Source organism: Bidens hawaiensis, unplaced genomic scaffold, assembly GCF_021521415.1.
Source record: "Bidens hawaiensis isolate Kalapana, Puna unplaced genomic scaffold, B.hawaiensis_p1.1 tig00049063_1, whole genome shotgun sequence".
Classification (NCBI taxonomy): domain Eukaryota; kingdom Viridiplantae; phylum Streptophyta; class Magnoliopsida; order Asterales; family Asteraceae; genus Bidens; species Bidens hawaiensis.
In genome coordinates, this window is record NW_027498780.1 from 31284 (window position 1) to 103372 (window position 72089).

The 72089-nt window shown below is 38.5% G+C and overlaps 2 protein-coding genes across 2 annotated transcripts; one reads left to right on the plus strand and one right to left on the minus strand.

Annotated features, from left to right (window-relative positions):
* Positions 1-18820: 18820 nt before the first annotated feature.
* On the minus strand, positions 18821-24217 carry LOC143597811 (phosphoethanolamine N-methyltransferase 2-like). The gene is made up of 11 exons (XM_077076204.1): positions 24092-24217; positions 22277-22414; positions 22062-22199; positions 21677-21820; positions 20939-21049; positions 20524-20668; positions 19704-19984; positions 19459-19620; positions 19327-19380; positions 19109-19183; positions 18821-19011 (listed from the first exon to the last, which is right to left on the minus strand). Exons 1-11 carry the CDS (start codon positions 24173-24175, stop codon positions 18913-18915), a joined length of 1431 nt encoding a protein of 476 aa, XP_076932319.1. The 5' UTR covers positions 24176-24217; the 3' UTR covers positions 18821-18912.
* Positions 24218-32137: 7920 nt separating this feature from the next.
* LOC143597810 (uncharacterized) lies at positions 32138-34065 on the plus strand. The gene is made up of 3 exons (XM_077076203.1): positions 32138-32575; positions 32788-33436; positions 33554-34065. The coding sequence occupies exons 1-3, from the start codon at positions 32138-32140 to the stop codon at positions 34063-34065; spliced, it is 1599 nt and encodes a 532-aa protein (XP_076932318.1).
* Positions 34066-72089: the final 38024 nt, after the last annotated feature.

Here is a 72089-nt window from a genome sequence, read left to right on the forward strand (position 1 = left end):
CTCTCATATTCACTCGAGGCTGATTTAACTGATCTGGTGACCTTGTGTTTTCTTCTTTGTTCTGCAGATGCTTCTGACTTAGAATCCTCACACATGAACTCAAGAAAATCCAGTCATCTTCTTCGGGTTGGTTCAATAACTGCCCATTACACGAAGCCTTCAAATGCTTTCTATCTTCATACGTCAACCCGTCAACAAAACTTTCAACCAATTCCCACAATTCAATCTGATGGTGCAGGCATTTCCAGATCATTTCGTTAAACAGAACAAAAGCTTTGTGAAACAACTCACCCGGTAACTGTGAAAAATTGCGAGTCTCGATCTGGGATTCACTCATCTTTGACTACGAATAATATCGTTTAAGAACACTTGCTGCATGTCACCCCAATTCTCTATACTGTGCATCTATAGCAAATTGAACTAGTATTTGGCTTTATCTTTTAATGAAAACTGAAACAATCGTAACCGAACCTCTTCATGATCAAAATTACCATCACTGATAGACCCACAAATGGCCGAAAAATCAGATAAATGTGAATACGGGTCTTCGGACGTCATCCCGTGAAAGTGAGAAACTATGTTAATGTAGGATGGTCGGGATTTAAACGTCTGTTGTCCCGGTACGTGAACTTGTGGGACAATCGGTGAAGTACCATCCAATATAGCCGGTCTGAACTAGGGCTGTTCACGAGTCGAGCCTGAGTCGGAGCAGGGTGTTTTCGATCTCGGGCTCGAAATTAAATGGGGTAACTTAGTTAGGCTATAGCTTGATTTTGAAGTTAAACGAGCTTAAGATCGAGCCAACGAGCCGAGCCATTACTCGAGCCAAGCCAGAGTTGATTATGGCTCGGTTACAAAAATGATCCAAATCAACTCAGAATGTTTCAAATCAACTTTTTATAGCTAGTTTTAATCGAGCTTTTTTCGAGCGATCCACGAACCCGAGCTTCGAGCCTCGGGCTTTTTGAAAAGCCCTAGTCTGAACCGACTGTTCACTCCCTGAATCGGGGCCACATGCTTCCTTCGTCAGCCCCTTGGATTTTCAAAACCACCCTTATTAACTGGAATTCCCTGCCTTCTTTCTGCCCGAAATCTCCCAATTCCAAATCCACCCCTACCTCAATTTCTAAGACCACCACCCCTCCAATTAACCGGTTCTTCTACTTCCTCATCCAAACTACATCCTCTTCGTTTATCGGCTCGAACCAGTCATTTTGTCTAACTCTCCAGTCACCCTCGTTACTACCATTATGCCCCTTATCTGTTTCATTCCAATCCCCCTCTTCTTCATCTTCGGTGTGAATATTGACATGATCTTAATCTTGGTCAATACGAACTCATCGGCTGGGGATGTTGTGTTAGGTTTCAGTTTCTGGATTGTTGGGCTGAATTGTGTGGTTGTTGATTGGTGTGGAAAGGTGGTAGTTGGTCATTGTTGGGTGGATTTTGATGATTGGGTGGATTTTGGTTTTGGTTCGGGTTGGGGTTCTAGTTTCAATTCTAATTATGACCTTCCATATTGGATTCTCTAATCAGTTCTCGGTTCTACCGGGCTACACGTTCTATCTTTAGCTCGTAAATCAGTAGTGAATTTCTTCTTGAATAGCGGGTGTGTATAAAAATGTTACCTGCACAATCAACACACCCCGTGTAAAATGGTAAAATAAAAACTAAATTAAACTAAACTAAACAAAGAAATCAATTAATCACAAAAACACTAAACGCACTAACTCCCCGGAAACGGCGCCATTTTGATGTTAGACTGTCGCTATCTGGTAAAAAACGATAATAATCAGTGTCCTAATCACCTTAAACTAGTTAGGGTAAGTAGGGTGTCGAACCACGAGGAGTATGTGGTTAGTGTAATGTGAAACTGATTCCTAACATAATGAAGTACCATTCAAAGTGTTGATCACACTAGCAATTGATTTGGTTTTATATTAAACAAGTAACTTAACCGAAGAGGTAATCAATAAACAAAGCAAATCACATCCGCGAATTCAAGTAAGCAACTAACAGTATTCTCATGCAACTTAACAGGTTAATTATCACTGGTCAACTAAAGATTGCTTAACGAGCTAAACCTTAGGCATCAACAATTGCTAACACGCGGCACTAGTTATCAAACGGTCCCTGCCAGTGTGACTCAACTAACGGCAATTGTATGCTTTCTTGCAATTAACTAGTTAACACAACCCTATGAGCAATTATTATAGCAACCGACAAACTAATCGTTCTGATCGACGAAACCTAAACCGACTGAATGCATGAACATACTAAACATCAATACTCATAGATTAATCAAAGACAATTACAATTAGTTGTTCTCGTACATAAGAAAATAACTGAAAGATTACAAACTATACATCCCGGGTATGACTCGAAGGAACTAGCCGCATTTCATCATCTCTCGGTCTTCGATTTTAATGTATGGAGCATGTATATAACTTAGAGACGATTGGAATTGATGGTAGGTTGCTCTTCTGCTTTAAAACTGCCCTGGGAACTGATTAATTACGATTAGGGTCATCAAAACATATTTTAATCAAAACACTAAGTTTTCTCATCTGTGGGACCCATCGCATATCGTGATAGGTATCCCTCCTGGTCAATCACGATACACGATGGACCAAAAGTCAACTAATTTTCAATATTTTAATGGCATCGCGACACGCTTTGCCCTTTCTTCACACCTCATCGCGATACGCGATGGGTGGCTTCACCAGCCGAACCATTTTTCCATCTCATTTTGTGCTCTCGACATCCCGGGTCCTCATCCCGTGTTCGCACAGGTCCACATTAATCACTTTAAGTACCTGTGACCTGAAATACAATAAACACGTATGAAGTATCAAAGTTCCTAAGATAAACAATTAAAACAACTAAATTAACAAACCAAACTGTATACAAATAAACCCAACATCAAGGGATCTCTTTTTGGACCTTTGGCCTCCAACATATTTTTGTGTTTGTAAAAAAGAGGAAACTCTTAGCAGTCACCTCCACTCCCTCACTTTTCCATGGCAAATCTCAAGCAAAACGGAGAAGAAGACGAAGCTGTGGGTTCGATCATCTTGAAGATCGAGGGACATCGACATGGATCCGACCCGATTCCATTCCATATTTTTTCATTGGCGCCATCCGTGGGACACGGCAAAAAACCACACCCGAATCTTCCCGGTTTCGTATATAGATCTTTGTTCTTGAGTGATGGAGGCCAAATTCGGTTTGACTTCTTCAGATCTGAGTTTGGTTGAGCAATAGTTGCGTCCCATATTTTGGCCCGTACCCCCATATCTGTGTTGGTACAGATCTGTTTTCTCATATACATGGCAACGAGTCACGCATTGTTTTCCTTTTCTCCAAGCTTCATATTTGTTTTCTGGTTATTTTTACACGGTTTCAAATCTGAGTTAAAGATCTTGATTTCAATTTGAAAATTTTCAGATCTAAGTTTCCATTCAACTCTTAGATTTCCTCGACTTACGGTTAGATCTGTGTTTTTTTTCGTTTTGGTAATAAAATAAGAGATTCGTGTCATAATTTCTTTAGATCCATGCTTCTTAATTACACATACACGTTTTGTGGGGCCATTATCCATATCTGAACATAGTCTTACAATGTAAGACTCGTGAAAAGAGGATGTGCAACTCGTATAGCACCGTGTACAACTTGATTTGGGTGGTACCCATTGAAGGAGACGTTTTCTGGAAAGCATGACAGGCTAAGGTTATGTTTGTTTTTGCTTAAAACATCTGCAGGAGGCTTATGTCTGCGGGCGCGCAGACATAAGTTTCTGAAGACTGTTTGTTTTTTTTAATAAGATCTGCAAACTGCTTTTATGGTCTTAAAAAAGAAGATATTGTTTAACTTCTTCACACATCTTCACACTTCTTAGGGGGTGTTTGTTTTTTCTTCAAACATCTTCAAGGAGCTAATGTCTGCAGGCGCGCAGACATTACCCTTGAAGACTGTTTGTTTTTTTTCTTAAAACAGATCTGAAGTTATCTTCTTTCATCTTAAAAGAAAAGCAAGGAAATCTTGCTTAAAACATCTTCACAAAAAAACCTTTGCAGCCACCCTCTCATCCACTGCTCCTACCACCGTCCGCCAACACCACCACCCACCGTACGCCGCCACCACCACCCCCGTACCCCGCCGCCACCGTCCACCACCATCCACCGCCACCACCACCACCACCGTCCACCACCCACCATCCATCACCACCACCGTCCACCACCCACCATCCATCACCACCACCGTCCGCCACCACCACCACCATCCATCACCGCCACCACCACCATCCATCACCCACCACCACCACCATCCATCACCGCCACCACCACCACCATCCATCACCGCCACCACCACCGTCCACCACCCACCATCCATCACCACCACCGTCCACCACCCACCATCCATCACCACCACCGTCCGCCACCACCACCACCATCCATCACCACCACCGTCCACCACCCACCATCCATCACCACCACCATCCATCACCACCACCACCATCCATCACCGCCACCACCACCATCCATCACCCACCACCACCACCATCCATCACCACCACCGTCCACCACCAACCAAAACCATCCATCACCACCACCCATTGTCCACCACCACCATCCACCGCCACTACCCACCGTCCGCCGCCACTACCACCATCCACCACCACCACCTTCCACCACCCACCAAAACCAAATCGGCATGGCAAGCAAAGACTAAAAACTAGATGTAACTTGAATAAATGACTTCTATCTTGTGAGATAAGTTTGACAGTTATGCAGACAGTATCAGCTTATAAAAACAAACAGTCTTATATTTTCAGCTTGCAGATCTTCAGACCACATCTTCAGTTGCAGACATGAAAACAGATGAAATCAGCTTGCAGACAGTTTATGTCTGCAAAAACAAACAGCACCTTAACATCCTACCAACACCCAATGTCCAACACCACCACCACCCATCATGCGCCGCCGCCACCACCACCACCACCCACCGTCCGCCACCACCACCACCGTCCACCACCACCCACCGTCCGCCACCACCACCACCGTCCACCACCACCACCCACCATTGTCCATCCCCACCACCCACCGTCCGCCACCACCACCACCCGCCGTCCATCACCGCCACCCATCACCGCCACCACTATCCACCACCAACCACCACTGTCCGCCACCACCACCGTCCGCCACCACCGTCCACCACCACCTACCGTCCGCCACAACCACCGTCCATCACCACCACCCACCACCACCACCATCCATCACCACCACCACCCACCTGTCGGCCACAACCATCGTCCACTACCACCACCCACCATCCGCCACCACCACTACCATCCACCACCACCACCGTCCACCACCACCACCCACTGTCCGCCACCACCACTGTCCACCACCACCACCCACCGTCCGCCACCACCATCCATCACCACCACCACCCACGCGTTAGCTATTGTCTACTACCACCACACACCGTTCGCCACCACCACTACCACCTACCATCCGCCACCACCACCGTCCACCACCACCATCCACCGTCCGCCACCACCCACCGCCATAAAAGTTACGTATTAGGATTAACAAACATAAAAAATTTCTTACGGAGCTCTGAATAGGGCCGCAAAAGTTCATTTTGTTTTGAGCCTCTATAAATATTAAGCATTTGTCTTTGACCCGACCCATTTTTTACCCATTTCTTTTTTTGTGTCTATCATAGAAAAATTTTCTGGATCCGCCTCTACTTACAGAGTCCGGTGTCCGACAACAACCGCGGTGGCCACCCATTCAATCTGGCACGCCAAAAACCAACCATGGAGGTTAACACTTATGTTCCCCGCATGCCAAACATCGTGTCTATATCGCGCACAATGGCATCTCACTGTTGCGCCACTGTGGAACAAACGAGAGCGAGCAAACACTACTTAACGATGACCGCATAGGCGCTCTGGTGTTCCCACACCACTTCCGCGGACCGTGTATCCACTAAGGTGGATCAACTCCAGCCGCTATTGATCGTATACACATAAAGGCCTGACAATGATCATCGCGGGTCACATGCGTGTTCCGGGGAATAAATTCTAAACAACAGTGGGTCACAAACTCTTGTGCGTACCAACTCCGCACGCTCCGACATACCTTAGACTGTCTTCCACAAGTGACTGCCGCTGTTTTGCGTGAGTTTTACCTGGCAGACAGAACGATCAGAGGAGACCTACATGCTCCGTGAGACAAACAAGAATACATACACAACGCCCGCGAGCTGGACAATATTCCCGCCAACAAGCAATTTGAACGTCACCTCACCGCGGAGCTTCGCTGAGATACTCTCATCGGAAAAGTATGTTGCCACGTCACCATCACCAACATATATTCTTTTCAAAAACGTGTATTTTAGAAATAAAATTAGGTTAATGGATAGGTCCAAAAAGAAAAAAAGGAAATAGGTTAATTCGCTATCCCTAATAGCGGTTTATGAGGAAGTGAAATATGTAATCCGTTGTTGTAAAAAACGGCTTACCTGACAAGCTTTAATCCGCCATTCCCAATAAACCGGTGTTACTTTTAACAAACCAAGTTAACCCAGTTAGTTTTTTAACAAACCAAACTAACCCCTTATCCTAGTGTTTTTAACTTACATTGAATTTTGAATAGTTTTATAAAAGTAGATGTTTTGTAAATTAAAATGTAAAATACATGTTTTATAAAAGTAGTAATAATATTAAAAATATGAATGTACATGTTTTAATGTAACTTAAAAACATGTACTTTCATATTTTTAATAGTATTACTACTTTTATAAAATATGTACTTTACATTTCAATTTATAAAACATCTACTTTTATAAAACTATTCAAAATTCAATGTAATTTAAAATCACTAGGATAAGGTGTTTATTTGGTTTATTAAAAAACTAACTGGGTTAACTTGGTTTGTTAAAACTAACAACGGTTAATGGGGTGAAATGCTAATCCGCAATTGGGAATGGCGGATTAGAGCTTGTCAGGTAAGCCGCTTTTTACAATGACGGATTACATATTTCACTTCCTCCTAAACCGTTAATAGAGATAGCAGATTAACCTATTTCCTATTTTTTTTGTTACCAACCCATAAACCTAATTTTATTTCTAAAATACACCTTTTTAAAAAAAATTTCATCACCAACAAGCCTTGCGGGTCACCGTCAAGCCATCCATTACTAGTCTTAACCAAGTTGATAGAAAAACCCTACAGATGCGTGGCCCAAAATTTAGCGGTTGACACCCGTGATGAAAATGTTGGGTTTTAACAATATTATCAAAGTGATAAAATCCCATTTTACCAAAAACGCAGCGGAAATTAGTTTTAAATCATGTTAATTTGATATGTATAAAGCCTATTTTACACATGCAAAACCCAAGCCCAGATCCATATACGAGATACATATTATCAAACACATGCATGTCACTATAAGTACATGCATGTTAAAGCTACCTTTCAAATCCAAGGAAGAGGAAGGATATGATGATGAAGAAGGCAAGAACTTGAATATGAAGCTCCTCAAGCTAGCATACCCCAAGCTTTCTAACAAACACCACTTGTAGCTAGGATTTGGTAACACTTGAAATCACCTCCTTGTTTTCCCTTTGCTTGGCCGAAATCAAGAAGAGAAGAAAGAGTTGAGAGTGTAGAGGATTTTTCGTCTAGTCTTACTCTTGGCCATCCAAGAGAAGAAGAGAGGAGTAGAGAGAGTTTTTCCTCTAGAGAGTTACTTGTGTTGTTATGAGAGAAAAAAAATAAGAAAGAAAGATAATAGTCTTTCAAAATTACCACCACCCAATTTCACCAATGGATTTCTATGCATGCCTCCACTAACTTGATAATAATAATAAAATAAGAAGGAGAATGAGAGAGGGGTGGGGGGGGGCTTCCTATCTTGTTATTATTATTATTATCATTTTTTTTATAACTCTCAATTCATATGTTTATAAATTATGTTATAAAACTTATAGGTGACATGCTTGGTAATTTGGTTTACATATTGTTATTTAACCAACTTAAATAACATTATGTAAAGTTCTCTCAAATTATAAATCAACCATATGATTTAATTAGTTCACAAGTATATTGTATTTAGAAACCCCTTTCTAAATAACTCAAGTGTTAATATTTATTTGTAATGATCATATCATATATAAACAAATATTATTGGTGTTTGTCTAGCTTGTTATTGGGTATGACCCGACTTGGATCATGACATACTAGCCACATTAATTATAATATGTGTCTTGGGCATACCGAGTCCAACAATCTCCCACTTGCACAAGATACATAGAATATTGATGCAAGTAGAAAATACCGCCTAACTACGGTTTACTACCCCTAATACGCATGACGAAGTGCCATTCAATAACATCATCCCCTTCAAGTCCCTTACTTGAAATGATTTAGGTACATCTATCAATTATCCTTTTGCCACAGATGTCATGTCAAATCCAGAGACACAAAGTGATCATTCTCTGTTGATTCAACTTTCAGGCCTTAGACATCTCACTCTCAACGAATAAGAGGGAAAAATCCCCTCTTGACTACATACGTCTCTCACAATCACCTTGTACCATACCTGATCTTGGACTTATGTACTGTCATGTTTCAGAGCAGCGAAGAACTAAGTCAAAGTACAATATTCGGTGAATATCAAGACCCAATATGTATCTCAGGTCGGAGGATACTATGATATTCGCCTTTACTCAAATTTACTTATGATCAATCACAAGGATTCCATGTAGTAACATTTGAGAGCGGGTCAGTTCAATATTTATAACCCATAAATATCTATAAACCTTGGCAGCAACCCTTGCTCTATATTCATATCCCTTGAATATCCACCAATCCAAGTTCATAATAGTCTTACCTTCATATTTGTTCCCACATATATGAGCGACTACGGACATTTAGAATAAGTAACTTATTCACGAATTTAAACATGCTAAAATGGAACATAACTCAAAATGTCATAATCATAAACCATAATCATATGAATGAGTCAAAATAACAATTGTTCCGATATCCAAATACAAAATTTGATCATATCCAATCACTAGAATATAGAAGTCCTAAGGCACAAGTATGACCCTTATTCTTTGGCCTTTCAAGGAGCTTCGTGAGTGGATCCGCAATGTTTTGATCGGTGTGAACTTTGCGAATACATATATTTCCCTTTTCAACTTCATCCCTTATGAGTTGAACCTCCACTCAATGTGCCTCGTCTTTTGATGTGCACGAGGTTCCTTGATTTGCGTAATCGCACCCTCGTTGTCACAAAAGATCTCTAGAGGGTCCTGAATGGTACAGACTACCCCTAGGTCGGCTATGAATTTTCTAATCCACGCAGCTTCTTGAGCTGCCAATGAGGCGGCGATGTATTCCGATTCCATGGTGGAAAAAGCTACCACATCTTGTTTTGAGCTCTTCCAAGAGACTGCCCCACCATTCATAACGAAAACATATCCCGATTGTGATCTAGAATCATCTCGATCGGTTTGGAAACTCGCATCCGTGTAACCCTTTACAACGAGTTCCTCTTCACCCGAACCATATATTAGAAACATGTCCTTAGTCCTTCTAATGTATTTCAATATACTCTTAACCGCCATCCAATGGCTACTTCCCGGATTTTGTTGGAATCTACTTGTCATGCTTAAAGCGCATGACACATCCGGTCTAGTGCATACCATTGCATACATGATGGATCCAATAGCCGATGCATATGGGATCTCATTCATTCTATCTTGCTCTTCATTCGAGCTTGGACATTGAGACGCACTCAATATCGTTCCTCTTTGAATAGGTACCAAACCTTTCTTAGAGTTCTCCATATTGTACCTCTTCAAGATTTTGTCAATGTATGCACTTTGGTTTAAAACCTATCAACCGCCTTGATCTATCCCTATAGATCTTTATTCCCAAAATATAGGCGGTTTCACCAAGATCCTTGATAGAAAAACAACTTCCAAGCCATGTTTTTACCCTTCCATGGTTGGAATGTCATTCCCAAATAGTAGTATGTCATCAACATACAATACTAAGAAGGTAATGATGCTCCCACTAGCTTTCTTATACACACAAGCTTCATCACCATTCTTGATGAACCCAAATTTCTTAACTTCTTCATCAAAACGTTGATTCCAACTTCTAGATGCTTGTTTCAATCCATAGATTGATTTCTTTAACTTGCATACTTTATTAGGATGTTGTGGATCGACAAAACCTTCGGGTTGAACCATGTAGACATCTTCCTCAAGATGCCCATTTAGGAAAGCGGTTTTGACATCCATTTGCCATATCTCACAGTCATAATGTGCGGCTATGGCAAACAATATCCTAATAGACTTTAGCATTGCTACGGGAGAAAAAGGTTCATCATAGTCAACCCCTTGAGTTTGAGTGAAACCTTTTGCTACAAGTCTAGCTTTATAAGTATCCAAGTTTCCATGCATATCGGTTATCTTTTTGAAAACCCACTTACTTCCAACCAGTTTGGAATTAAGAGGTGGTACAACCAAATCCCATACTTGGTTGTCATGCATGGATTGCATCTCAACGTTCATGGCTTCAAGCCATTTGTCACAATCGGATTGTGACAATGCATCACAGTATGTGGTGGGTTCATCCGAATCTACCACATAGCATCCATCCATGAAGAAACCATATCTTTCGGGTGGATGACTAATCCTACCGGATTTGCGAACGTTTTGTGTGTCTTGATCAACCATTTGATCATTCTCAACAACCTCTTATTGAGTGCTAGTATTAACCAAACGTGTATCGGCTTGTGGTTCTCGATCCTCCTCGAGTTCCACCGTTCTACTAGTACCTTCCATAAGGAACTTAGTTTCCAAGAACTCGGCCTTTCGAGCAACAAATACCTTTTGCTCAGTTGGGTTGTAGAAATAATATCCCCATAGAATCTTTGGGATATCCTACAAAGATACACTTAGTGGATCGACTTTCAAGTTTGTTTTGGGTGTTGTTCTTGACATAAGCCTCACAACCCCATACCTTTAAATATGATAACGATGGAGCCCTTCCATTCCATATTTAAAAAGGTGTCTTGTCCACTTTCTTGGTTGGGGCCACATTTAGAATACGGGCCGCGCAGAGCAAAGCGAAACCCCAAAATGATGAAGGCAATGTGCTTCTAGCCATAATAGATCGAACCATATCTAATAGAGTTCGATTCCTCCTTTCGAAGACACCATTATGTTGTGGTGTTCTGGGCTGAGTAAGTTGTTAGATGATCCCACAACTCCTAAGATGATCTTGGAAAGCATCACTTAGGTATTCACCTCCTCTATCCGAACGAAGTACTTTGTTGGTTTTATCCAGTTGATTTTGTACTTCATTTTGGAAGACTTTGAACATTTCAAAGGCTTTATCTTTGTGTCTTAACAAGTACACATACCCATAACGACTATAATCGTTGATAAAAGTAATGAAGTATCTTTCACCATTCTTTGTCATGCCTTAAAGGGACCACATACATCCGAATGTATGATACCCAATAAGTCTTTTGCCCCTTCATTTGTTCCACTAAAGGGGTCCTCGGTCATCTTTCCAAGTAAACAAGACTCACACTTCTCAAATAAATCATCACTTGATTCCAAAAGACCATTCTTTTGAAGTGTATGTATGCGATCTTTGTTTATATGACCAAGGCGACAATGCCAAAGATAAGTCTTACTCAAATCCATTTTGAGTTTCTTGGTGCTTGATTGGTACAACATGTTTTCAAAGGATGTGTTATCATGAACTAATTCATAAATGCCATTAGATGGAATTGCTTTAAAATAAAAGACATTATTCATGAAAACAAAAATACCATTGTCTACAAACATAAAATCAAACCCATATTGTCTTAACAAAGAAACGGAGATACTGTTCCTAGTTAAACTAGGAGCATACAAAATGTCTTTCAAAATAACTTCCAAACCATTGGGAAGCTTTAATGTGTAGTCTCCTCGGGCTTCGACAACAACCTTTGCTCCGTTGCCCATGAAGAGACTAATATCTCCTTTCTTGAATCCATTATTTCCCTTGAACCCCTGCAATAAATTGCAAATATGAGTTCCACATCCGGTATCCAATACCCATGTGTTAGAGGAAATAAGATTAAGATCAATATGAATCATGAAAGTTGTACCCGAGGTTTGTCCCGCATCCCTCTTTGCTTTCAACTCTTTGAGATGGGTTGGACAATTCCTCATCCAATGCCCAATCTCCCCACATCCAAAGCATGGATCTTCCGAGCTAACCTTTAGCTTCTTTGGTTTGGGTGGTTCCACTTTTCCCTTTCCCTTAAACTTACCCATGTGTTGTCCCTTTCCTTTGGCAACCTTTGCCTTGGGTTCTGGGTGATGCCTTTTCTTATTGCCTCCCTCATTGATCGTGAGAACGGGTAAAACCTTTTTACCCATTCCCGTCTCTGCCGTCTTGAGCATTGCGTGTAGCTCACCAATGCTCTTGTCCCACCCATTCATGTTATAACTCATAACAAATGTCTCAATCTTTTTAGTTAAGCCATTTAGGATCAAATCCGTGGCTAACTCGTTTGAGACGCGAAAATTAAGGCGCTCGAGACGATCGATGTAGCTTTTCATCTTAAGTACATAAGATGAAACCGATTGGGTTTCCTCCATACGACATGCATGAAGCGCTCGAACCGTTTCGAAGCATTCCACCCTAGCTTGTGTAAGGAACATTTCCTTAAGTTGGGTGATCATGTCGTATGCCCCATGAAGTTCAAAATCCTTTTGAATCTCGGGAATCGTAGTTCCCAACATGAGGCAAGAAACTTGCACTGAATCCTCATTGTGCTTAACCCAATTGTTATGGTCTTCGGCATCGTCAATGCTAGGTTCATCGGGAATTGGATCCTCTAATACGTAGTATTTCTTTCCTTGCTTGAGAACGATTCTCAAGTTTCGATACCAATCCATAAAGTTGGTATAGTTTAGACGATCCTTGTCAAAAATAGATCTTAGTGATAGGTTGTTTACGGTTGGAATAATAACGTTAAGTGGATTGTTGATTGCGGCCATCTACAAATATAACAAAGCTCAATTTTTGTATTTTCGATATCAATTATTTTAATCGTTAATACCCTTTATGTCTCCAAGACAATTAATGATTAAAATCTAGAACCCAACGTTACATTCAAATAGTAGTTAGGTGACCTTTATCATACTAGTTAAATTAACAAGGTAGTCAACGTTTAACGATTGCAACCCTTTGCAACTTCTAGTTTTATGGGATCGGTTAAACATCTCATGTTTAGTCGGCATGTTTAATCCCCTCAACACCATTGTACGCCATGCTTCGGTGACCCTATTCACATGGTTTCCAATTTAAGTCGTCCTACTTACATACACGTGTGAGTTTACACATACAAGTGGTTAAGTGACCTTTATCCCACAAATATGGCAAACCCACCTCAAACTCACAAGTTTCCTCTAATGCGGTTAGGTGACCTTTATCCCACACCGAGTTCCCAAGTGATTCGAGTGTTGTATAAAAGGATGGTATTCAACTTATTTTATAAAAGGGATTTCAGTTTTCAAAATTCTAGATTGGAAAACCTTTTATGTACCTTTCATTTGCATGCATTCAAATGTATGGTACTTAGTTGAAAAACCCATTTTTCAAAGTTCCTATTAATAAAACCCATTTTATTATGAAATCATTAGCCATTAATAAAACCAATTTTTATTACCTAATGATCTCTAAGGAACCAATTTTATGCTAGTTGTTGATTTAAGTAGTTAACAATCCAAATTGTAATAACATACAAACAAAAGTAAATCAACCATGCAAGCATAAAATACACAACCACAAGTTCATAACCATAGCCTCCTAATGTTGACTACACTTGTTGACCGAAGACAAGTGTGTCAAAAGGTCTCTCCTAAGGCACTCAAAAGGACATGAGCTTGTGTTGGTGAACTCCCACTTGATCCCGCATCCAAATACTCCAAGTGTTCACCCCCGTGTTGTGGTCTCCATCATTTTATTTGGGCTCTCTTCCTTGCAACTTCTTTTACAAAACATATCCTAATACATTTTTCTAGTAAAAGAAATACTCCTAATCTACTTATTATAACAAACCAATTGAAATAAATAAATAGATTACAAACCCAAATAAATATACATATTCAAATATGCAATAACACAAGACCCAAAATGGTTCCCCTTTACCCCTTGAAACTTTCGGCCAAACTTGACAAAACCGAAAGTTCCGGGTTTTGTCCAAACAACACAATCAATCATCCAAATGACTTAGTTTTTCAAGATTACCACATGTATGTAAAGTATAACCTTGAAAAACCATGGGGTAACCAAAACCCCTAAAATTTTCGGCCATATGGTAAACCCCACCATAAACCCGAAAATTTTTGGGTCTAATGAAGCATGCATCCGTATAAGCGGCTCTTGATGCCATTGTTGGGTTTTATCAAAGTGATAAAATCCCAATTTTACCAAAAACACAGCGGAAATTAGTTTTAAATCTTTTTAATTTGATATGTATAAAAAATCCATTGGTGGAATTGGGTGGTGGTAATTTTGAAAGACTATTATCTTTCTTTCTTGTTTTTTTTTTTCTCTCATAACAACACATTCATACAACACAAGTAACTCTCTAGAGGAAAAAAAACAAAAAAGAAAGATAATAGTCTTTGAAAATTACCACCACCCAATTCCACCAATGGATTTCTATGCATGCCTCCGCTAACTTGATAATAATAATAAAATAAGAAGGAGAAGGAGAGAAAGAGAGGGGTGGGGTGGGGTGGGGGGGGGGGCTTCCTATCTTGTTATTATTATTATTATCATTTTTTTTATAACTCTCAATTTATATGTTTATAAATTATGTTATAAAACTTATAGGTGACATGCTTGGTAATTTGGTTTACATATTGTTATTTAACCAATTTAAATAATACTATGTAAAGTTCTATCAAAATATAAATCAACCATATGATTTATTTATTTCACAAGTACATTGTATTTAGAAACCCCGTTCTAAATAACTCAAGTGTTAATATTTATTTATAATGATCATATCATATATAAACAAATATTATTGGTGTTTGTCTAGCTTGTTATTGGGTATGACCCGACTTGGATCATGACATACTAGCCACATTAATTATAATATGTGTCTTGGGCATACCGAGTCCAATAGAAAAATGGGCATCACATACAGACTTCATTTGTAAATGTGTTGCACTCAAATTAGCACCACCAGGCATCTAAGCTCAAGCCGCGGTCGGTTTCGGAATCGCTGCGAATACTATCCGATGCCATCAACGCCGCAGACATGTATTCAATCACCGCAAACGCGCCAACTCCAGCCACCACGGACCGCATTGGAGCTACGCAGGCCACATTCAAGCTCCACGCTGCGCCAACAATGATGGCAGGGGCTAATAACGTGCTCCGGCATAATACTCCGCGAGTCAACAAAGTGATTTTTGCAAGCTATTCCCGCCATAACGATGTTCCTTAACGTGCTACTCTCACTCCTGTGTATAACTCAAAATTTTCAATCAAGAGAAAAGCATGATGAAAAGTCTTTCATTCTTTCTCAAAGGAACGTGAAGGTGGTAAACTCTTAAATGTGAAAGTGAATTATTTCACAAATTTCTCAAAAACTTTCATGCTTATTTAATTTGGGGCTATAGATGACTAAAGCATGGGTTTACAATAATTACATGTTAACACCTACGCATGAAGAAGATCCGCTTGTCAGTTCCAACCAAGTCGTACGAGCCGGGCATGTTGGTGTTGTTCCCGAAAATGTAAAGAAATTTTTTCACAAGTACACAACAAACTTTTGGCTTATATATATTTTGGCTCAAATAAAACAAAACAAAAAGTTTGAATGAATAAGATTTACATTAAAAAAACGCACGGATACTCAACTCATTGCTGGACAAGATTTCCATTTTTATTAATTAACTAAAAAGTCATTATAATATGACATGCATGTTTATGAAATGAAATGGATGATGTCATAGACTTTATTAATAAACGTGAGTATTACCAAATCTTCTGGACGATTATTGGTAAATAATGACCCTGAGCGATTATTTAATCTCATATGTCGTCTTAAAACAACAAGTGTCATTTTTATACATGATATAAAAAGTTGTTTATACTCCTCAGTGCACATTATTAACAAGTTTATGATACGTTCAATGCTACTAACATTATTTAGTAGCAATGAACTGGCGGACTGTCATGGTATATCACCATTACAACTTGAAAGAATATAACGCGATGAAAAACATCCAAGTAGAAGGTTGGGCACACCTCAAAATTAGTCCAAGGATGGAAGACATCCGAATATAAGGTTGGGCATACCCCAAAATACGTCCGAGGATGGGAACCTTATAATACACCCACTCGGCTACGTGCCGAACGTAAGGTTGGGCACACCTCAAAATTCGTCCAAGGATGAAAGACATCCGAATATAAGGTTGGACACACCTCAAAATTCGCCCAAGAATGGAAGACATCCAAATATAAGGTCGGGCACAGCTCAAAATACGTCCGAGGATGGGAACCTTATAATACACCCACATGGCTACGCGCCGAATATAAGGTTAGGCGCACCTTAAAATACGTCCGAGGATGGGAACCTTATAATACACCCACACGACTATGCACCGAGGATAAGGTTGGGCACACCTCAAAATACGCTCGAGGATGGGAACCTAATAATACACCCACACGGCTACGCGCCGAAAATAAAGGCTGGGAATCGTTATAAAAAACCCATACGGCTGCGCGCCGAGCTTAAAGGTTGTGTATCCTTATAAAAAACCCATACGGCTACACGCCGAACTTAAAGGTTGGGAATCCTTATAAAAAAACCCATAGGGCTTAAAGGTTGGGAATACTTATAAAAAACCCATACGGCTACGCGCCGAACATAAAGGTTTGGAATCCTTATAAAAAAGGCCATATGGCTACACGCCGAACATAAAGGTTGGGAATCCTTATAAAAAACTCGTTTATTTTCGGGAATCCTTATAAAAAAACCCATACGGCTACGCGCCGAACTTAAAGGTTGGGAATCCTTATAAAAAAAACCCATACGGCTACGCGTTGGACATAAAGGTTGGGAATCCTTATAAAACAATCCATACGGCTACGCGCAGGACATAAATGGTGGGAACCCTTATAAAAAGCCCATATGGCAACGCGCTGGACATAAAGGTTGGGAATCCTTATAATAAACTCATATGGCTACGTGCCGAACACAAAGATTGGAAAACCTAATGACTAACCCATATGGCTACATGCCGAACAAAAAAGTTGGAAACCTTAAATAAACCCATACGGCTGTGCACGGCGGAAACGTTCCGCACACGCCGGGCAAGCCAACTACGCAACCTTTATTACGTCACAGCTATAACTCGCTACACGCACAAGTTGCACTACATTACAGCTCGTAAACCGCTATACGCGCCAAGCTTCACTAAGCCGCAAAACTCTCGCACAAAACAGCCAACATGTTTAAAACCTTTTAAAACCCAAAGACAAATATGCGCACTCCTAATAAGTCCAGAAATCCACCTAACCGATTGCACGCATAGAAGCAGCACTAGACTAGGGGGACTTGTAGGGGTAGGATACGTCAAACCCCGGTACAGCCTTTTATTTATTACATTATGTATTGCATTTCCTATATAAGGGGTCTTCAACTCTCATTTGACGGATCTCCTTTTGGACCCTTGGTCTCAACATATTTTTGTGTCTGTAAAAAGTAGGAAACTCTTAGCAGTCACCTCTACTCACACACTTTTCCATGGTAGATCTCAAGCAAACCGGAGAAGATGAAGGCATGGGTTCGTTCATCTCGAAGACCGAGGGACATCGATATGGATCTGACCCGGTTCCATTCCATGTTTCTTCACCTATAACTAGTGGCTCTTGTTATTGTATTATATACACCTTTCAATGGATAAGAACTACCCTCTTTTTTTACTTCTCATTTTCTCTCTATTCTATGATTATATGCATTTCCGATCATGCTAATAGCTCGTTGTTTCACAACAGTGGCGTTTTAGTATAAATAAAGCTAGATCCTTGCTTATTTAAAAAGCATGTCTAAATTATCTATTCATATTGTGATTTGGAGAGTAGCCCCTCTTGAATAGGGGCTGATATCATATTGTTTCCATTCAATTAAAGTCATTTGACTTTCTGTATTTATCATTGGTTTCATTGCCGGAAAATTCGAAGAGAAGATTCTAACTCAATTAAATCACAGAGAAGATGCTATCGTGGCTCAACTAACAGCCATTATAGCTCAAATAGATTCTCTGATAGCCTTGAAGGATGATACTGTCACAATCAGGAAGGCTTGGATGGAAACAAGGAACCACACAGTCCTAGTGATGATGTCATCAGTCGTTGGATCTGAGCATGTTTTTGGTCTTGTGCAGCTGGCGCAAGGGCCCTATCCCGGAATCTCAAATCAAAAGGTTTTGGGTGTTCGTGAGCGTATTACACTTGATGTAATCTCTCAAGGGAAGCCATAGAAGTTTGTAACTTTAGTCCCCAAACCAAACGTCAATTCATATGGGGACAGCCACCTTTGATATGAGGGAATAGCTTTGTTTATAAACACCAGATGACAAGATCATCAAATAAAATACCAAATGCAAGTCACATTTCATAGTAGCATATAACATATAACATATGAAAGCACAAATAATCCATTCAAGGTCAGCAACAAATCACACATCAACCACACAATGAGCATTTAAATCACAACCCACAAGATATCTGATCCTCAGCACCAGTCTTTTATTTTGGATAATATAAAACACCATTCCAATGCAATGCAATGCAATCACTTCTTTTTCGCAAAAAACAATCCCCATCTCTGCTCCCCTGAACCAGTCCTCACCAGCTTCGCCTTCCAACCGCCAACAATATCATTGTAGTCCTCCTACATATATCATGTTCAACATAAACACATTAACATATTCACAGTTAATCCCCCATTTGGTTATTATTAAATAATTATCGTGTGTAAATGCACTTACTTCAGTGAAGTCATGGATGAATTCTTCCTTTTCCTTCTCAACCCTTTCGAGTTCCCTCCTAAGGACTTCCTTGAACTGTCAAAACATTCAGGTTGGGTAACATGTCAAAACATGTAACTTTTTAACATGATGAAATATAATTTTTAATGATTACTATGTTATTTCAACAATAATTTAATCTTTTGAGTAAAATGTTCAATGAGGTTTAATGAAAGAACCTGTTCTGTTCGATCCTCTGCCATCACGTCTCCGAATCCTGCATCTCTAAGCATCTAAAGAAAAAAAGTAAATAATCAATGCACACAATAACCTCACATATAAACTAACAAAAAGTAATATTCATTATTTACCTGTCCATAAGTTTCTACATCATGAAGATCATATCCTCTTTGCTTGATATATTCTGCAAATTCTTCAGACGGCGTTCCAGATTTTCGACAGTAATCACTAATAAGAACTTTGCCACCTGGTTTCAACCACTTGAAGAAGGTTCTAAACAACGCAGGTTTATCCTAAAAAACGTAACATAAAACAATAAGATAAACATGTTTATAACTTAATTATAACTTATAATTTGTTATAAGTAGAACCTTACTTGAATATGGAGGATAGTGTCACGGCTATAGATGACATCAAACGTGTTGTCGGGATAAGATTTCTTGGTACAGTCAGCAACCTCAAACTCAACCGAACATTTGAGGCCAATAGCGCGTTCAAGAGCAAACGAGATCATATTAACAGAAAGATCAATGCCAACAACATCAACATCAAAGTTTTCAGCCATGTAGAAATCGCCTCCTCCAATCCCACATCCAACATCTAGAACTTTCTGCCCCGGTTTCAGATCCAGCATCGCAACAAATTCTTTCGTTGTGTCTGTGGTCACAATACAATTTTAGAGTTTATTAATTAATAAAACAAAACACTCCATAAGAACTATAGAGGGACACAAGAATGCAAACTAAAGAAGATTCACATTTCTTGTTCATAGCCGTTATCTTTGATTATATATGCGGGTAATGGGTCAACGGGTTCGTTGTGTCTGTGGTCACAATACAATTTTAGAGTTTATTAATTAATAAAACAAAACACTCCATAAGAACTATAGAGGGACACAAGAATGCAAACTAAAGAAGATTCACATTTCTTGTTCATAGCCGTTATCTTTGATTATATATGCGGGTAATGGGTCAACGGGTTGAGTTGACCCGCCAACACATCTTTCTACATTTTTTTGAATTTAGGTTAAGTACAATAAAAATAGCTATCATTATAAAGTATAACACAAGTTGACGTAGTTGGGTAAATATGTAATTTTATTTTATCCCAGAAAACTAAACTTGTATGATATTTGTTTGTCCCATGAAAAAAATAAGACAAATTAAACAGATAAGGAAAACTAAAACTTGACATACCTATCCCCCCTGTACTCACAAACCCGGGTCCAAATATGCGTTCGTAGCGTAATATGCCACTGTTTTTATACTGCACATTGTCCAAGAACTGCTGGAAGCCCCTATCATTATCAGTATTTGCCACCTTCTGCCATATCCAGCAGATCTGCAATCAAGGTGACAATTTGGGTTATTTTTAGTGTTACATGTATTAGATAAAAAAGTTTAGCTAAAAAGGAAACGGTCAAATGGGTTGAAAGTATCTAGAATTGTGATTTTAATGCATACATCTCCCGATTGCTTTATTTAAAGATTTTGATTATTAATGTTGCTACCGTTCTTTAAGCATCACGATTTGAAAATAATAGACAGAAAGTGTTTCCAGGTCAACCCATTTCCAAATTCGCGCATCTACGTTCAAAGGAGAGTGATTTACCTGATTTTGATTTTTCTTGCTGCGTACATAAGCTCCAATGCATTTCGACCCGATTAGAGAGAGTTCATACGAATTACCAGATGCATCGGATGTGTGACATTCCTTGAACACCTACACAACCATACCCAACAAGAAAATCATTAAAGATTTATGCATTCAACTGCAAGACCATCATTGCATGTATTTGTAGCATATACCTATAATATGGTAACAACTTGCAAAATGTTCTTACTTGTGACGTTTATAAAAATTGGAATATTTTTGCAAGCTTTCCAAATGAATTAAGTATTTTCCAATATCAGCAGTACAAACAATTTGATAAGGGTGTTATTGATCCAAGCCACTCGTGAGCTACTCAAGATCGGCGCTAAAAGCTTGAATTGAGTCGAGCTTAAACGACCTCAAGTCTAAGCCCAAGCTGGCTCGCAAGCCTATTATTCATATAATTAAAATAACTTTATTATATGTATTATGCTATAAAAATACTTAAAAATGTATGTAAATTAATTAATAAATAATAAACTAGCACAGTTGATGAAAATCTACACACAAACCAAGCTCGAGCTTTAGAAATGAACTCGAAATGAACCGAGCTCAAGCTCTCACAAAATTAAGCATGCTGAGCTCAAGCTTGACTCAGCTACACCTCTAAATTTCACAGCGTCAGTTTGACCTCATAAGAGTCCTTAGTAAGCCAAACACCCAAATTTTCATAGTTCAAGGTCAATATATATTCACCTTGGTGTAGAATCTAGGTTCACGGTAGTGTGTCGGGTTGTGTTTTCGTTTATGGTCTCCAGATTGATGAAAGCATGACTCTCTGAAGAAAATATATCCTCCCACTTTCACCCATTTCAAAAGTCTTTCAGCAATATATTCAACCTGTAACCACAAATTATAATAATAAAAAAATTATTCATGAAATTGTGTCACGAGTCACGACCCATGTAACACATTAATCTAAACAAGTCAAATAGGTTGACGTGTTTGCAGGTTGTAAACGGCTAGTAATCTGGTTATAAAGGTGGTAAATAAGTTGGAAGGTCACATTATATGGGTCGTAAATGGGTTGACGGATTGACTTGTTCCATCAAACGGGTCATAATTTGATTTTCATGCTTACCTCTTTATCAGAAAGATACATCAATAACCAGTTTGAGAAGATTAAATCCATTGATTCAGGCGGAAAGTTTAGGTCGGGCGAGGTGACATCAGCACACATAAATTCCACATTTTTCAGGTGTCCATTGATGCTTTCATTCTGCAAGAATTTTGAACTTAAATATTAATAATAACCCATAAATAAATGAACTTATTTCAATGGTGAATGATGCATACCTTTTTGATCACACTTACAATGAAATCAAGGGCTGTTACTTTTCCCGCCTTTTTGGCTAGTTCACCCGTAAAACGACCAATTCCCGCTCCTAATTCAAGGACACTTTTCCCTTCATAAGGTGGAAGTAGTGACAGCACCTAACAAAGAAATAAGAATTTGGTCATTTTATACATTAATTGTTAAATAATGTGCGTTTGTCGAACATGTGTTTGTATGATAATTACAACTTCAAGTAACTTAAAACACATCTAAATATTATATTCTTCGTCTCGTTTTATTGCAACTGGTAATCTGATTTTGATTATTCAGCATTAATAACCACTTGCAAAACACACATAAATAGTCAATGCTGTATGCAATCAAAATGAAGATATCAATCCAGACCTTAGCATAAATACGTTACAACAAATGCAAGATGAATCGGTTTTTGGAATGTAATCATAAAAACCAAATGTAAATTTACTCTGGTAACAAAAACTCAAACATGTGTATATATGTGCATAAAGTCAAGTAATCAGGTTTTGATATATATTAAAGTCTCTAAACTTGTTTAAAATATATGCAATTGCGACATGGATCACACTGTAAAGTTTTTTGCTAACATGGGAAAGTACCTCGTCAATATTTGACTGATTAAAATACAGCTTTATACCATCTTACACGATAAAAAAATCACTCAAGTCGGCATTTTTAGAGAGACGCCTCGCTAAAACTGTGACCACTTTTAAGGGGCAGCAAGTTATCTTTTAAATTATTTTTCACAATTACATGCATTTTAAACAAGTTTTAATCATTTTATCATACCAAAGATTGGGTCAAGGGATTGTTTCATGCAAAATAGCATATTATGTTGATTTTTTATGGTATTAATTAACTAATTATACACACACAAACACACATACATGCACCAATTGTTATTCGAAAGAATAACGCAGCTAATATCCTTCAATCCTACATTGTTTGTCGCAAAATAAAAATAAAAACTCGTTTGTTGTAAGAGCATGTTAGAATCAATATGCAAATAAACTGTCATTATCAGACAGAGGCAGATCTAGCTTAGAAGCAGGGGTATCCCGGGATGCCCCTCAACTTTCTTGGCGAAGTGCAAAATGTTATTTTTAGGGATGTGATCCTCCTACACCACCCCCATATGCATATACAGCTCGTATAGGCCTATACGGCCGTATAGGATACGCATCACTGACAGGGGGACAAAAAAAACAGCTTTTTTCAACCTATACGACCGTATAGACCTATACGAACCGTATAGGTATTAAATGGCTCGTATTGTCACCATAAAACCTATATGGTCGTATAGGTTGAAAAAAGCTGTTTTTTTTGTCCCACTGTCAGTTATGCATAGCCTATACGACCGTATAGGCCTATACAAGTTTGTGCACTATTATGTTTTCAATATGTTTTTATGTGCACTATTATGAACTTTATGTATGTGAACCACGCGTTAAAAACTTGATGTATTTGGGGGTGAACCATTTACTTTTAAGCATGTAGACCATGTGTTCGGAGCATGATGTATTTTGGGGTGCACTTTTATTTTATGTATGTGGACCAGATGTTTATCGGTATGCTTTGACCAAATGTTTTCTTGTTTGCTTAATCATTAATTGGTTATTATGTATAAACTATTATAAAATGTAGCATAATATAATTTTAAACGAATGTTCTCGGGTACAACTACAAATTATTTAGCCGAGTATATTATGTAAATGCTAATAGACAATTTATTCTATTCTAAAATATCATATTTGGCCAAGTATGTTATGTTACAATACAAACCCGTAAATGCATTGTACCTCGGGTCTTTCTTCTTTGTCAAGATGAGAAGCCATAGAATCAAGCATCATGGCTTCCACAGTCAACTCGACCGTGTGCTCCATCCAGTAATTCTTCTGAACCTCACGTTCTTCACCTGCATATATTATTATATATAAACAAAATGCTATTGGACAACACAAACATATAACAACAAACCAACCAACCATTAATAACCACAACAGGAGCCATTGCACAGATTGATTTGGAAACGAAATGGGTTTGATTATGAGCCTTCGATTGCAATGCGAGATCTTGAGAAGGATCTGGATCTGCTGTTGAATGATCGGCCTTTCTGCTGCATAGAAATTGGATCTCAAACTGCAACTTTGGTGGGTAGGTGGGTTTGTGAGGGATCTGGTTTGTGGGTATTTATAGGCACAAACAAAACTAGTGTAGTGATGTGAATTGCAACGGTAGATTGGTGGTAGGTAGGTGAGCCTTAGGAGCCAATGTGTGAGTGAAAAAGGTGTTTAGGATTGCTTAATATTCGAGTGAGAAAGTTTTATAACTTATAAGATTGTGACTTTTGACTTATTCATAAGTCATAAGAAGGTAAAAATAAGGAATCCCAAACACTCCCTAATCTTTAAAACAGACCATTTTGATTAAGCTATATTCAACTTCAAAGAAAATGCCCAAAATACTCATCTTGATCCGTCGAAACCGACGGAACACATCGGCCTCCCACGGAATGCAACAACAATTAAAAACTCATCACATGTCAACGTATTAACGAATCTGACGGAATACGCAAGGGATCTGACGGAATGTTAAACCTTAGACCGACGGTGAAAGAGGTTGCTTCCGTTGGGTCTAGCGGTTCACCCTCCCATCGGATTTTTACACTATGAACTCTAGGGTTTGTCACTTTCTTGCACGGATTTCTCAACAACATATGTGATTCATGGAAAACAAACATCATGGTTGTGTTTTCCTCGAAAAACTAAGTTATTTACACTATATATTTGCTTGATTAAGTAGAGAAATAAGAAACATGAAGACGGAGGTTGATTATAAAGGTTTAAGGTTTGAGAGTTAGGAGATGAAGTGGTTCTTTTATTTTATATAAAAAACATTTTTCTACGCATATAAATATAACCTACACAAAAACATATACATATGTAGGTTATATGATTTTGTGTAAGTGATAGCATCTGTCATTATAGTTATTACGAAAAAAATTGAAAAAAAGAAAGTGTAGGGCATTTGCTTTTATGTAGGTTATGTTTTACATGTGTAAGAAAAATGTTTTTTATATAAAAAAAACACAAGTGTAGGCTGTCTGTAGATTATATAAAAATACAAGTAAAGGTTATTCGATAATACAAGTGTAATGTTGTACCCTACGAAACAAACGGGCTTGCGGAGGTAGCACGAAATTTGTTTTAAGGGACCTCTGTTTAATATAAATCCTCATGTAACACCACGAAATTTTTCGACTTAAGTTTTTACCAAAAATATCAACAATCAAAAATCCAGGGACATGAAATGAAAAATTCTGAAATTCTGAAGAAATTGTAGTTGTGTATAATGAAATAATGAGAGATAATTATTTTAGTTTGTTATGGTTTGATTAATCATGTTAATTGGAGAGAATTATTATGATTTAATTAGTTGTGTTAGTTGGAGAGAGCTGATATATTTAATGTTAATTTATACCGTTTCATTTATTTTGAAAGATTAAGATTAAAACTAAATGAGTGGTTTAGATTGATTTTTCGCATTTCTCACACCAAAATGACTTCTCACCCGAACCATGCCCTGTATCTATATGTGTGTATGTGTGTGTGTTTATGTATTTTAACTTTTAAAGTGTGGTGTTTAACTAGGCAAATTTTTCCTCTCATGTGCTCTGAAAGTTCATTCCACTCTGGGCTTCTAGAATGGTTGGTGGATCATGCTCTCTTTGACCAGACCGATTTTTTAGTTGATCCATTTTGTACGCGACGCAGCAAAAACTTCCAGATCTGCCTCTGTCAAGGGGTATAAATCCTACAATGGTGGTCATGCCACCTTTGTTGGAAAAAGAAAAGGTAAGATCTTAGGTAAAGGTAATAATCAATTTTGTTGCTCCTTAAGCAAACCACAAGTTGGCATACAACTCAAAAGTTTGGTACCGAATGTTTCATGGGTGTGAAATTGTTAGCATTAAACGACCAATATTTACCCATGTCGGAAAATGATAATTTTGTTTTCTTTAAAAATTGTTACAGTTTTCAAAACTTCTATTTTCATAATAAAAGTTAAGTTGATAAAAGTAACCATTATCATCATATTAATATAGATTGTAATAATAAAAAAATATTCATTATTCATTTGATAAAAAATCTTCATAAGGCATTTGATTATTATATTGGTTATTAATCTTTGGGTGGTGATTGTTGGACTTAAAAGATTTCTTAGATTTTTGGAAGTCTTCTTTTTGTCATAACGAAGACCTTGTTTAGGTGTGTAAAATTGTTTTATGACACAATTATGCAGTTAGTCCTTGACGTTTTCTTAAAGTAACAAGATTGTATGGTTTAAAAGTTACATGTATGAGTACTAAGGTTTAATTTTGTAACAATGTTAGGTACTAACTGATGTGTTGTGTGGTGAGTAGAAAAGTTGTTAGTTTTTCAAAATGTTTTGCTTCACACAAAGTTGAGTTTTAAATTTATAAAAAGTGATTTTATCTTAACTAGATCACACGCAAATAGGCAAGTATGCCTATCGTATATATACTATAGGATGGGTAAGAACCAAGTATCGATTCACAAATACATTTGTTTGATTTGTACTACTAAATGGTCATATTTATTTTAGCCGGAAGTAAATATTATAGTTGTTTTAGGTTGACAAGTGAAATGTAAAGGAATTTAAATACATAAATTAAAAACAGTATTTTTGGGTTTTTAAATTTTTATAGAGATGATCAAGGATAAAAGTGCATCATCTTGGTTAAAACTTCTTTTAACTTAGTTTAACAATTAATTGATAAACGTGTGATATAAACTTGCTTTGGTAATTAAATGTGGGAATAACACGTTATTCCATGATAATTAACGAAAGTGATATGCATAACTTCATGATCTACACTAAAACACCATTTTATATAAGCAAGTTGGTTTATATTAAGTATTCATAAGATAACTCACTTTAAAAATGAGACAATCCCTTAATTTACTAAGTGAATTGTCCTTGATATTTTAGCAAAACCCGAAAGGTTCAAGCCACTTCAAGTAAGGTTTACGCCGGCTAAGTAGCACGAATCAAGTCTTTTCGTGTCTTTTGACTGTGAGAACGCAGTTAAGAGTGTAACATGCTGACGCCACAGCTTCGGTCCAAAAGCTAACTGGTAACTTTGAATCAACAAGCATGGTGCGAGCAGTCTCAATCAATTTTCGATTCTTTCGTTCAGCTACCCCATTTTATTGTGGTGTGTAAGGTACACTGAATTCATGAAGAATCCCTCGATCATTGCAGTACTCTGGCATCCTATTGTTCTAAAATTCAGTCTCATTGTCGCTTTGGATTCGTCTAATTGGAAGATTATACAAGGTCTCCAACTTCTTAAACAAGATCATTAGGTTGTCAAAAGTCTCATCCTTAGTGTCTAAGAATATCACCCACGAGAATCTTGAATAATCACCAGTAACAACTAGGCAATAGAGTTCGCCAGCGATACTTTTGACATTCACCGAACCGAAGAGATCCATATGTAGACGCTAGAAAGGTAAGTTAATGCAATTAACCATTTTCTTCGGATGCGGCTTCTTTGACTGTTTACCCTTTTTGCACTCAATACAATATTTGTTCAAGAGGAAATTCTTCACATTAACCCCATCAACCAACTGATTGTGAACCAAGTGGTTCATCTTCCTCACATTGATGTGTCCCACTCTTCTATGCCATAAAATAGACTCCTTCTCTAACGCCTTTGATATGAAACATTGAGCGTTTAATGATGAAGTAGAAGCAGTACTCATGTTGAGAACATACAGGTCGTTCTCTCGAGGAGCATGCATCAGTATCCATTCATCTGGAATCTTGAAACCAAGTTTCAAAATCATACACTCCTTGTTCGTGAAGTGATTCGAGAAATTCTTATCACAAATTTTGGTATGCTCATAAGATTGTTCTCCAACTCGGTGATATAGTTTACTTTGTCAAACAAAACCTTGCCATTTGACAATGTTCCTTCCCCAACAATCTGACCTCCTTGATTACCAGCAAATCCTACATTCCCCCTCATACAGATTTGATTCCAATAGGTGAAGAGTACCCGTCATGTGCCTTGAGGCTCCTCTATCCATAATCCAACATGAATCGTGAGATCTTGGAAGCCCTTGCACATACGGTTAAAGGATTAGTGAAACAAGAAAATCCAAGCCTTCTTGGTCTTGGGTTGTTTGAATTTATTAAACAACATCACATCTATTTCTGATTCGCTCGATAAAAGAGCGCAACTTGAGATATTGATCGAGTATTAGAAACATATGTCTTCATTTTCTGCAGAACTAGTGGACTAGATTTGATAACACTAGATTTTAACACCCAGTTCTGTCCACATGACTTCTTTTTTATGTAAAAAGTAGGGTTTTTGCCTTTTGAATTTTCACCCATCTCAAAAGTACTCTTCACGCGGTCATCAGATACAACATTATCTCTTTTCAAGATCCTAACAGGCTCGGATCTTGAAGTATTCAGCCTTTTGTCAACAACCTGAATCTTCACAGGTTTCTTGGGAATCAACTTTTGAGGTTGATTATAAGTGTGCTTCATACGGTTAGGACATGCATAAAATACATGCCCTACTGTATTAAAGTTAAAGCATCTCCTCCGGTCAACAAATTTGTTTACCGGAGTTGATTCAGCACTCTCACTCAATGAAAATTTATTCTTTTTGATCAATTCTTGATTCCATGATGTTCTACTTTGAGTCTAGTTTCAAGAAAGGTATAATATGTAAATTTTGGACAAGATTTGAATGGTTTTTATGATTTAATAAGATCGTGTGTCAAAGCTGATGCGAGGTGACGGATTCTGATCTGTCTTTCCGACATCATAACTCTTTTTTGAGAAGTCCAAATTGGTTGATTCCACTTCTGAAAGTTCATTTTGAATTAAGATTACAACCCAATTGGAATCGTTTAATTTGGTTTGGTACTGACTTTTAAACAAATAAAACACTTTTGCTGCGCACTGTAATAGCTGCACGTACCTTTTTGTGTTGGAGGAATTTTTATGATTTTTGTGTGCATTGAAAATATGTAAAAAAATACATTTAAACACCTAAGACATTTATGCAACTCTGGTAAAAATTTCATAAATTATTTCTATAGTTTTCCTATGTAATAAAATGCATCTTTTCGCATGCTAAAATCTGCATGTTATACTTGATGTGGGCTAAAAATATATATAATATTATATAAATATTCCTATACTTTCAAGTATTTTGAGCCAGGTTTTTATTGTATATACTCCTAATAGGTTCATGTTTGGGTTTTTAAGGTTCTAAGAGACAATGAGCCAAATTAGAGCAAATTTTACTAAACTTGAAACCGAGTATTTAAATAGTAATTTTAATAATAATAAACCCAAGTTTACATAATAATTCATGCTTTCAAGTAATTAAAATAAAGTATAAACAAAGAAAGAAAAGAAAGAAACCTAAACTTAACTTATTTGAATTAATAAGGTTTGCTTATTTTTTTTCTGGTTGGACTTGTAGACGGATGGAGCTGACATAAATTACTCTTTGGCTGTTAACTAGTTCGTGGGCCGTAGGCTTTATTATGGGCTAAAAGAAAAAAAACCCTAGAAGATTAATATAATTATTATAAAAAGAAAGAAAAAAAAGAAATAAGAGAGATCATACGGAAGTAGGGGACGAGAGCCTTGGCTGTTTTGGGTGGAGGCGACAAGGGGGTCCACTCCTTGATTGATTGACTGTAGCAGCTAGGAGTCGAAAAAAAAAATAATACAAGACGATCAACGGCAAGCCGCAATCAAAGAAGAAAAAAAAATCAAGCAGCCTTGCGGCTTGAATAAATCTCACGGCCGAATTAAAGGAAGCAAGCAAACATGTTAAAAAGTTATATATCAAAAAGTGAATTAATTTAAGCTCACAGGCAGGTAGCTCAATTAATATTATTTGTTTTACGATGAACTGTGACTTATATTTTATTTTTGTTTCGTATCTTTTTTATGAGTAGCTAAATATTTTATACTGCCTAGGTTTTAGTTGAGTACTATGTTATATTGATGGTTTGACGAATTTTTATTTGACGTTGGTTGATTTAGTGTTATGGTAAAGTTTTTAATTGGTTTGTTAACGATATATATGCGTAATTGAATCCGATTTTTTTGCTTTAATAATTACTCCACTTGTGTTTGATAGTCATTGGTGATTGTCAGATGCATGATTAGGTTGTCTACTTTGTGTTTTCAACTTGTTTGCGATTTATGGTCGAAAGAATCGTAGGAATAATTATTGAGAGCGGATTAGATTTAATTATTCTATTTCTAGGAGGTCGGGAGGCAATTTTGTGTTGTGTCATCTTTGTCTTTTGTGGGGTTGGGGTACTAATTGCACGGGAGTGAGTTAGCCTAGGTCCCTTAAGATTATTGTGATACAAGTCGTGTTTAAATTAATTAAAAATACCCCCTTTATATTAATATATATTGTATCTAAAGAGACCGGGAGGTGATTTGGATTTTGGGGTACCATAGTATTATTAGGTAAGGTGAGACCGGGAGGTGATCCAAACCTTTAACAATTGAGCTTCACATGTCATTAGAGTTCTAGGGTGTCGTTGGTGAGGCCGGGAGGCGATCTAGGCGTACTTTAGTGGTCTTTAGTGTCATATTTTTTAGATACTGTTTTTCAACCAAGTCAAGTTCGTTAACTATTAATTTAACTAGTAGGATTTCATTACCTAGGTAGTCGTTTATCACATTTGGTTAAAGTCTAATTTTTATTAAAGTTCATTTTTAGTTTAATTCTTAATTAGTTAAGTATTATTAGTTTAATTAATATAAAAAAATCCAAAAATCAAAATAGAGTCTAGATAAGTAATTAATAAAGTTTAATAATTAGAGTTTACCCATAGTGTCCTAGGTTCGATATCCGTTCTTACTTTCTAGCTACATAATGACCGGTACACTTGCCGATTGTATGGTTTTTAGGTGAATTCGGTAAAACTTGGTTATTAATTATATACACACTTTTCACCACATCAAGTTTTTGGCGCCGTTGCCGGGGACACTAGTAAATTCTTTGTTTAAACCGAGTTGATTATTTGATCTGTTTATTTGTTCATTTGGTTTTTAGTTGCCTTTAGGTGCCTTTACTTGCTATTTGTGCCTTTAGGTTTGGTTTCTTTTTAAAAAAAAATAAAAAAAAATAAAAATAAAATAATAAAAATAAATAAATAAATAATCGATTTTTTAAAAATTTTTAGTTTATGCACCATACTCGTTCACAAGGACCACCTTCGTATTCTGCATCAGAATAACCCGAGAGATTTCTTACCGAGAGGCTTAAGGAGCTCAGAGGAAGCATGAGTTCTATACCCGACATCCTGGTACGCGTCCCTGCTCCTAGAATAGATATGGGTGACGCCGTTCCACCACCACCGAGACAGACCGTTCATGCTAAAGCCAACGATGGCATCATGGGAGCCCGATCTGCAATCGTCCGACCAGTTGCGACTAATAATCAAAACTGGCAAATTCCCTCTCACGTCATGAATTCCATCACCAATTCTGCTCAGTTCTACGGCTTGAATGACGAAGATGCTCCAGGACACCTGTCCCGATTCGTTCGGATCTGCGAAACTTTTAATATTAACAATATCTCATCCGACGTCATTCATCTTAAGTTGTTTCCATTCTCACTTTCCGCTCGTGCTGCTTCATGGTTCGAATCGTTACCAAATGCCTCAATCGCCACATGGGCCGACCTTCAATCAAAGTTCCTAAGAAAATATTTCCCTCCATCGAAGGCCGGACGTCTCCGCGAGCAAATCCATTCGTTTCACATGGACCCCAATGAGTCCTATTTTTCTGTGTGGGAGCGTTTCCAAACTCTTCTAAACCGTTGTCCTCAACATGGCCTATCCGATTGGGCTGTGGATGAAAATTTCTATAATGGCCTTACCCCCGAAACTCAACAGCGGTTCAATACCGCCACTGGAGGAAGCATGCTCGATAAGCTCACCATAGAGGAGGCTGAAGAAATGTTCGAGAGCATAGCGTTAGCAGACCAGCATACACCGAGTAGAAGGTCCGTTTCGGCTGCCAAGGCCGCTGCCATCGGATCATCCCGTGGAGTGCATCATGTTGATCAGAATGCGAGACTATCTGCAAAGTTGGAGGAGTTGACGAAGAAGGTTAGAGATTTAAAGCTGCAACTAAAGTGCGAGATTTGTCACAAAAATCACGAGACAGCTGATTGTCCCGTTGATTCTCAGGAGGAGGTAGATTTTCTTACTAATCAAAATCGTTCCGTCAATTCCGGGTGGCGAAACAATAACTCTAATTGGCGAGCAGGTAACTCCAGTTATCAGCAACGCCAAAATCTGTTCCAAGAACCCGCCCCAGAACCTGCTCCGTGCCACATAATACTTCCAAGATCGAGGAGCTATTGGCTAACCAATCTTAATTGTTAAATCAGCTCTTACAGAATTAGGCCAACACAAAATCCACTCTTTTGCAGCATGAGACATTTATGAAGGGGCAACAGGTCGCATTTCAGAATCTTGAGGCCAAGTTTAGTGAGTTTTCCGCAAAGATTGATCAACGACCCTCGGGGAGTCTTCCTAGTGACACCGTCCATAATCCCGGTCCTACCTATTCTAAACCATTTCTAAATTGTCATGCCAAGGCAGTGACCACCCGAAGTGGGAGAGGGGTTGTTAGCAGCACACCAAGAGAGGAGGAGGAAGTAGATGAGGATTTGGAGTTAGAGATGCCACCTGACAAGGTGAACCGAAGGCGAGACACATCAAGTACCTCACAGTCAGGTGGTGCGTCAGTTGAGAAGGAGAAGCAGGTTGAGCAGGAACCAATGCGCATCTATAAGCCAAAACCGCCATACCCCGGTCGTCTGGTGAGGAAGAATGATTCGGAGCAGTACTCTAGATTTCTTGACATGCTTAAGAAGCTTCATGTGAACATTCCGTTTATCGAAGCTCTTGCGAACATGCCAAAACATGCCAAGTTTCTTAAAGATTTGCTTACTAATAAGAAGAAACTCGAGGAGCTTTCGACTGTTATTCTTAGTGAGGAGTGTTCTGCCGTCGTACGGAACAAGCTTCATAGGAAGATGACAGATCCAGGCGGCTTTACCATTCCTTGCTTGATTGGTAATCTTAATGTTAGCAATGCTTTGGCCGACCTCGGTGCAAGCATTAACCTCATGCCCTACTCTGTGTTTGCCAAACTTAACGTGGGAGAGCTGCTTCCCACCCGAATGAGCATCCAACTGGCAGACCGATCTGTGAAGTTCCCAAGTGGCATTGTGGAGAACATGTTGGTGCAGGTGGACAAATTCATCTTCCCGGTTGATTTTTTCATTCTCGATATGGATGAGGACTCGAACGTTTTGCTCATCCTCGGCCGTCCATTCTTAGCCACCGCACGTGCTCTCATTGATGTTCCCGATGGAAAATTGATTCTTCGAGTTCATGATGACATGATCACATTCGACGTGCAGATATCCATGAGACATACTCAGCAGCAGGATGACACTCTCTACTTTATCGACACTTTCATGACGCATGTAGGCGATTATCTTACAAAGTTTTGCGAGAGAGACACATCCGACACTCATATCATCGATGTGGAGAATCAGTTAGTCGAGATGACAATATTTGATTTTGATCAGGAGCAGCGGTTGCCTGAGTCAGGAGAACACGAGCCGATCATGAGTTCCCAGATTTTTTCTGATGTCCTAGCGGTTGAATAGAGAGAGTTTCCGATCGAAAAACCATCTGTTGAGAACCCCCCCATCCTTAGAGCTGAAATATTTACCATATCATCTCGAGTATGCCTTTTTAGGGGAGGGGTCTCAACTTCCCGTCATCATCTCTTCGAGTTTGGAGACGGAGGAGAACGAGAAGTTGATGGTTGTTCTGTTCTAAAATCTCATAAGCATGCCATCGCATGGAAGCTTATGGATATCAAAGGTATAAACCCATCGTTCTGCATGCATAAAATCTTTATGGAGGACGAGTTTAAACCTGTGGTGCAGTCGTAGAGGAGGCTTAACCCGAATATGCAGGAGGTTGTTAAAAAGGAGGTTATTAAGTTACTCGACGCTGGTTTGATTTTTTCGATCTCTGACTCCGCATGGGTTAGCCCAGTCCAGGTGGTCCCTAAAAAGGGCGGTATGACAATTATCACGAACGAAAAGAATGAGCTCATACTGACACGGACTGTGACAGGGTGGCGAGTTTGCATCGACTACAGCAGACTTAACGAGGCTACACGAAAGGGCCATTTCCCGCTTCCATTCATCGATCAGATGCTTCAGTGTTTGTCAGGAAAGCAGTTCTATTGTTTCCTTGATGGCTTTTCCGGTTATTTCCAGATCCCCATCGCCCTGGGAGATCAGGAGAAGACCACATTTACATGTCCCTTTGGTACATTCGCGTACCGATGCATGCCATTTGGATTGTGTAACGCTCCTGCTACATTTCAGCGGTGCATGGTGGCCATTTTCCATGAGTTGATCGAGGATTCCATGGAGGTATTTATGGATGATTTTTCTGTCTTTGGGAATTCCTTCGATGACTGTCTGCGTAACTTATATCGAGTGCTCTCTAGGTGTGAAGAGACGAACCTTATGCTTAATTGGGACAAATGTCATTTTATGGTTCGTGAGGGTATTGTTTTAGGTCATAAGATTTCTAGTACGGGGATTGAGGTTGATAGAGCTAAGGTAGACACCATTTCCAAACTTCCACCGCCCACTTCTGTGAAGTCTATTCGTAGTTTCTTAGGTCATGCGGGGTTCTATCGCTGATTATTAAAGACTTTTCGAAGATTTCCCGCCCGATGACCCAGCTTCTAGAGAAAGATAGCCGTTTAATTTTAGTGAGGAGTGTTTGAGGGCCTTTGAGTTGATTAAGGAGAGGTTAGTGAGTGCTCATATTCTTGTTGCTCCTAATTGGACTCTTCCATTTGAGATCATGTGCGATGCGAGCGACTTTGCTGTTGGAGCCGTGTTAGGACAGCGTCGAGAGAAGCATTTCCATCCCATCTATTCTGCTAGCAAGACCTTTAACGATGCTCAGGAGAATTACACCACGACAGAGAAGGAACTTCTTGCGGTTGTTTTTGTGTGCGATAAATTCCGTTCCTATCTCGTGCTTTCTAAGACTATCATATTCTCTGATCATGCATCTCTGCGTTACCTGTTCGCTAAGAAAGATGCGAAGCCCCGACTCCTTCGCTGGATCCTTCTGCTTCAGGAGTTCGATATAGAAATTAAAGATAAAAGAGGGGCTGAAAATGTCGCCGCTGACAACTTATCGCGGCTAGAAAACCCTGACATGGATGAAATCCGGGAACAGGAGATTGGTGATGATTTCCCGGGTGAGACTCTGCTGTACTTAAAAGCGAGTGAAGAGGGATTTCCATGGTTTGCTGATCTTGCTAATTATCCATCCTCTGGTGAGTTAGTTCCTGGACTGACATATCAACAAAAGAAGAAGTTCTTTGCAGATATCAAGTTCTACATTTGGGAGGATTCGTACTTATTCCGTATTAGTGCAGATTAGGTGATTCGCCGATGTGTTTTTGGTGATGAGGCTCGCAGTATTCTTCAACATTGTCATGAGGGCCCGACCGGTGGCCATTTTGGTGCGACTTATACCGCCAAACGCGTGTTTGATGCGGGATTCTATTGGCCGACTATTTTTCGAGATGCGCATGAGTTTGTTCGTTTGTGCGATGCATGCCAGAGAGCCGGTAACATCTCATCCCGAAATGAGATGCCCCCAAACCCCATCCAGGTGGTTGAGAACTTCGATATATGGGGCATTGATTTTATGGGTCCGTTCCCTATGTCTAGAGGGAACAGATACATCTTCGTTGCTGTTGACTACATGTTGAAATGGGCGGAGGCTCAGGCCGTACCCAGAAATGACGCACGGGTTGTAGTGGGATTCCTTCGGAAACTCTTTGCTCGATTCGGTACTCCTAAGGCCCTGATCAGTGATCGGGGTACCCACTTTTGTAATGCTCAGATGGATAAGCATCTGAAACGTTATGGGGTCACCCATCGACTTTCTACAGCCTACCATCCTCAGACTAGCGGTCAAGTGGAAAACACCAATCATGGCATTAAGAGGATTTTAGAGAAAACAGTGGGGAACAGTCGAGCAGACTGGGCTGAAAAGTTAGATGATGCACTCTGGGCCTTTTGTACTACATTTAAAATGCCTATCGGGACCACTCCCTTTCGGCTAGTTTATGGAAAGGCGTGCCATCTTCCTGTTGAGTTAGAGCATCGTGCGTATTGGGCTTTAAGAGCCATAAATCTTGATTTATCTGCGGCGGGAAAGAGTCGTTATCTTCAAATTCATGAGGTAGAGGAGCTACGGAACGAAGCATACGAGAGAAGTTGGGGGTAAAATGAGCGGACAAAGGAACTTCATAATAAACATATTACGGGGCCCAAAGAGTTCAAGTGTGGGGATAAGGTTCTTCTATGTAACTCCCGGTTGAAGTTGGGTCCAGGTAAATTGAAATCCCGATGGGCTGGTCCGTTCGTTGTGAAGGAGGCATTTCCGTATGGAGCGGGAGATAGAGGCTGATGATGGACATTCTTGGAAAGTGAATGGGCATAGACTGAAGCATTATGTTGGAGGTCCACTAGGTGATCGCAAGAAGGAGGCAATCTATCTTGATCCGTCTGGAGAGTAGAGGAGGAGAGCACACTCGGGACTTTGCCCGAGTTGTAGAGTTTGTATAAAACTTAGTTGCATCATTTTCTTTTATTTTTATTCTTCTTTATTTTATTTTATTTTTATTTTATTTTCCTTTGAGTCTGTTTTAGTCCTTAGAGTCTGTTTGATGTCTGCTTTGGGTTGTTTTGAGTTTTATTTTGCAGGATTGGATTTTCTCGTTCGTACTCAATTTCCATTCGGATGAGGATTTTTCCGAGCCTATCATATTGTAGAGGACACCCAGAAGCTGCGGCCGCGAATGAAATGCTATTCGGCCGCCTAGGAACAAAACTTGTGAAAAGAATTGCATCATTACCAGGGGTGTCTGTTCCATTTTACTTGTTTTAGATTTTAATTCTATTTTATTTTTTGTCATTTTCTATTCCTATATTGGGGACAATGTAGATTTTAAGTGTGGGGATGGGAAACTGGCGATGATATTAATTTAAAAAAAAATTGTCCTTGAATTGTTTTTCTGCATTAAACAGGAGATGATATTAATTTACCGATGATTTTGACAACACTCTTGAAAATTTTTATGGAAAAATTTATGAAAAAAAATAATAAAAAATAAAAAAAATAAAATAAAAAGTTTTTTTTAGATCAACACATATACTGGGATGTAACCGAACAGGTAGACTCTGTATGTGATGTGTTAGTAGGCTCAGCCCCTTAAGAATGAAAGGACAGTATGCTTGTAGACTTAATTGAACTTAAATTGCTTGATTTTTAGTGGGATACATATTAGACTATAGAAAATGAGATGAAAGGTCGGGCCATACTCAAGCCTTATGTTTAGTTTGATCGTAAAAATTAAGAATTTTATAGAAATCTGAATAGATTAATCATACGATGCTTGAGTAGGTTTAACGTTAGGGTATGCCTAAGTAGCCTGTGATATAAACAAAAATTTCAGACTTCTAGTTCTAGTGGTTAACACTTAATAGGCGTATGGTTTTATAACCTTAAATCCTGTATTGATGGGATGCTTTGGGGTTCGGAGACCATGGGTCTTTATGCGGTATATCATCTGGTATTTATAGCTCCTAAGTGGATTTATGAATATTAAAAGAGCTCAAAGAGCAAACCCGCAGTTTTTCTGTCATATATAAGTCATTAAACATGATCATCCCATACTTCAAAGTACAAATACACTACTGACTTGATCATCCACGCTGTTAGTCATATGGGGTCCCCTTGCTCGCGTCCTAATACCATTAAGAAACGGACCACAAGTGACACGTCATATGTAAGCCCTACGATGAATTCGTGCATACTCACCCATGGAGATGGACTTTGGGGTATTGCTTGATAACGGGGGTATGTCATGTAGTGGGGAACACTTACTAGTAAGTTAATTAATACATACGTTAATCGTATCTAATGGCTGCTAGGTAGACCTTAATGCTTAAGCTTAGGTGGATAAACAATATTCTTGATCGTCTTTAGCTGTTCTTATATTGGCATAACATATTTTGATAAACTGTATATAAGGTTTAAGTCAAGTTGGGATGGCTCGGGTCCGGTAAAACCGTGTGAAATTGTTCTTAATTTTGGGTCCCACTAGATCATATAAACTAATAAGCTTGTCGCATCTTACTTGTCTCGGTAAGTATTAAAGGGCACGGGTTTAGGTGGACAACAATACTGGCAATCGACCAGATTTATCTTATTAGGCGAATTCCATGGATAAGTATATCGGAAATCATGATAAATGTGTTTGATAGTTTTAAATATTGAAAATAAAAGAAAAATTCAAGAGTTGTGGGTTTATATTGTATATCTCGGTTATGATCCTGTGCAGACTACTTTTTCAGGGACGAAAAAGGTTTAAGTGTGGGGATATTTGATGTGGGCTAAAAAAATATATTATATAAATATTCCTATACTTTCAAGTATTTTGAACCAGGTTTTTTTGTATATACTCCTAATTTGTTCATGTGTGGGTTTTTAAGGTTCTAAGAGACAATGAGCCAAATTAGAGCAAATTTTACTAAACTTGAAACCGAGTATTTAAATAGTAATTTTAATAATAATAAACCCAAGTTTACATAATAATTCATGCTTTCAAGTAATTAAAATAAAGTATAAACAAAGAAAGAAAAGAAAGAAACCTAAACTTAACTTATTTGAATTAATACGGTTTGCTTATTTTTTTTTGGTTGGACTTGTAGAAGGATGGAGCTGACATGAATTACTCTTGGGCTGTTAACTAGTTCGTGAGCCGTAGGCATTATGGGCTAAAAGAAAAAAACCCTAGAAGATTAATATAATTATTATAAAAAGAAAGAAAAAAAAAGAAATAAGAGAGATCATACGGAAGCAGAGGACAAGAGCCTTGGCTGTTTTGGGTGGAGGCGACAAGGGGGTCCACTCCTTGATTGATTGACTGTAGCAGCTAGGGGTCGAAAAAAAAATTAATACAAGACAGTCAACGTCAAGCTGCATCCAAAGAAGAAAAAAAAATCAAGCAGCCTTGCTGCTTGAATAAATTTCACGGCCGAATTAAAGGAAGTAAGCAAGCACGTCAAAAAGTTATATATCGAAAAGTGAATTAATTTAAGCTCACAGGCAGGTAGCTCAATTAATATTATTCGTTTTACGATGAACTGTGACTTATATTTTATTTTTGTTTCGTATCTTTTTTATGAGTAGCTAAATATTTTATACTACCTAGGCTTTAGTTGAGTACTATGTTATATTGATGGTTTGACGAATTTTTATTTGACGTTCGTTGATTTAGTGTTATGGTAAAGTTTTTAATTGGTTTGTTAACAATATATATGCGTAATTGAATCCGATTTTTGCTTTAATAATTACTCCACTTGTGTTTGATAGTCATTGGTGATTGTTAGATGCATGATTAGGTTGTTTACTTTGTGTTTTCAACTTGTTTACGATTTATGGTCGAAAGAATCGTAGGAATAATTATTGAGAGCGGATTAGATTTAATTATTCTATTTCTAGAGAGGTCGGGAGGTAATTTTGTGTTGTGTCATCTTTGTCTTTTGTGGGGTTGTGGTACTAATTGCACGGGAGTGAGTTAGCCTAGGTCCCTTAAGATTATTGTGATACAAGTCGTGTTCAAATTAATTAAAAATACCCCCTTTATATTAATATATATTGTATCTAAAGAGACCGGGAGGTGATTTGGATTTTGGGGGTACCATAGTATTATTAGGTAAGGTGAGACCGGGAGGTGATCCAAACCTTTAACAATTGAGCTTCACATGTCATTAGAGTTCTAGGGTGTCGTTGGTGAGGCCGGGAGGCGATCTAGGCATACTTTAGTGGTCTTTAGTGTCATATTTTTTTAGATACTGTTTTTCAACCAAGTCAAGTTCGTTAACTATTAATTTAACTAGTAGGATTTCATTACCTAGGTAGTCGTTTATCACATTTGGTTAAAGTCTAATTTTTATTAAAGTTCATTTTTAGTTTAATTCTTAATTAGTTAGGTATTATTAGTTTAATTAATATAAAAAAATCCAAAAATCAAAATAGAGTCTAGATAAGTAATTAATAAAGTTTAATAATTAGAGTTTACCCATAGTGTCCTAGGTTCGATATCCGTTCTTACTTTCTAGCCACATAATGACCGGTACACTTGCCGATTGTATGGTTTTTAGGTGAATTCGGTAAAACTTGGTTATTAATTATATACACACTTTTCACCACATCAATACTTGTTATTGATCGATAAGTTCGTTTTAGGCTTAACCGGTGGCTGTCCAATAGTGTTCTTGTCGGGGCTGTTTGAAGTGAGTTTTTTCTCCGTCATCTTCCTAGGTATGTATAGTGTAACATACTTTAATATCGTGAGCTATAGTTTTCGTTTGATTGGTCAATTAGTGATTGATTGAAAACTAGTGTTTGGCTGTCTAGATTGTTAAATTGTTGCATTTAGCGTGAGGTTTGAAGGAATTAACAACCAATTTAGTTTGTGTAGCTTCGGTTTGATATATGGGCCATGGAAAAATTATTTTTTAAGTATTGGGTTTGAATTGGTTGTCGGTTACTCAAACGGGTCGGTACAACGCGAATTCGCTTTTACTTGATGGTTAGTGCGTTGTGCTTGCGAGTTATCGATCAATCCTACTCGTGTAGTGTCGTGTGGAATTGTTGGCTGTGATTTTATTAAATTTGTTCCACACGGGGTTGAGTTGGTTGCTAAGTACATAAACAACTCAAAAACGCGCGTGCCCGTCTCTTCTAGCAACTTCCGGGGTAAATTGGGAATCCTTGGTCCCCATGCTTATCTAAGGGTGGTTTTGGTTAATGCAAGGCTTGTGGGCTGTTGTAAATGAATATGGCAAGGTCGAGGCGTTAGGTAGATCAAACCATGTTAGAACGCCTCGTAGGATAAACGAGTCGATTCAGTACCGTTAGTAATTATTGTTCATAATCCGACAGGCATTTGAGTTGTGGGAATACTTAAGGGTTCTCTAGCTCGTTGTGATTGTGTGCCTCGTGTCAGGTGAGTTCATGATGCTCTTTTTAATCTTGTTACGTTTTGGGCTAGCATACACACCGTATTACAATTTAACCCGATTTTACTCGTTTAAATTATTTGGATGGTATTACATAGCCTTATTTGTATTTGTGGATTTAGGAATTATGTTTGAATTAAATTCTATGCCTTAGGATATTTTAAACTCGTTGTGGTAGTATATTCCTTAAGGTTATACATATTACTTGTGGTCTAGGCTCGAGGCTGCTATTAGGCCTAGTATTAATTTCCTAGATTATCCATTATATATGGATTGTATGTGATGATATTGTTTGGTTGAATATTGAAGTAGATTTTTGTAAGTGTATATGTGAATGTGTATGTGTTGGTAAACTGCGACCGGGTCAAATATATTACTCGGGGAAGACCCGGGGTGAGGAGGCCCGTGTTGCATGTTTATGTCCCGGCGGGTCAAATATATTACTGGGGAAGACCCAGGGGTGAGGAGGCCCGTATCACGTGTTTAGGTTTGTTAAACCGTGACCGAGTCAATTATATTACTTGGGGAAGACCCGGGGTGAAGAGGCTCGTGTTGCATGATTTTTGTTTAATTAAACTGCGACCGAGTCAAATATATTACTTGGGGATGACCCGGGGTGAGGAGGCTCGTGTTGCATGATTTTGTTGGTTTTTTTGTTAAACCGCGGCCGGGTCAAATATATTACTCGAGGAAGACCCGGTGTCACACCCCGACTAGAACAATGCGGAAGCGTAAAACGGGAATGTAACAGACACCTCTGATATCAACACATTGTTTATAAAGAAACATTACAAACTAATTTACAATATATTACATTTCTTCGTTCTATCATTGTTTTACAGTCTAGGCGATACAAACAAAACTAGTTCGTTAACTATACATTCTTACTACTAACACCCTTGCTTCTATTCACATAGCATCAACCACACACTTCAGGCACGTGACAGATCACCCAATCATTCCGATTTAGGTACACTTGAAAAGCAGTTTAAAACGGGTCAACTACTAGAGTTGGTGAGTTTCACGAGTTTCAAGAAAACAGTAATGAGTATTCACAAGTCTGCACTTGTAATCATGAGATAAGTATGTATGTATGTAAATGATGTATGTGATGTAAATGATGTATGTGATGTAATTATGCTAAGCTACAGTGAAGCCTTGACTGTATGTGATGCGTGCATCCATTTCTCACGCTCAATCAACCACTGTGGCTCCCCTTCCGCCCACAACATGCCCCGGTAGCTATGTCTAACAGTACATAGCCTGTTTGTATAAATATGGTCATGTGCAAACGGCGCTATGTGACACGGCAACCAGGCCGATTCCGTTTGGGTTTGTCAAACCAATAGTTCTATTCACAAGCCACCGGCTCGAAGTTAATCACTGTGATCGTGGGGACTTTCGTGTGTTAGCACTTAGATAATTCACATCAGTACATGTTTCAGGTATGTATATGTAATCAAACATGCTTTTCACCCCAAAAGTTCGTAAAACAGTTTAAAAGTGGGGTCATGAAACTCACGGTTTAGTAGATATTCAGCACTGTATCAGCTCGTGGTTTGTTCGGTCCGCTATCAGTAGTTCCTATAATCAGTATTATAATAATATTAATATTTTAATATTATTATAATCTCAATACTAAACTGGGCTGTATAACTAATCTGGGTGTAGCTGGAACGCCCAGAAAGTGGCAATAGGCTTAGGTTGTGATGTTGTTCAATGCCTAATACTTAAAACCGAACTTGTCTCAGATTCCCGTTTTCCCAGCTGGGCCAAGTGGCAAAGAACTTTTAAAAATGATGTTAAAAATGGATTGAATCTAGTTTAAATGTGAAAGAATAACAAAGGGGTGGGGGGGGGGGGTGGCGGCTGCGGCCGGGATTCCTTATGGGCCCCCTATGGGCTGTTTTGGCCCAATGATCTGGTTTCTCCAGCCCAAACACGAAAAGCCCGGTCCAAATTTAGTTCGGGTTCGGGTTTTGGCGCGAAAAACTTATCGGGTGCGTTAAACAGCGCGAAAACGAGTGTTTTTCGGCTAGTTTTGTGTAAAATTATAAAAGCATACTATATGTTTGTAAAAATCAAAAATATTTTCATGGATCACTTAAAACATTTCAAATAAGTGTTTGGTAAGTCTTTTTCGGCTTAACGGATGATACAATGCTTGGTTTGTAACTATCTTTCGCGTTTAAATCTATAGCGGGTGGTTATACGAGCATGTTTTCGTTTAACTTGTTTGCTATCAAACTAAGACCATATTTCTAATATTTTAGTTTGTATAGATCGTATATCACTAATAGATGCCCCCTCGAGATATCTGGGTCATAACCCGACCCGTTCGGTTAATTATTCGTTTGTTACGCAAAAGGCGTTTATTTGCTTAATCGGTAAATACGTACTGAGGTGTACCTTGTTTTAGCTCAAATGTCACACCCGGGGTGAGGAGGCCCGTGTTGCGTGTTTGACCAAGAGAAAAGTATTTATCTAATTACTTATATTTTCTCCAAATATTTTTATATATATTAAATAAATCTTAATTATGGATGTTATTTATAAATTTTGAACTCACTCAGCTTAAGCTGACTTTGTGTGTATGTTAGACTGATTTTCAGGTTAAGAGGAGGATGCTTACCTCTTGGATGTGCTCGATACTACTCGGTTGGTTGAAGGCATATCTAGTCGGGGAAACTAATAATGAAGACTGTTTACTTTTAATTATTATGTTGGGGATTTATGATAAGAAAGATTGGAATCTTCTCAACCTTCTCAGAAAACGGCTAAGTATGGACTTCGAGCAAGCCTAGACGATCGAGCATAGTTTTACAATTTCGAGCAAGGTCTTCAGAACCTTAAATGATTAATTCTTCTAAGTGTTAAGGCTTCGAGCAAGCTACACTTCAACGAGCAAGAGTATTCTTCTATCGAGCATGGATTGCCAATCGAGCAAACAGCTTGATCATACAAGTTTTAACCAAGTGTTACGAGCACAGGATGATCGAGCACATGGGGACAAGCATGGATGCAATAAGAAGATGTCACATGATCAAAGCAAGGACTTCGAGCACAGTTCAGTTCCCGAGCAAGATTTACATCCGAGAACGCCAAAGATTGCTGATAAGTATAGCTGAAGAAATCAAGAAGAATGAGCTTGCTCGATGGACTAGTTCGAGCAAAGCTTGGATCAGTCAAGAAGGATGAAGTCTACTGAAAGGGAATATCTTCACTGAAGATATTCTAAGTAAAGTATGCTTGAGGACACTCATCAAGCATACCCAGCATAGTGAGTTTGCTCGAGCAAGATTGTTACCTTGCTTGAGGACTCAACACTTGTATTATTTTTTATTTCATTATGTAATGATTAGGAACTTCTAGAAGTTATGTCAGGATCTATAAATAGGGGACCTAGGATACCTTTTAGGACACGGATTTTCAGACGGAATTACAGGCTGGCACACACTGAATACGAAAAACATTCCAAAGAATATTCTATTTTGTTTTCTCGTACAGCCGCAGCAGCCGTCACACGAAACCCTAGACATTCCTTCACTGTTTCATTAATGAATCATTTAATACAGTGAATCTTTGTCTTTGAATGAGCTTTTATTGATTATCTATTAATGTTTTGTGTTTGCTATTTACACTTCTTCGTTCCCTCTCGTTGGATATCCTGATTCCGCCGGGATATTCAACAGGCCTTTTGGGTATTCGAGTCGTTGTGTTCTTGTCAACCTCAAAAAGGTTTCACCAGATTCACGGTCCTAACAAGTGGTATCAGAGCCTGAGTAAGCTCGCTAAAGGCCACGGGACTGAAGGTGTGTGATAAAGCTTGAAGCTTTACTTTGTTTTACTGCTACAAATCTCAGATCTGATAAAATGGAAGACTAGGAATTTTCCACCAACAAGATTCCAAGGTTGCTTGGACAAGAAAACTTCATTAAATGGAAGGTGCTCTTCGAAGCAGTCGTGAACTACAATGACCCAGAGCTTTGGACTTCCATCACTGAAGGAAACTATGTTCCCTCAACAGCTCCGAACAACAATGCCACCGTTGAGCTAAAAATGAAGAAACGAGACGATAAGGCTTTGTCTATGCTAAAGTTAGAGCTTTCTTGGGAAATTTTGACAAATGTCAATCATCATAAGACCGCAAAGGGTATGTATGATGCAGTTATCGAAATGTTTGAAGGGATACTGAATTAAGAGACATCAAGAAAGACAGACTGAAGCAGCGACTTGACAGGTTCAAGTTTAAAGACGGAATAAGATTGAAATCAGTCTTGCAGAGGTTTATGAAAATTGTAAATGACATAAGTACGACTGATTTACAAATCTATGACTTTGAGCTAAACAAAAAGCTTTTATCATCACAGTCCGGGGAATGGTACACTGCCAGCAAGTTTATCAAAGAAAAGGCAAGTTTTCCCAAACTTCAAGTTAGATGATGTGATTGCCTTTCTCAAGGCTGCAGAACATGAGATGATTGAGAACCATATGATTAGAGAGGACAAGCCAAGCTTTCAAGTGAACAATGCTCTTGTAGCACCAATGGGCAACCTCTCAATTAAGAACCAGCAGCCTATCATTGAGGAACCATCAGACACAAGTTCAACTTGCAGTGGCTAATCTAGATTCAATGTTCAGCTGATTGAAGATGACACCCCCTCTGCAGCAAATGGGCAGTCAACATTCTTGCAGAACAATAATGCTCAAGGAACAGATTATCAAGCATTGTTCTCTATGTTTACTGAGTCATACCATGCTTTTGTCGCCAAGAACCTAATCAACACAAGTATTGTTCAGGAAGATCTTGAACAAATCGATGCTGATGATTTGGAAGACATGGACATAAAATGGCAAGCAGCTATGTTGGCAGTGAGAAGCAAAAGGTTGTATAACAGAACCGGCAGAACAAGTTTCAATGGACCAAATGAAAGAATTGGCTTTGACAAATCAAAAGCAATCTGTTATAACTGTCAACAACCAGGACACTTTGCTAGAGAGTGTAACATGCCAAAGCAAGTTGGCAATCAAGCTAACCAGAATCAATTCTATTAGAACCAGAATTAGAACTTCCAACAGAGAAATCAGATTTCCAACCAAAACCCCTATCAAAATCAAAATAGAACCCAGCAACAAACATTTCAACCACAAAGAAACAATCAAATGCAGGTTCACTCAAATCAGAACATAACTAATCAAAACAATGTGAACCAACAGAGAGATCAAGGAAATGTAGCTGTTACCAGGGTGCCATAGGATGGAGAATTTGATTGGAGCAATCATGCAGCTGAAAAGGAGAACACAACTATTGCATTTATGGCCAAAGTGCATGACAAGGCTGAATCCTCAAATGCTAAGGTACAATCTGATATCTCAATTTCTGATCTTCTTATTACCATTGATGAATTAAATCAGGAGATTGAAAAGTGGAAAACTGAGTGTGGAAGAAATGAAGTCTTCTTGAATGTCTATGAAGCAAGTGAATCAACCTATGAAAGTCAAATCAAGGGTCTTGAAGAGGATTGTATGATGGCATATCAAACCCAATCAAGAATGACAATTGAAATTGAAGGGTTGAAGAAGATGTATGCAGAAGAGAAAATGAAGAATGCTGAATTACTGATACAAATGGAATTCTTGAATAACCTTGTTTCTACAGGCAATATTGTGGGTTATGTTGATAAAATGACTGATGAAGAGAAGTATGAAAAGGTGACACCACCTTTTATGATAGCTACCCACTGAAGGTAGACAAGGAGAACAGAAGTGAGTATCTTAAACAATTCAAGAATGTTTTTGATGATAAGGCTGAGTTTGCTACGAAATATGCTGATGTGATTGTGGATGAGAATGGAGAGTTTGTAGTAAAGCAGAGTGAGGAGCAAGAGATTGAGAAAAATGAAAAGATAGAAGGTGAGAAGAAGAAGTGGAGTGAGTACTCCAGTGAAGACAGTAACTGCAGCTGTGGAAGCTCTAAGTCATCTAAGAGCAAGAAGATAAAAAGATCAAGCAAAAAGAAAAGTGATAAGATTCCTCTTCTACCAAATATGACTCCAAAGTTGAAAAAGCACTATGAGAAGATGAGAAAAGAACATGTAGTGTTTGACATATGTGCAAGACTATAGCCTGTTATCATGAAAAGAACAGAAGAAACTGTGAAATCTTCCTATGATCAGTCACATCCACCAATTAATCCAGTTTTCCTTAACCATGAGTTATTTGATATTGGGGATGTTGATTATGTGCCAATGAGAAGATATTCAAGAGAAGAAGAAGGAAGCTCATCAAGAACTCCATTCAAGCTGAAGAAAATTGTTTTTGTCAAAGAAAAGTATCCACAAACAATTGACATCAGTGAGCCAATTAAGATGGATTTCTCCAACACTTTGTGTCCAAAGACCTCTTTAGGCTTTGACTTTCCCAAACCCAGCGACAAAATCAAAGACCAACAATTTCTTGAAGATATGGGAAGTTTTGCCAAGGTCTGGTGCAAGAAATGTGATGCCTATGGACATCACACTGATTCTTGAGGACACCTTTGACATTCCTGATATGGTGAGTGGATTTGATATGAAGAGTTACAAAGAAATGTATGAGAAATACTTGAGTGGAAATAGAAAATCATCTGGTAGAAGGAAAAAAGGCAGATACTTGAAAAGAAACTTAAGACCATTTTGAAAATCAAGGAAAATGAGAAAGAGTCACATAAAACTGAGAAGAACAAAAGGTCAACTGATAAGGGAAAAACAAAGATAAGACCAGGAGTTCTTAATGGTGATGAGAAGTTTTTGTTAAAACAGGGCTTTGAACCGAGAGGGTTCCAATGGAAGACTAAGAAGGAGGTGATTGAAAAGAAGAACTATGTGGTTGAGCAGACTGAAGAATTAATCAAATCACAAGTTATGAAGAATGGGTCAGATTCTGACACAGATGAAGAATGTGAAATTGTGTATGAAGATCCACTTCCAGTTCCAGTTCCAACTCCTGATGAATCTTCCACTGACACTGAATTACAACCTGATCCAGTTTGTAAATCAGATTCCAACTAATTCTGTTTTGTGTGTATGTGCAGGAACACTCCTTGAACAACAATGATTTATGGTACACGGACAGTGGATGTTCCAGGCACAAGACCTGTGACAAGAGGGTACTGATCAACTATGAAAGAAAATATGAAGGGTCAGTTGCCTTTGGGAGTGATGAGAATGGAGGGAAGATAGTTGGAAGAGGAACACTCACCAATGGCGAGGTATCCTTTGAGAATGTTCTACATGTTGAAAGGACTTCAATACAATCTGTTGAGCATTTCTCAAGTTTGTGACAAAGGATACAAGGTGGCCTTCAATGATGAACATTGCCTGATTTTGAAGCCTGAGTTTGTGATTCCAACTGAAATGATAATGATGATGGCTCCAAGAAATGGCAACCTCTATGAACTGAGAATGAACACTGCAACTTCAAGAGGTGGTTCATGCTTTGTTTCAAAAGCAACTGAAAATGAAACCAAGCTATGGCAAAGGAAGATGTGTCATGTAAACTTAAAAAACATGAACAAAATTGTAAAAGGTGAACATGTTGTTGGCCTTCCTACAAGAGAGTTCAAATTGGAAGAAAAATGCAAATCTTGCCTAAAAGGAAAACAACATAAATCCTCACATAAAAGCAAAATGATAAACACAATTGATGAGGTCTTGGAACTGTTACACATGGATATATTTGGTCCTGTAAGTGTTCCAAGTATTGGAAAGAAGAGATACTGCCTGGTGATCACTGATGATTATACAAGATTTACTTGGGTATACTTCATGGGCAGCAAGGATGAAACCCCAGACCTGATCAGATCCTTTGTGCTAAAGATGGAAAATCAGCTTGAAAGGAAGGTGAAGGTCATTAGAAGTGACAATGGGACAGAATTCAAGAATGGAATTATGGATGAATTCTGCACTTCTAAGGGGATATTTCAACAATACAGTGCACCTAGAACTCCTGAACAAAATGGTGTTGTAGAAAGAAGAAACAGAACATTAATTGAAGCTGCAAGGTCCATGATTGCTGATGTCAATCTGCCAGTCACTTTTTGGGTAGAAGCAATCAATACTACATGTTATGTGCAGAACACGGTTCTACTGAACAAGGCTCAAAACAAGACCCCATATGAGGTTATCTTCAAAAGAAAGCCTTATGTGAAGTTCTTAAAGCCTTTTGGATGCAGATGCTCACTCTTGAATACAAAGGACTATTTGAACAAATTTCAGTCCAAATCACTGGGATGCTTCTTTGTGGGATACTCATCTCATTCAAAGGCTTACAGAGTCTATGTGAAGGAGCACATGGTGGTCATTGAGTCATCAGACATAATTTTCAATGAAAATCATTTTAACAATGTTGATGGTCCCAAATGGCTGTTTGATCTAGAGAAAATGATCAAGTCATTTAAAATCTACAATGAAGATATGGATGACAGTATGTACAGAAACAGCTTTGAAGAAAAAGGAAAAGATAAACAAGCTGATCTGGACAAACTGTGGACATCAGTTGCTCCTGAAGCAAATGGATTTAATTTTGGGATAAGCACCCAAGAAGTAGCTGACGTTGAAAGGAATGAACAGGAGGCTGCAGTTGAAGTCTCAAATGAAGGTCCAAGTGATGTTGAAAAGTGAACCTATTCTGAGTCAACAACCTGCTCAGACTGAAGGGATACATCAATTTGAAGATAGGTTTCAATCTTTGTTTGACTCAATGCAATTTGGAGTAAATGAAGAATCAACATCTGAAATCAATCAAACTCAAGAATCTGATGAAATTCAAGAGAGAATTGGAGATGAATCTGTTGAGTTAAACATGACAAATCTAGAGACAGAAGTGTCTGCACAACTTGTTGTGCAGACCACCTCTGTTGAAAGAAATCACCATGCAGAGAATATCAAAAGAGATATAAATGAAAGAGTTACCAGAAGCTCATCTGAAAAGGTAAATATCTGCCTGTATGCCTGCTTCTTATCCCAAGTTGAACTAAAGAACATCAACAAAGCATTAAAAGACAACAGCTGGGTAGAAGCTATGCAGGAAGAATTAGCCCAATTCAGAGACTTGCATGTATGGGCTTGGTGGACAAGCCCAGAGGCAAATATGCTATTGGAACAAAATGGGTATTCAGGAACAAGAAAGATGAAAGGGGGATAGTGATCAAGAACAAAGCAAGATTGGTAGCTCTAGGATGCTTACAGGAAGAAGGAGTGGACTTTGAAGAAGTCTTTGCTCTAGTTGCAAGACTAGAGGCTATCAGGATCTTTCTGGCATATGCAGCATCAATGAACATTAAAGTCTATCAACTTGATGTAAAATATGCATTTCTGAATGGAAAGATTGATGAAGAGGTTTATGTCACTCAACCTCCTGGTTTTGAAGATCCAATGCATCCCAACAAAGTTTACCAGCTCAGTAAAGCATTGTATGGACTACATCAAGCACCAAGAGCTTGGTATGATGAGCTATCAACTCATTTGTTGGAAAATGGTTTCTACAGAGGGGCAATTGACAAGACTCTATTCTATAAAAAGAGAAACAAAGATCTGCTGCTGCTGCAAGTGTATGTGGATGACATTATCTTTGGCTCTACAAATGAAGAAATGTGCAAAGAGTTTGAGCAAGTGATGAAGTCTAAGTACAAAATGAGTTCAATGGGGAAATGAATTTCTTCCTTGGACTTCAGGTGCAACAGAAAATAGATGGAATCTTCATAAATCAATCAAAATATGTACAAGAGAATCTTAACAAATTCAAGTGCCAAGACTTCAAGACAGTGTCCACACCAATGGACACACATGAGAAAATGGTAGCTGATGAAAAGGGGGAGCCAGTGGACCAGCATGAATATAGGGCCAAGATATGATCATTGATGTATCTCACAGCATCTAGGCCAGATATTATGTTTGCTGTGTGTGTCTGTGCAAGATTTCAAGCTAACCCCAAAATTTTACATATGCTAGTAGTCAAGAGGATATTCAGATACTTGAAAGGAAAACCAAATTTGGGGATTTGGTATCCAAAGAACCCTTCATTTGATTTGATGGCCTACACTGATAGTGACTATGATGGTTGCAACATGAGTAGAAAATCAACCTCTGGAGGATGCCAGTTTCTTGGGAACAGGCTGGTCTCTTGGCAATGCAAGAAGCAAACTACAGTGTCAATCTCTACTGCTGAAGCTGAGTATATTGCTGCATCTGCTTGCTGTGCACAGGTTCTATGGATTCAAAATCAACTGCTGGACTACACCTATTTTAATTGATAATACTGCTGCTATGTTTATTGTTAAGAATCCAGTCCAACATTCTAAGACTAAGCACATTGAAATTAGACATCATTTCATTAGGGACTGTCAAGAAAAAGGCTTAATAGAGATGAAAATGGTAGATACATCTGATAATTTGGTTGATTTGTTCACCAAACCTTTAGATAAAACCAGGTTTCATTCTCTGTTAAAGTGTCTAGGAATGATAAATGCTGATGAGGTCTGATTTAGGATGTGTGCTTAAGTGAGGTGCTAACTGATTATCTGTGTTACTCACTTTGAATGTTTGCGTGATGATTTTCTATGCTTAGCTGATTATTCTAATTTCATGAATCATGTATGAGACTGAATTGTGTGAAAATCTTGTTGAAATATGTTGCTATAGTAGTTTACAGATTTTGGTACTTTGATCTGTGCTTACATGATGTATTTGTGTGATTCTAAGTACTTCGAGCATGAATCTGTGCTTGATAGTGTGCTTGTTGCTCTTTGAGCACAAGCAAAGGCTCTTGTAAGACTATTCTAAGTCATTCGACCACAGACGTCATAGCTCAGCTGCTCGAGCACTCAGCTAAGTCTCTCGAGCACAATTTCTGAAATGATAAATCCTACGTTTGCTCGTGAATTTCGAGTATGCTCGATGAACTTCTGAGCATGCTCGACAGACTCATGTAATTATCTGAATGATTTCTACTATCTGAATGAATGTGATACTGTGATAATGTGTGCTTGATAAAATATGCTTAAATGACAACACTGTTTTTAAAATCAATATTTCTCAATTGAACTTTCAAATGGAAAATGATTTTAAAATGGTAAAAGTTTTTGACTAAGCAACACTATTTTCGGTGATACTTCATAAGAGAGATGATAATATTATCCAAGTTCTGAGCTTCAAAGAAGCTAGAAACTACTTTCTGTGGAGATTGAATCCAACCTAAATTGGGAAATGATAGAAAATTGTTTAATATAACTAACCCATGGATTATAAGTTCAAAAGGCTTTGAGTACAGTCATTAGCAAAGTATGGTAGCTTTCCATAGTCTGTAGTTATAATATGTGATATACACTTAAATTTGGTAAGTATGATGTGGTGAAACATTGGAAAATAAGGTATGCTCTCTAGCATATCTCTCCGAATGATAGGCAGAAAGGTTATTATCCAATCATACACGAGCCTGTTGGTGTTTCTGGTCGATCAAAATATTTATTAAGTATTTGATCACAAATAAATTATTGCTATATGGCAAACTTTTCAAAAGAAAAGAAAAATAAAGAGATTGAAAAGTATAAGAAGATCAAAAGTATAATATAAATAAATAAGTTATCTGATTTCATGACTTAAGGGGCACTAAGGGAACTGCAGGGGTGGGGCATTCAAATAAGTCCTAAACACCCTGAATGTAAGGCATGTAAGTCTGGATGGCATGTAAGTCCAACGTTCAACCTTACAGTCTGTTATCAAAGACAAAAAATCAATTTTGACCAGGGCATCAGGGGTCGAAGTCAATTCGGGGTGATTTGGAGGAAGCTAAATACGCTTTGAGAAGAGATTAGAGGCAATCTGAAGCTATAGTGATAACCATTCCTAACTTATGCTCTAATTGAATCCTAAATGTATCACAGAAAGCAATGACCATTATGCTAAGTATACCTGCTGTCAACCTGACTTAAGTCATAATAACACTGACCATGAAGTGGTGTGATCGTTGTTTTTTAAACAGTCTGATCCCATGTTGAGATCTTTCCAAATAATTTAAAATGAATTTTTATCTTGAACTGGATTTTGATCTCTTATTTCACCTTAAACTAACTGCTTAGGTCAGCTCATCAAATTGAAATGATCATTTTTAATTCGAGCAGAAGAACTAAGCTTACTAAGCATGATAACATTTTGTGAAGCATCTTATGTGACTTGTATAAATCATTAAGTGTTTCGAGCATGACTCTTACTTTCAAGCATACTGAAAAATTTGTTGTTAAGTGTTTCGAGCATGCATCTTGCTTACGAGCACCTGAAATGACGTGAATGGTAATATATGTGTGTCGAGCATGATTGCATTCTTGTTTGTCAAGTATTTTGAGTGCAAGGGATTCGAGCATAGAAGTGCACTAGGTGTGTCGGTATGAGAGTTCGAGCTTAAGCAACTGGATCATTTTGTTAAGAAGTTCGAGCAAATTTGTAGACTAGACACTTAAGTTGTGAGCTCGAGTACAGGCATAGAAATGATTTAATATGCTAAGGCTTTCGAGCATAAGAATACATCGACCACAATTGAGCTTTTGTAATATAAGTTAGTCGAGCAAAGGCTCTAACACTTAGGAATGCATCTCGAGCATAGGCCATTGTCATGATATATTTCTAAGTATCTCGAGAACGATGCATAGTCGAGAAAGGTTCTATTACTGGTGTGTCAAAGTTGTATTGAATGAATTTTGATAAGTATAGTCTTGCACACTACACCTCGAGTATGACTTAACACTCGAGCAGGTACTATGAAAACCATTAGAAATCTGACTAAGGCATTGAGCACAAGTTTATTCGAGCACATGTTCACCTGTGTACTAGTAATCAAGGACAATATTCCCAAGTACATTGAGCAAAGGTTGTACTATGTACTCGAGTATAGTTGGACACAGCTGTTAATTTGGCTGTATACTTGAGCAAAGGAGGTACATTAAATTTGAAATTAAATGACAACTGTCGTATGCTAGACGACAAAATGAGGTACTGTACCACCCAAACGTTAGGTATAAAAGGGGGACTTAGAAACTTTTTCACATATTTCTTCATCCTCCTCTTAAACCTAGATGAAAAACCCATTTGCTCGTGCTATTTCCTACTTGCTCGATTACACAATTTTACTTTGATTACAGCCATTAGCTCTGTTTCGACTTCGGTAAGACATCGTTATTCGATTATCTTTGCACCGATTTTGAAATTAGGGTTTTCGATTAACTTACGGACTAACTGTTTACTTGTTTTTGTAGGTACGCATATTACTACGGAACAGGTTATTGAAGACAATAATATCATCTACTCATCTCTTTGACTGTTAGTTCTGCAATTTTGTATACTGACATATGTTTTATCTTGCAGGACTAATGGCCCTAAAATTTGAAAAGAGGCACAATATGTGTGCTCCGTTAGAGCTCGACGACGAAAACATGGAGTTGGAAGTAATGATAAATTTACTAAGAAACTCCAATTTAAGAATGGCACTGACAGAGAACCCCACAATCTACAGGAACCATCTTACAGACTTTTGGCAGTCAGCAACCTATGTCAACATCGAGGCATCTGTTTTAAACAATGACATTGAGATAAAAGAAGCATCTATACGAGCTGGTTTGGAACTACACAATGACTTTAATGCTCAGCTATCTTACTCGGTCCCAAGGTTGTTAAGAGTCTTTTAAGAGACTATGGGATACTAAGGGGATGTAAAGGAGGGACAATTTCAAAAAGGGAGTTTTCCTTTGATCTACAGGTTCCTAATTCATCATGTGATCCAGTCCTTATCTCCTAGGAGAGGGACTTGGACTTTATTGAGTAGAGAGCTTGGGACTCTCACAGTAGCCATACTCTACCAGCATCCCTTCAACATTTCCAGACTTATCTTTCAAGGGTTGGCTTGAAATGCAGAGAAGCAAGTTAATCAAAGATTTCTTATGTATCCACACTTTCTACAGATCTTAATAAACACCAGAAATTTAAAGGACAGGGCAGATTTTAAGGCTGCAAGATCCAAATATCTGAAAAACGCATGAAAGATGCTAAGAGTAAATTTATTGATAATGATGAATGGGATATCCTCCCATGGTTGCTCGTACCGGCTCTAGGTGCTATTAATGTGTCTAGAACCCCGGGAAATAGTGATGGTGAAGACAATGATGATGCAGATGATGATGATCATAGTGATGATGGGGACAATGGTCCGGAAGGTGGAAGTGACATGATGATTGATAATGATGATGATGCACAGGAGGTAATTGAGGAAAATGTGCCTTTGATTGATCAAATTGCATATAAGGCAGATAATGCAGAAGTGGAGGTCCATGTAGAGATAGATGAACCAGTCGTGACTCCGATCACTCAAGCTCCAGAACAAGTGGATGATGACACATTTATAGCAGGTGTTGTATCAGATGTTGCTGCAACCATCCAGAAGATAACTCCTCCATAATCACCACCACCTAAGACTTACCATGATGACATAGATTATGTGGAGCTAGATGATGTTAATGATGATATTCCTTCTTCACCAGCCACCACTGAACCTGCTCTATCTGCCACTGAACCAACTGATAACATTCCTATCCCCACACCGTCTACCCAACCCATTCAAGATCAACATGCTATTGAAACTACCCCACCAACTCACCCAACCACATCCTCTGAACCATACAAGGTCCCATCTCCTGAAATTGCTGAATCTGAACCGTTCTCTGAACCCGCCTCAAAGCCAAATCAAGAAACCCCACCATCGAGCCCTAACCTATATGATATTGTTTGTGAGAATGCCAAACTTGAGTTTGAAAACATAATGTTGAAAGAACAAAATGCCATACTGACTACAAGGAACTCGACATTGGAAGCTGCACTGAATGAAGCTCTTTGAAAATTCAAACCCTAGAGGGGCATTCTGAGGTTGAGAATACCTCAGATGCAACAAAACAGGGGGAGAATACTAAAGGTGTAGAGAGTTGAGGGTAATTGGTGAATTATATGAAAGTTCTGAAGAGGAGGCTATGGAGGTTGGACCATCAAAGCTTTAAACATGATCAATCAAGCATATGATGATGGATATTCGGATGTTGAGGAGGAGGATAAAGAAGAAGAAGAAACCGAAGAAGAAATTTTGAAAAGAAAAGCAAAGGGAAAAGGGGTTGCACTTACTGATGATGATCTACATCCCCTACCCCAACATACAGTTCAATCTGATGATATTTTGTACAAAGAAAATGTAATTGATCCAGATATTGCAGAAGCTGAATCTGTAAAGACAGCCATAAATTTAATGAATGAAGATTTAGAGGCTTTGGAGAGAGAATAGGAAGAGGAAATCCCTCAGGAAGTGCTTGAAGCACTTATAAACATGAAAGAGAAAGAAGAGGCAGATGAGAGGAGACTGAAAGAGGCAGATGAAGCAATAACGGCAACACTTGATGCTTTGAGAGAAAGAATGAATGTTGATGAACCTGAAAAGGACAAAACTGAAGAACCTGTGACAGCTGAACAGGAAGAGCCTGCAATATTTGAACCTGAAATGCTTGAAACTGAACCCATCAACATTGAAGTGGAAATAGATAATGAACAAGAGACTGGTTTGGGATTGAGGGATGAGCCAGAGAAGGATGAGGGACCAAAGATGCCATGGAATGTATATGTCAAATTTATTGCTCAGTTGGTAATGCTCAGAACACATTATGATATTCTTCTACATCATAAAGAATACAGTTCAGCAACTGTGGCTGCGGCCAGGAGGGCTCAAGAGGAGCAAAGACAAGAACAGTGGGAGAAAAGCCAATTCTTGCTGACAGACACATCTGAACCAATTATAGAAGAAATTGGTAATGAAGATAACCATGAATCAGAAGAGTTTATGACCTCAGAGTCAGTTGATGAGGAAATTATACTAGAAGGACCAGAAGTTGAATTACATCAGCCTAACACTCCCACTCCATCTCAATCATATATGAAAAGAAAAGATACAGCTGAAATAGAACACCAAAGTCCAAAAGACAAAAATTCGTAAAGAAATTGGTGCACAAATTACGATTGGAAAAACTAGAAGAAAGAAGGAGAACTCAATCTGAAAAAATTGAAGAACCAATGATTGAGGCTCTCCATGATCTTGCAGAAACAGTTGATTTAGAAGATGATAATGAAGATAATGAGGAGTCAAAGGAGACTGAAATGGAAAATGAAGACAAAGATTATCTGATCAGTTTGAGATATGACTTAAGGCACCTTCAAAGACTGTCAAAAGAACAAATGGCAAAAGAAGCTGAAGGGCGGAAGACAAGGAAGTCTAGAAGAGAAGCTTTGATGAAAGCCGGTCACAAACCTGAATTCCTAAACTTGCAATCCTTTGATTTAATAGACAGACTTTACAGAAATACTCTTGTAAGTGATGTTGCAGACTATGTGAAGAAGATATCAAGGAAGAAGAATGAAGGGGAGAAAGTGTTAAAGGAGTTGGATAGTAGCAAGAAGAGGACTGAAAAGAAAGAAAGTGATGAAGCAGAGTATGAATCTTTGAAAGCCAAACACAATGATATAAAATTTCTTCAATTGTATGGATACAGCTACAACTTCTTGATAAACCTCTCTCCTGAAGAACTGAAAAGAAAAATTCAACTTGTAAAAGCCTCTCACAAAGACAAGAAAAGTTAGGAAGAATATGAACAAGAACAAGAGCTAAGGTTGAGATTGGCTAGAGAAAGGGAAGAAGCTAAGAAGAAGGAAGAAGAGGCAAAGAAGTGGTTTGAAGATCCTCGGAAATTTAAAGGTTTGAAAGAAATAGTAATGGGAAAGGGCATGACAGAAGAACAATTCAACAATATGGATCATGAACAACTTTTGGAAATTTACAATCGAGAGCAGAGATTGTATTTGGAAACTTAGAGAAGACTACAGGAAGAAAGGATGAGAGCTGAAGAAGAAGTAAGAGCTGAAATGATGAGTGCTCTTCACAAGAAAGGAGTCAGTATGTCAAGGTTGCTGATACAAACTGATGAAACTATCAAAAGATGGTATGAAGAAGAAGGGCTGCATCAAACAAAGATAAACACACAAGGAAGCTCGAGCAGAACCCCGTGAGCTACCAAGGAACTTAAACTTGCCCACACATCTCTACTTCGATAAAAGATCAAAGATGTAGGTTCCCTCCGGGGGCGTTGCCGATCGATACGAGATCCGCACGAGGTCTAGGAGTGCGGAATCCTCCTAGACTCGTTTATTGGTGTAGAGATGAAGAACACAAACACGTACACAAACACAAGAACAAACACACGAACAAATACAAGAACGGGATAATCAAATCTGCTCTTATATATAATAATCAACCACGAGACATACAGAACATAAACAGAAAACACGACTGACCCGAGGTGAGCTCTACCTCGGGTCGTCTCACACGACTCTCCTTGTCTCTTACTCTTTCTAAACAAACAAACTGCTCAAAACACACACTAATTACTGGATTACTGAACCTAAACAAGACACACGTATATATATATAAACTTCAGTAGGCGTCAGTAGGCGAAGTTGTTCATAACTTCGCCTATGGCGAAGTTGTGATAACTTCGCCTAAGGCAGAAGTTGTTACAACTTCGCCGTTGGCGAAGTTGTTCTAACTTCGCCTAAGGCGAAGTTGTGCTAACTTCGCCTGTGGCGTTCCGCTGGTCAGAATTGCATAGCGACGGTCACAAAATGCACCAACAATCTCCCCTTTGACCGTTGCTCTCAATTCTAACAAACACAAAAGATCATCTGTTACAAAACATGCACCAACAGACTCCCTCTTAACTGATGATCTTCTGTTTGCTCAACAACCAGCCGTGTCTTAAACTGTCTTGTAGCTTCACAAATCTACCAATCACCCAGCATCTTCCATATCAGATCTCCCCTTCAGTGTAAGCTTCTCCGACTATAATGATTGAGGTCTTTGAAATGCATGCATCCCCGTGCCAAATTGATCATCTCAACCAATCACGTGAAGTCCATCTGACTTCACCAACACGTGAAGTTGGGCTTCCTCCACAACTTCACCAACTCGTCGACATACGATAAGGTTTAATCTTCAACTACTCAACATCAAGTGATCAATTTTATCACAAAACCACCTTGACAGAATCTAACACATGACCATTAATTAATCCGAAGCATCTTCAATCACCAGGGATAACGATCAAGAACATAAACACTTTATTTCCCGATTAAATCCAACTTGTTCCAGAATTTTCACTCTAATAAATAAGCATCACGTTTCAGGATCCAATTCTCGAACGCCTTCAAAATAACATAAATATTATGCTCTGACCGCAATCCAGTAATGACAAAAACCTTCAGTTCAATTTGACTTTCTTCAGTTGGTCAACCTCGAACAACAACAATTTCATTGCCCACAAACACCCAAATATGTGTCAATATCCAGTTTCAAACAATATCCCATTCACAACTTCAACTCCATATCCAAGTTGACACGTATTTGTTCACACATAAGACCAAGAGATAACAAGATCACTCGTTGACGAAACAACATCTTTGGTCTCACAATACTCGTGTACACCTGGCCATACAGACGAAAACACCAAAATACTTTTTTTTTAACTTCGCCGAGAAGTCAACTTCGCCTAAAGTCATCTTCGCCTGTTCATAACTTCGCCTGGCTATAACTTCGCCTGTCCATAACTTCGCCAGACCTTATATCTTTGCTGAAACCCTACGAACAGTGACGGCAACTTCGCCTGATGAATAATAACTTCGCCTGCGGCGCTGTTCGGCCAGAAACGCACAGAAACGTGCCAGAAACACCAAAACGCAGATCTCGAACCATAGCATAAGAGCCAAAGGCTCTGATACCAATTGTAGGTTCCCTCCGGGGGCGTCGCCGATCGATACGAGATCCGCACGAGGTTTAGGAGTGCGGAATCCTCCTTGACTCGTTTATTGGTGTAGAGATGAAGAACACAAACACGTACACAAACACAAGAACAAACACACGAACAAATACAAGAACGGGATAATCAAATCTGCTCTTATATATAATAATCAACCACGAGACATACATAACATAAACAGAAAACATGACTGACCCGAGGTGAGCTCTACCTCGGGTCGTCTCACACGACTCTCCTTGTCTCTTACTCTCTCTAAACAAACAAACTGCTCAAAACACACACTAATTACTGGATTACTTAACCTAAACAAGACACACGTATATATATATATAAACTTCAGTAGGCGTCAGTAGGCGAAGTTGTTCATAACTTCGCCTATGGCGAAGCTGTGATAACTTCGCCTAAGGCAGAAGTTGTTACAACTTCGCCGTTGGCGAAGTTGTTCTAACTTCGCCTAAGGCGAAGTTGTGCTAACTTCGCCTATGGCGTTCCGCTGGTCAGAATTGCATAGCGACGGTCACACAAAAAAAAAGGAGTATTTTTGTGTTTTCGTCTATATGGCCAGGTGTACACGATTATTGTGAGACCAAAGATGTTGTTCCGTCAACGAGTGATCTTGTTATCTCTTGGTCTTACGTGTGAACAAATACGTGTCAACTCTGGATATGGAGTTGAAGTTGTGAATGGGATATTGTTTGAAACTGGATATTGACACATATTTGGGTGTTTGTGGGCAATGAAATTGTTGTTGTTCGAGGTTGACCAACTAAAGAAAGTCAAATTGAACTGAAGGTTTTTGTCATTACTGGATTGCGGTCAGAGCATATTATTTATGTTATTTTCAAGGCCTTCGAGAATTGGATCCTGAAACGTGATGCTTATTTATTAGAGTGAAAATTCTGGAACAAGTTGGATTTAATCGGGAACTAAAGTGTTTATGTTCTTGATCGTTATCCCTGGTGATTGAAGATGCTTCGGATTAATTAATGGTCATGTGTTAGATTCTGTCAAGGTGGTTTTGTGATAAAATTGATCACTTGATGTTGAGTAGTTGAAAATTAAACCTTATCGTATGCCGACGAGTTGGTGAAGTTGTGGGGGAAGCCCAACTTCACGTGTTGGTGAAGTCAGATGGACTTCACGTGATTGGTTGAGATGATCAATTTGGCACGGGGATGCATGCATTTCAAAGACCTCAATCATTATAGTCGGAGAAGCTTACACTGAAGGGGAGATATGATATGGAAGATGCTGGGTGATTGGTAGATTTGTGAAGCTACAGGACAGTTTAAGACACGGCTGGTTGTTGAGCAAACAGAAGATCATCAGTTAAGAGGGAGTCTGTTGGTGCATGTTTTGTAACAGATGATCTTTTGTGTTTGTTAGAATTGAGAGCAACGGTCAAAGGGGAGACTGTTGGTGCATTTTGTGACCGTCGCTATGCAATTCTGACCAGCGGAACGCCACAGGCAAAGTTAGCACAACTTCGCCTTAGGCGAAGTTAGAACAACTTCGCCAACGGCGAAGTTGTAACAACTTCTGCCTTAGGCGAAGTTATCACAACTTCGCCATAGGCGAAGTTATGAACAACTTCGCCTACTGACGCCTACTGAAGTTTATATATATATACGTGTGTCTTGTTTAGGTTAAGTAATCCAGTAATTAGTGTGTGTTTTGAGCAGTTTGTTTGTTTAGAGAGAGTAAGAGACAAGGAGAGTCGTGTGAGACGACCCGAGGTAGAGCTCACCTCGGGTCAGTCGTGTTTTCTGTTTATGTTCTGTATGTCTCGTGGTTGATTATTATATATAAGAATCTGCAGATTTGATTATCCCGTTCTTGTATTTGTTCGTGTGTTTGTTCTTGTGTTTGTGTACGTGTTTGTGTTCTTCATCTCTACACCAATAAACGAGTCTAGGAGGATTCCGCACTCCTAGACCTCGTGCGGATCTCGTATCGATCGGCGACGCCCCCGGAGGGAACCTACAATTGGTATCAGAGCCTTTGGCTCTTATGCTATGGTTCGAGATCTGCGTTTTGGTGTTTCTGGCACGTTTCTGTGCGTTTCTGGCCGAACAGCGCCGCAGGCGAAGTTATTGTTCATCAGGCGAAGTTGCCGTCACTGTTCATAGGGTTTCAGCGAAGATATAAGGTCTGGCGAAGTTATAGCCGGGCGAAGTTATGAACAGGCGAAGTTGACTTTAGGCGAAGTTGACTTCTCGGCGAAGTTAAAAAAAAAAAAAAAAAAAAATGCACCAACAAAAGACCTTGAGGGTTATAACTGAGGATAAAGAGGAAACTCTCATAATATTCAGAGATGACTTGAGGAAGTTTTCAAAAGAATAACTGAAGAAGATGGTTGAACTGACACTGTATGACAATCAAATCAGAAGTAAGCCATCTGGTCAGCAAAGAAATGATCTCTCAAGATTTATCAATGAACAAGCAGAAAGGGGGTTCCCATTCTTGCAACAAAAGAGAAGAGAAATACGATTCAAAGCAGAGAGGGAGAAAAGGAACAAAAGGATTAGTGAAGTGCACATTTCAGAACTCTCCCTCTTTGATACTAAGAAACGAAAGTCTCAAGCAAGCAGCTCATACTATAAAAGGAAGACCTTGAAGGAGTGCTTAGCTATGAGAGAAGTGATGCAGGAACCAAACTCAATGGTGCAACAATTTGGAAGAATCACGTACATAACGTACAATCAGCATAATGATTCAATCACGTTGAGAAACGAGTCTGGAATACCCATTGCTGTGATAAAACATGATGAAGATCTCAAGTTTATGCATCCACAGGACCTTCAGGACTTGATCACTGCCAAATTTCCTTTTGACTCCTCTGATTCCGTAGAGTTAGACATGATTAAATAGAAGGCAGCCTACGTGAAGAAAATGAAAGAAAATGCTGATACAGGGAGCAGGAGAAGAAGATAGCAGAATAGTGCTCAAAGAAAATCAATTTATTTATGTTTATCTTTGTATTTTTGTTTAATTTGTACTTGATGTAAAAACTGTAATTTGTAATGCGCTAGTGGCAGAATTCCTACTTATGTAATGAAATGACATGTTATCAAATGATATATTTTTGATGTATAATACATGTGTAACTCTATGCAGGTATGTTTTGGTGCATCTGAGCTTGTTCTAATCTAGGGGGAGATTGTTGGGTCGGATTTATGATAAGGAAGATTGGAATCTTCTCAACCTCCTCAGAAAACGGCTAAGTATGGACTTCGAGCAAGCCTAGATGATCGAGCATGGTTTTACTACTTCGAGCAAGGTCTTCAGAACCTTAAATGGTTAATTTTTCTAAGTGTTAAGGCTTCGAGCAAGCTACACTTCAACGAGCAAGAGTATTCTTCTATCGAGCAAGGATTGCCAATCGAGCAAACAGCTTGATCATCCAAGTTTTAACCAAGTGTTACGAGAACAGGATGATCGAGCACATGGGGACAAGCATGGATGCAATAAGAAGATGTCACGTGATTAAAGCAAGGACTTCGAGCACAGTTTAGTTCCCGAGCAAGATTTAGATCCGAGCATGCCAAAGATTGCTAAATAAGTATAGCTGAAGACATCAAGAAGAATGAGCTTGCTCGATGGACTAGTTCGAGCAAAGCTTGGACCAGTCAAGAAGGATGAAGTCTGCTGGAAGGGAATATCTTCACTGAAGATATTCTAAGTAAAGTATTCTCGAGGACATTCATCAAGCATACCCAGCATAGTGAGTTTGCTCGAGCAAGATTGTTACCTTGTTCGAGGACTCAACACTTGTATTATTTTGTATTTAATTATGTAATGATTAGGAACTTCTAGAAGGAATGTCAGGGTCTATAAATAGGGGTCCTAGGATACCTTTTAGGCACGGATTTCCAGACGGAATTACAGGCTGGCATACACTGAATACGAAAAACATTCCAAAGAATATTCTATTTTGTTTTCTCGTACAGCCGCCGCCGCCGTCACATTCCTTCACTGTTTCATTAATGAATCATTTAATACAGTGAATCTTTGTCTTTGAATGAGCTTTTATTGATTATCTATTACTGTTTTGTGTTTGCTATTTACACTTCTTCGTTCCCTCTCGTTGGATATCCTGATTCCACCGGGATATTCAACAGGTCTTTTGGGTATTCGAGTCGGTGTGTTCTTGTCAACCTCTAGAAGGTTTCATCCGATTCACGGTCCTGACATATTATTAAACGCATTTAAATTGGTTTTGGGTATACTTCCTGTTTTCTTTATTTTTTGGGAATTTGTTTTCGACACTTTTGATTTTCGCTGATTTTATACTCTGAACTGGTTTCGAAATAAAGTGAATTGATTTTGGTTTTAAATTTTTGTGACTTTTGGGTATGATTAACAACTGTAGGATTCCTGGGGTTCGGGGTATTACACACTCGCAGCATTTTATTTAAAGAATTCTTGGTTTAACAATTTTATAAAAATTGCTTCTTTTTCAGATTCAGAAGTTGTCCCTTTGACAAAGATAATCTTCTTAAATTCTTTGGGTTTGCTAACTCCGTGGCTTTGCCGTTTGTGATACAAACTAGTTTCGGTAGACCTCATAGAGTTATTACAAACCACACAGTCAGAAGATTTAACCTTTATAAGTTTTTTGTTTAGGATAATTTCAGCCATTTTCACTCCGATGTCACTCTCACAATCGGAGCTATTTACAGATGTCACAAAAGTTATATCAACAGATTTTGGCAAACATGATGTCAACTCATGCAGTGGAGTAGAGATCTCCATCTTCAACGCCTTTTGAAACCCATCGCGTTTCTTAGGAACATATGAACTCCAAATTGGAGGCGGAATAACATGATATCTAATATCTTGTTCCTTTGTTTAACCACATCATCCTCAGATTTCTTAACACTACTTGAGGACTTAGGGATGATGTGGTCCAGAACATATGATGCAGCCGAGTAACTTTTCAATTTTAAGTTCACTCGCTCAGTCTCAATCTTATTGTTTGCAATTCAAGTTTGAGAGCTGCATTATCATCAACATGTCTGTTGATGGCTATTTATTTATCCTCTACTGTATGTTTTAACATCAAAAAATTCTTTTCATAATGTAGGATTTTTTCCAACAACTTTTTCTCACAAACATGGTATCTCACATTTTTCACATATATAAGTCGAGGGAGTTAGCTGCTTTCCCATGAACGCCTGTTCAGTTGGTAAAGAATCCTCACTTAACTCTTGAGACACTTTCTCATAAACATCTTTAAGTAATCTATCTTCAGCTTCTTGTTCATAAACAGCTTGCTCCTTAGACTCCTCAGCATGATTATCCTCATCCTCCTCCCCAAAATCCATCTTTCCATGAGGGACCTCTTCACCATTGAACCACCATGCAAAACTTTGCAAGATATCATATGGAAACATGGTTTGGAAAACGTCAGAAGGAATAGAATGAATCCTGTCATAAGTATGAGGTAGATCAACATCTGAGTCATCAGCATTCCCATCATCAATGTTTTCCAGGAATTCAGTGGTGATTGATATAACGTGTATTATACATTAATCCCGTGTATATTTGATCTAATATTTTATTAGTTTTGTTCGGTTTCTCGTAGGATTTGTATACTACTAACTTATTTGAATAAATGTAGGTCTCGGGACTTGTTCGTTGTTAAAGAGGACGAAAAAAGAGCAAAAATAAGCCGAATCGGTGAACCGACGCATTTGGAAACAAACCGAACCGAACCAGAAGTGAACCAGACCGGACCAGGCCGGACCCCCCCTTTGGCCGGAGCGCCGCGCGACGGGGAGGGAGGAGCCCGCTGCGCGGCGTGGCGGGTGTGCATGTTCCAGAAACTTCGTTTGTTGGCCGACTTAACTTATTTTTGGACCCTTGTTGCCTATAAAAGACCCCTAAAGTCACCATTAACCATACCTTGAAGTCCAGACGAATTTGGTGGGTTCCTAGGAGTCCGAGAGCAGTTTCCGGCAGCTTTGGAGTCGAAGAATCAGCTGGTGTTACGCGTATTAGTTGAAGGAGAAGAACACGAGTTTTATCTTTTGGGTTCTTTCGTTTTCATTATTTTATCGTCATGAATTCTTATTTGTTTGTTTTGTTTAAACCTAAGATGCTAAGCTAAATTGCATGAACTATTTAGGCTTATGATAAACTTATTTTGATGATTTGATTTGACTTTGGGATTTATTTACGTTATGGTTTTTATGATTTAGTAAAAGATTTATCTATAATTAATTGATGCATATAGATAATTACGATTGTTTGATGAGTTTTATTCCATAGTTTTCCTTGATTATTGTTTGTTATATGATAGGATTGCTATTAGGTCAATTACTTTGTGTTTTTTATTATTTTATGATTGATGTCATGATAAGATCATAGGAATAATATTGTCAAACAAATATAAGTGTGCTGCTAACCTAAAATCTGTAAAGTGCTAGGTTATTGATAAGTCTTTACTATTTAATCTTGCTAGATTTAGTTCTTCGTAAGGAGTCCGTCTAGGGTTGATTATTTACTATTGTTTATCATAGTAAATTGCCTTTGATTTCCGCGCTGTAAGGTAGGATTTCGTATAAAGGAACTAAATTATAAACAATTGGGTGACCGTAAGCGAAGTTGATTATTAATACTGGTGTGTGAATGAGCTTGTATCGATCTAGATCTTGATAACAACGATACACATGTTGATTCTTATACGATTTGGCTTGCATACGTTATGTGTGTAGTGTGTATGTCGAGTGAACAATTCGGCAGAGTAACGAGAGAGAAATGGCTAAATATCAGAACTGTTACATTAATGATAAGTTACAGGGTATTTATAGGGGATGACCACGTTCGTTAAGTTAACACTTAACGAATGTGTCATTCGTTACATATACTTTAACGAATAAACATACTTATTCGTTATACTTTAAATGATAGCGAATGGCCCTCATTCGTTATCTCATTCGTTAATCTAGGTTAACGAATGAGCTTACAATTAGACAAATGTGTTAAATCGTTACGGGGTAATGAATGTAACTTACATTAGAGCGAATGGCCCATTTAGCCATATTTACATTAAGACCCCTATACTTTAGACTTATTACATTAATGCCCTGATAACGATCGAGACGTACCAAACATGTATCAACAAACTCCCCCTCGTCTCGAGCTCTTTAACTACTTTAACACTGGAACATCTTCGTCTTCCATCAACGCAGCTATAAATCTTGTATGCATAACAGACCTCTAACAATTTTCTGAAACTGCATAGCAAGTTCATAATCTCTTACATTAGGAAATCTGATCTGACTTGTAAATAAAGCATCGTTGTCAGACTCAGATAAGTTAACTAGCCACATTGGATCAATCACACGTATTGTATTCGTGTTAGACCCGTGACCGTATACAATAATCGCTTCACCTGTACGATTGTTGTAGTACCAATAATTAAACTTGGTGAATAGACACTGAGGAAATGTCTTCATTGGAACCCTCTTCATAGTCTTCGGCGGCTTGACTTGTAAAATTAACTAACTCCAGCCAGTGCGAGTATCAATCTCATCAATGTACTTATGAGTTGGCACCTGAGGCTTGAAGAACTTGAAACCAAACCGGGTTTCATGTAATAACTGCTTATAGAACCATCTAGCCCACTTATCGTCCCCACGATTCACAAATGGTCGATTGGCTAGGGTTCTCACATCCCATCTGGGCATAGATAAGATATCGTGTAGGCGTTTGAAAAGGTAAATACCATGCTCCCACTTCACGATATATACCTTAAGCTCATAATCATACTGCCATGCTACCATGTCACCTCTCACATCTTTAGCTGGCTTGTACTTCTTCATTTGGTATGCCGATGCTCGATCCCTTGCTAATTTGACTTCCTCTTGTTCATGATAACGAAAGGTCTCGATCATCTTGTTCATCTTCTTTACGTTATGCTCGAACATACCATCCAAAGCACGTTTGCGCTTTTTCTCTGTTGTCGATACGTGACTGGTCTTTGCAGCTTTATTCCACTTCTATTTTTCTTCTTGTAACCGACGTTCTGCTGCATCAAAGTGCTCAGTAGTGAAAAACGGAATACCCGAGTCATTGTTATTATCTGTGTAAAACTCCGGATATTCTTCAGCAGTAACATCTTCCACTTCCACTTCTTCAAAATCAGGTACATTCCCGTGAGGAATACCTGTATCAGTATTATCTTCCATCTCCACATCCATGTTCTTACCCAATTCCTCAATCTCATCATCATTTAGATCCAGAAGCAAGGCAATTTGTTCTTTCGTTAAAGAATGATAAACAAATTCTCCTTCTTCGATCTCATCAGCATTCACCATACTGTATACAATCCCATCCATTCCTACAAACAGAAGCATGTTAGCCAGAATAACATCTATTGGTTTAGCTCTCGTGTAATCTTTATATGGAACAATCTGTAGATTACTAGCTTCAGACCCACCACCAACACTCACATCAGTCTTATTACCCGCCGATGGTGTAGAACTTCCGCCCGGTTGCTGATCTACCCCACCCCCTGCACCATCCTGATCATCTTCATTATTCTTCAACTTCTTTAATTCATCTTCTTTGCATGTCAGTTGAAGAATAATCTCATCCTGCTTATCTAATCTCTCCCCCTGAGCAGCAATCAGGGCTCGAAGTTCCCTATTATCACGTTGAGCTGATAGAAGATGCCTCAGCAAATTCCGTTGCGCTAGCTCATTTGCAGCTCTGTCTGCTTGCATTTGAGTGTGCTGTAAACACAACAGATTCATCATGTGAAACCATTCAGCATGAGGAGCCATGTGATAGAAATTAGGATGCACTAGTTGCGTTGGACCCTGAGGACGATTGAATGTCATAAATGAATGCTCAGGCCTCGGCAACGGTGTTGGAGTAACAGGAGTAACAGGAGTAGTTGGCCGTGATGTAGGCATCTGTACAGGTGTTGGAGAACGAGGAAAATCTGTCATTGTAGTAGGAGTAGGAGATCGTGGAATCTGTGGAACTGGAACTGGAGAAGCAGTAAAAGAAATAATAGGAGTAGAAACAACAGTAGAAGGCACAAACGGCTGACTCGGTATCTCAATACCTGAACCCTTTCTAACTCGTTGTTTCTTGGGTTTCTCCCCCTTTTCCGTCATCGGTTCTTTACCTTTACGCTTACGCTTCTGTTCATAACTTAAATCGGCTTGTGGTCCTGGACCACCATCACCACCATCATCTCCACCATCACCACCATCACCACCTTCTCATTCTGAATCGGAATCGTCATGAGCCCAACGATCACTAGGTGGCGCGACATAATCAATATTCGCTAGATGACCAATCAAACGTTTAAACTTTGGTCGATCTGCCAAACTCTGACCTCTGTACGATCTCAAACGTTGCATCGTCTCTTCATTCATATGATCGAGCTTCATCACGTCTGCTTGATCTTTTTCCAAGTCAGGTACCAGATCATTTATCATCATTTGTAAAAATCTAGGATACATTAAGAACTTATGTCTGCTGGTGATGTTTTCTTTCAAATGATAATAAACCAATTCTGAGAAATTGAATGGTTTATTAAGAACAAGGGCAACAAACGCAGATTGAAGCATCACTTGGCACTCCTCAAATTCACCCTTACGTCCACCGAGACAATGAATAAATACATGAAATAGATACTTGTATTGTTCACACAAGTTCGCTTTGTTGTACATAGATCTGCCCAAATCACTAATATACTTTACACGGCCAAATAAACCTCTGATCAATGCTCTATCGAATTCACATCTGTCATCAACTGTGTAATTAAATCCCAGTGAGTCTCTGATCACGCCAATATCAATCATCACCCGTTTTTCTGGAATAACCGCTTCTATCTGATTATCTTCTTCATTGAACGTAGCAGTATTCCAAAACTCTTGTATTATCTTCTGATAAACAACTGTACGGGTAGAAATGGCCTTGTAGATTCTCGAGCGAATTAGAAAACTAATCATTCCCCCGAATATCGAAGAATCTTCAAAGTTCGGCTCAAGATAGGCACAAATATTATGGCTCTTGTTTCATGACAGCATGACAGGAGCTTGAACAGGTTTAGCTTGAATTTCAGGCTGTGGCTCAGGATTATTTGTTGGTTGTTGCTTGGGAACTGGATGTTGAAAGATCTCTTCTGCCATATTCTGTTTTAAAAAAAAATTCAGCAAATTGGTTAAATACACCATACTGATTTTACAAATGAGCAGCTCATTCGTTACTTTATACAAATGAGACATTCGTTATACAATTAATGTTTTACATTCGTTACAAATAACGAATCATACTTATACGTGAATTCATTCGTTATTGTAACGAATCAATGTGTATTACTTTAACGAATCAACTCTGATTCGTTACACTTATTCGTTATCAAATACACTATCCATTCGCTACCTTAGCGAAACAGATAGTCTTTCGTTAACAATTGAATGAATCTGACCTGATCATCCGTTACAAAGGTAACGAATGTAAATTAAATTTTCATTTGCCTATCAGGAGTCAAAAATTAAATTAATTTTGACTATTCAAAGTCAAAGACGATGAATATCAACGACGTATCAGTTAGTTTCCTAACAATTTTCACATTTAACTCCAATGACATTGGTCTGAAATCAGTTTTATATCTTAATCAATGATCATCGGAACTAATTTTCATCAATATATGAGTTGTAACAGTGTGCAACTGTTTGGTTCATAACCAGTTAGAACATCGATCAATTAACACATAAAAACCCGATGAAAATTCATAAGACTCATATCATTGAGATCGCCAATACCTGTATAACACGATTATGTTAATCAATTGCGATAATAAGCAGGTATGAAATCTTGGAAAAATTATGCAATAGTTCGTCTAGGGTGATAGTGGAATAGGAAAATGGCAAATGAAACGGCATTCGTCAAACATTGGGATTTTAACCCAATAATTTAACAACACCCGAGGTCATTCGTTCAAAATTTGAACTAACGAATGACCTCATTCGTTAAATTAATAATCCTGATTCTTTAAACTTTTCAACGAATAAGATTCTCATTCGTTAAAAATTTTAACGAATCTTATTTTACCTTCTCTTATTCATTAACATTTTAACGAATAAAGAAGTTATTCGTTAATCTTTAACGAATGATACATTATACATTTATTTGTTAAATGTTTAAACGAATAACCTCCATTCGTTATGCACAACGGAAGCGAATGTCTTTATAACGAATGAGAAACTCATTCGTTATGTTTAAATAACGAATGGATTTACATTCGTTAAACATTTTAATGAATCACCCAATTTTCCATAGCAAATGAGATACAAATCTCTTTTAAGGATTTAAATAATATTAAAACCAATTAGGGTTTTAACTCTGAATTAAATAATCAATTAAATCCAATTTTAGGGTTTAATCGCATACATTAAAATACCCGATCAACCAAGGATCGGTAATACTTAATTTAAACGGATTTTTACGTTAAAAATACAACTGATACTAGTTGTAAATACATTAAGCACGATTAACTTAAAACTTTTTGGGGATCAAACCTTTTTTTTTTCTTTGAATTTATTCGCTAGCTTGGTAAATCGAAACTAAAGCAGAATTGAAAAGAAAAAAAAAATCTTTT

Bases quoted from the DNA above. Each gene is read 5' to 3' on its own strand.
- LOC143597811 (XM_077076204.1), bottom strand. From the start codon at position 24,175: ATGGAGCACACGGTCGAGTTGACTGTGGAAGCCATGATGCTTGATTCT. The intron at 22,415-24,091 runs GTACAATGCATT...TTTCTTTGTTAG, and splicing joins ACAAAGAAGAAAGACCCGAG to GTGCTGTCACTACTTCCACC. The intron at 19,012-19,108 runs GTAAGTGCATTT...TGATATATGTAG, and splicing joins TCATCCATGACTTCACTGAA to GAGGACTACAATGATATTGT.
- LOC143597810 (XM_077076203.1), top strand. From the start codon at position 32,138: ATGGACCCCAATGAGTCCTATTTTTCTGTGTGGGAGCGTTTCCAAACT. The intron at 32,576-32,787 runs GTAGATTTTCTT...TTACAGAATTAG, and splicing joins CCGTTGATTCTCAGGAGGAG to GCCAACACAAAATCCACTCT. The intron at 33,437-33,553 runs GCGGCTTTACCA...TTAACGTGGGAG, and splicing joins TAGGAAGATGACAGATCCAG to AGCTGCTTCCCACCCGAATG.